At 40.7% G+C, this 70,843-nt stretch overlaps 3 protein-coding genes across 9 annotated transcripts; all 3 read left to right on the plus strand.

Moving 5' to 3' along the window:
* The first annotated feature begins 2,275 nt into the window (after positions 1-2,275).
* Positions 2,276-23,939, plus strand: tcerg1b (transcription elongation regulator 1b (CA150)). 4 transcript variants are annotated; one of them, XM_085420917.1, is made up of 21 exons: positions 2,276-2,386; positions 6,127-6,352; positions 7,751-7,903; positions 8,983-9,259; positions 9,340-9,582; positions 11,990-12,049; positions 13,093-13,293; positions 14,604-14,710; positions 14,822-14,910; positions 15,020-15,180; positions 16,360-16,441; positions 16,549-16,684; positions 16,859-16,948; positions 17,057-17,175; positions 18,960-19,110; positions 19,247-19,411; positions 19,668-19,850; positions 20,077-20,286; positions 20,399-20,482; positions 21,993-22,093; positions 23,204-23,939. In XM_085420917.1, exons 1-21 carry the CDS (start codon positions 2,340-2,342, stop codon positions 23,403-23,405), a joined length of 3,087 nt encoding a protein of 1,028 aa, XP_085277043.1. In that variant the 5' UTR covers positions 2,276-2,339; the 3' UTR covers positions 23,406-23,939. The 4 variants fall into 4 exon arrangements, with proteins under 4 accessions (XP_085277043.1, XP_085277044.1, XP_085277045.1 ...); XM_085420918.1 differs by having other exon boundaries at positions 20,077-20,256; XM_085420919.1 differs by lacking the exon at positions 11,990-12,049.
* Positions 23,940-24,513: 574 nt separating this feature from the next.
* Positions 24,514-31,666, plus strand: pcyox1l (prenylcysteine oxidase 1 like). Of its 3 annotated transcripts, none has more exons than XM_085420923.1 (8): positions 24,514-25,052; positions 26,543-26,749; positions 26,948-27,122; positions 28,098-28,358; positions 28,450-28,511; positions 28,634-28,774; positions 28,981-29,392; positions 29,983-31,666. In XM_085420923.1, the coding sequence occupies exons 1-8, from the start codon at positions 24,944-24,946 to the stop codon at positions 30,230-30,232; spliced, it is 1,617 nt and encodes a 538-aa protein (XP_085277049.1). In that variant the 5' UTR covers positions 24,514-24,943; the 3' UTR covers positions 30,233-31,666. The 3 variants fall into 3 exon arrangements, with proteins under 3 accessions (XP_085277049.1, XP_085277048.1, XP_085277047.1); XM_085420922.1 differs by lacking the exon at positions 28,450-28,511 and having other exon boundaries at positions 24,685-25,052; positions 28,098-28,309; positions 29,983-30,267; positions 31,109-31,666; XM_085420921.1 differs by lacking the exon at positions 28,450-28,511 and having other exon boundaries at positions 24,685-25,052; positions 28,098-28,309.
* Positions 31,667-37,593: 5,927 nt separating this feature from the next.
* On the plus strand, positions 37,594-63,672 carry crebrf (creb3 regulatory factor). Of its 2 annotated transcripts, none has more exons than XM_085420925.1 (10): positions 37,594-37,736; positions 44,448-44,655; positions 48,781-48,906; positions 51,532-51,707; positions 53,863-55,019; positions 55,487-55,684; positions 57,139-57,328; positions 57,547-57,620; positions 57,935-58,054; positions 61,042-63,672. In XM_085420925.1, exons 3-10 carry the CDS (start codon positions 48,796-48,798, stop codon positions 61,158-61,160), a joined length of 2,145 nt encoding a protein of 714 aa, XP_085277051.1. In that variant the 5' UTR covers positions 37,594-37,736; positions 44,448-44,655; positions 48,781-48,795; the 3' UTR covers positions 61,161-63,672. The 2 variants fall into 2 exon arrangements, with proteins under 2 accessions (XP_085277051.1, XP_085277050.1); XM_085420924.1 differs by having other exon boundaries at positions 44,448-44,648.
* The last annotated feature ends 7,171 nt before the right edge of the window (positions 63,673-70,843 follow it).

Raw genomic sequence — 70,843 nt, forward strand, 5'->3', positions numbered from 1 at the left:
ACTTATCAATAAATTCTTCATAAGATATCAAGTTTCCATTTCTATCAAGCAGATCAACAACAAAACATACACCGTTATCATACCAGTCTGATTTAAATAAGGACTTCTTATTGATGACTATAACCCTATTATTCCACAACACAGAATTGTGAGGTGAAAAATTGTGGGTGAAAATTAGTTTCCCAAAATTCAAAGCTTGCTTATAGAAACTAGACAACTTAAGAGGAAGCTTAGATATTTCATAATCACATCTGAGCAAAAAATCTAACCCCCCGACCTTATTAAAGAGTTTGTTTGGAATATGGTACCACATAGATTGAGGACAGGAAATGCAGTCTTTTATCCATCTGAGCCTGAATGCAGCAATAATAGATTCAAAGTCTAAAGCTTTCAAGCCCCCATTTTCATAGTCTTTAACTAATTGTGATTTGCGTATATAATGTGTTTTATTCTTCCAGATAAAGCTGAATATAATAGAATTGGACAGTTTAATCATTTTAGGAGATGTAAAAATTGAATAACAGGGGTATATGAGTCTTGAAAGTCCTTCTGCTTTAGACAGTAAGATACGACCTAATATGGATAAATCACGTGTTAACCAATGATTAAATATTTTTTTAACTACATTTAATCTAGGAGTTATGTTATTATTCTCTCGATCATTAGTATTTTTACTGATTATTAAACCAAGGTATTTTACCTCCTCTTTTACTGGTATATTGTTAATAGTATTTTGATTACAGTTGTGTACAGCTAAGATTTCACATTTTTTAAGGTTTAGTGTTAAGCCGGATGCTTTTGAGAATGAAAGGATTTTATTAATTGCAGTAGAGACCATATTTACATTCCTTAGAAATAAGGCAGTGTCATCAGCAAATTGACTAATTTTAAATTCTTTATCAAGAATGTTTATGCCTTCCAGATCTGAAGAGAGTTTGATATAAATGGCAAGCATTTCTGCTGCAACAATAAACAATAACGGGCTAATAGGGCATCCCTGCCGAATGCCACGATGAATTTTAAAACTATTAGAAAACCCCTGATTGAGTGCAATACTACTTGTTATATCTCTGTACAACATTTTCATTACACTAACAAATCTGGGACCAAAACCCACAGCCTCCAGAGCTTTAAATAAAAAATTATGCTCCAAAGAATCAAAAGCTTTAAAGAAATCAAGAAATAAAATAAGGCTATCATGAGGAATTAAATGATTGTAATCCAACATATCTAATACTAAACGGGTATGATTATGGATATGACGCCCTTTTATAAAGGCTGACTGTGTCTCATCTATTATTTGAGTTATTCCTGTTTTTAATCTGTTGGCATAGACATGAGCTAATAATTTGTAGTCACAGCAAAGAAGTGTGATAGGTCTCCAGTTATCTAAAAGGATAGGGTCCTTGTTTGGTTTAGGAAGTAAAGAAATTATTCCTCGTTTCATAGTTGGAGATAGCATCTGATCATTTATACATTCATTAAATACCTCTAGTAATAGATCTTTAATGTCATTCCAGAAATATCTGTAAAATTCAATCGTGATTCCGTCGGGACCTGGTGATTTACCATTCGCCATTTGGGAAACAGCAGCATCCAATTCAGCTAAAGTGATTTCAGACTCATTGAGATTTTTAAAGTGTGAGTCAATTTGAGGAATTTTTCCATGGATAGAGCTAAAAAAAGAATTAGTCTCCGAACTGGAATAATTTGTAGTGTAGAGGGCTGAATAGAACTCTGTGATATAGTTGTTTATAGTCTGTTGGTCTTCAGTCAGGGTATTATTAATTTGTAACTTCATTATAGTTTTTTTTGTTTGTCTAGTTTTCTCCAGGTTAAAGAAATAAGAAGAATTCTTTTCCCCCTCCTCAATCCATTTAGCCCTTGAGCGAATGAAGGCACCTTTTGCTTTGTCTATATAAAGTTCGCACTTTTAGGTTTGTGACTACATTTCAGAATGAAGGCCTTCCAGTAAGCGCAGGGCGTTTCCACTATATGGTGTACTGCCACTTCTTTTAAGTAGCGGAATGCCATCTCAACAGGTGTAAATCAAACAAAACACGGACACCAAAACACAAGTGGAGTGTGTGCAAATCTCCAGTGATTAGAATCCGCTTTATTATCAACAGCACGGAGCACCGACTGAACAAAGACATCATGAAAAATGGGACCCAAACGGACCAATGAACACTTTACTGAACGTTCGCAAGAAAGACAATATCCAATCACAGTCCACGCAGCTCGAACTGTATCGTGACTGAGGTCCGCGCCTGGCGAATAGGAAAAGTAGTCACCGCTAAGGGGCGTTTCCAGGAAGAGAGCGGTTACATTTTCCTGTAATGGCGGACCAGGCAGAGAGCGAGACTATCGGGTTCAACGACAACAGGTCAGATAACAGCGAGTAAAGCGTTAAAATGATTATTAATCGTGGGTAATATAAAGCATTTGCGGACATTTAATATGCAGCTGGTCTGCGTTGCTTTAGGTTCAGTAGTGTTGATATGTGGCGCTCGTGCATGTCAATGTAGCCACGCCAGCTAACTAGCTTCCAGCTAGCTAGCCCCCGTGTTGAAGAGCGGCTCGATTTCTGCTCTCCGCTCCCCGGCACGCGGTAAACATGGGCCAGACAGATTAAACAGACAGATGTTTACCTCTCACGCAAGGCCACCCCAATCACCCGGCTTTGTGCTTGGGCTCAAACGTGGCGGTTGTTATCAATTATATCCAGCTAGCAAAAATATGCTAAAGTGATTGGAAAGTAGCTGTTTTAAATAGACAGAAAAAAGGTTGATGTTAGCCCGATTATCACAAGACGACATTTGCTGAATGTTTGTGTTCATCTACGGCCAAGCGGGTATAACCCTGAAGGGTTCAGCATGTAGATATGAGGGAATATAAATACCACAGAGTCTGAATGGACAACCCGTCCACGTCACACCGTCTTCAAACAGCCTTGCATAGCAATTAAGTAAATTTACCCTAAATGATGTCCTTAAGTAGAATCCTAAGGTATTTATAATAAGGAACATGTATCTGTGAAGGTTCTCAGTCATCCAGGTCATCGTAGTCTAAGGAGCTTGGAAAGAAAAGCGTCTGGACTGGACTGAGTTGCTTGAATAAGGAACATGTATCTGAGAGACATAGTTTCAAGTTACTGAAATGAATGTGTTATACACCATCCAGTCAACTGGGGCCTGTTCTTCGTACCTCGCTAAGTAAGTTAGCTGGATTAGATTGTTGACGATTTTGCGTGATCCTGGATCGTTCGGTTCCCCGAAGCTCATCCGGGACTTGCTGTCATAGCAACAGAGCCGTAAGCGTAAACCTGCTCGGGAGCAGGTTTACTTTATGTAAACAGGATTAGATCGCGGCCACGCAGGTATGTCCGCTTCATTTATACGAAAGCAACAGCGATATTCCACCACTGTTTCACCATAAATAAATATCATCAATGTAACTAAAGATAATGCAGCACTTGATCCTTTTATTGATGTCACACAGATACATACAGGTCATTTCCTAAAAAAGGGAAATGTACTATTAACATTCTATTACATGTATGTGATTATTACAGATGTAATTCATATTTCAGAGTAGTAATTGTAAATTACTTCGTGTAATCAAGATGAGAGACCACGGCTATAAAAGCGAAGGTGGATTTGGGAAGTCTGTCGCAGCCATGTCCTGTCCGTATACGCGACCAACCCATTGCGGAAGGTGCAAGATTGATAAGGAGAGTCCTCAGAATTCAGCGTATATTGCGGGATAGACAGGATCCTTTAGCTCAGCGCGACAGTGTGCTCATTGAGAGATATCGATATTCCCGTGAGGGTATTATTTACTTAACCAACTTGTTGACGAGGGGGTGCAGGACCACCACCTGTCTTTTTTTCCTCTGCCCTTTTCTTGGTTGCTGTTATGAACAAACTAACAGAGTATTACAGGCCAGTATTACCTTGCCAAGAGACGAAAAGCAATCTAAGAGATAAATATTACCATTCTGTAGAATACTCCTGTATTCCACTTTTACTTGTTCCCATGTTCTTGTGGGTCCTGTTGTGGCTCTAATGTGAAAGGGGATATAATATAACATATTATAATATAATATAATGCCATATGATATTGGACAATATAGTGTCATATGATAGATCTACCCTACCGCCTACTGGTGTTGGCCAGAGGGGCCGATGGCGCGATATGGCAGCCTGGCTACAACCGTAGCTGCCTCCACCAGTGTGTGAATGTGGGAGTGAATGAATAGTGGTATCGTACAGCGCTTTGGGTGCCTTGGAAAGCGCTATATAAACCCAATCCATTATTATTATTATTATTAAATTACCTACGAGTTTGATTTGTCAGCAACTTTCTGCCAGCCCTCTCTCCTTGCTTTTGCAGCCTTTGCAGTGTTCTCTTGCGTTTTAATTAAACTCTGGAACTCCTGAAATCCCTCACTCAAGAGTTCTTGCTCTGCTGCCGGAAAATACCGTGCACGCCCCTTCGACATTTTCGCCGACCAATCAGCGGGTTGCCGATCACTGTTTCTACTATCGATGCGTAGCCCCTTTTACGACACCCAGTGATGTCACATTACTGCGTCCAGCTGTACTAATCGTCAACAGCAGGTGTGTTCGGGGAACCGGATTAGCGAGCTCACGGTTAGCGCGATGGTTTGGTCTTGGATGTGTCATTTGATCTTGGATGTAGTAAGCGACGTACGAAGAACAGGCCCCTGGTTAGAAAAGCGAGCAGTATTTACAGTCCGTACATGTAAATGTATGTTTATGCATCAGTAATAACAGTTCACAAGTGTAGCATGCAACAGAGCTCATGTTGGTGTCTGATGGATACTTTAGCGATACACTGATTGTGAAATTCTAGGCAAATTCGGATTAAAATGGCAGTTTAGGTGATGGGCAATGGCCCAGAGTTTATTTTTTTATTTACTTATATATATTTGTTTATTTTTTGTGTCAGAGAACCAGAGAAATCTTTCATTTCTATCATAGCATCTTTGAACATTTAGCCAGCATTAAATTGTTGCGACGTAACACAAAGCTTCTGCTTCATATTAGAGTGGTTTTAAGTTGTGCTATTGCTACTTTGACTTTGATAATAGGTCTGAGCACTTCTTCCGCTGCTGTTTGCTGGCCCATTTCTGCAGCAAGTCTCACATTAGTCAGCAGAAAGTGTTTGTATTCATTGCTAACCTTTCCTGGCTATACTGCAGCTTCCTCGGTTGTAAAATTACAATATTAAGATGTTAATATGATATTACAGATGTTATTACTTTTGTAGTGTAATTTATTTTTGGATTGTGAAGGATAATTTGTCATTGCACTGTATAATTTTTACTGTATATTAGGGCTGTTCGATATAACAATATATATCGGATGACAATATAAAAACGTCTATCGTTTCACTTTACGCTATCGTTTGTTTCGTGGTGTCACAAAATAAACTGTTAACAGCAATATTTTTTCATAGTTTTGATGGTCACTGTAGTGGCTATATTAATTTCTTAAAGTTCTCTCTTTCTCTTGTGGTTAGCAACAACGACGGTAACAGCATCGCGTGTCCGCTTGTTTATGTTCCACATAAACCTTTCACAATAAAGCTCAAGATCCTGTTGAGACTTTTCAAAATAAACTGAATCACGTGAAAGAGCAGATTATTTATGGATGAGAATTAAAAAAGAGCCGCCAGGTGCTAAAAAATAAACCTTAGACTCAAACGTTAGAACAGGCTTTTCCCCGCAGCACGCCGTGTAATAAATACTCACAAAGAAAACGGCAGCCGTTACATCTTATGTCTAAAAATGTATAGTTTCATGCATCGGTTAAAACACTCGACTCCAGCTACATGACGCGCAGCTGGAAACACTTCCTGCAAGACGAGCTGCCCGAGATTCACAGAATTTACAGAAAATGTTACATTTTTGTGATTTATATCGTTATCAGGACGATAGAATTCTTATATCGGGATATGAGATTTTGGTCATATCACACAGCCCTACTGTATATTTAATAATTAAGCTAATAATTGCTTTCTGCACTCTTTTCAAAGGCTTTATTTACAGTCTAGTGTTGATCATAAGCTTTAACTATAACTTTTATTATGTTGTGCCAGAATGGCGCAGCAGGCAGTGCGGTTTCGTGGCCCTGCGCCTGCGCCTACACAGACCCCGGTGTTAAGAGGCCCACCACCACTCCTTAGGCCACCGCCGCCTCCTTTTGGGATGATGAGGGGACCTCCGCCACGACCTCCGTTTGCACGTCCACCCTTCGACCCCAGCATGCCACCAATCCCTCCACCAGGAGGGATGCCTCCACCTATTGGGCCTCCCCACCTACAGGTAACTGCTCCACATTCTTTTACAAGCATGGTTTTCATCATGGAAATGTTACCCTCATGTTAGGGTTGTTAAAAAAAATCAATACTTGATACTCGCAACAATATTGATACCAACAGTCCTGTCTTTCCTTCCTCCATGACACACAACTTCACATGGCTCCTCCTGTCATTACCAGCTGTAGTAGTTAACGTTCATAACACTGAACAACACTTTAAGAGGAATTTTTAAGGTTAGTAAAGCTCCTGTTTCAACAGCATGAAAGTATTTAATAGATAAAAATGTTAACCCGACCAGTGCACACATTAACATTAGCTATTTAACTATTGTCAGTTACCCAACAGCCTTGTTAGCTGTCTGTTATTAGTAACGTGTTGGCTAGCGGACTGTAGTTAGAAAAATGATGAATAATTATTGCAGGTTGAACGAGTGGCTGATCGAATACTTAGCCATGGCAGAGGTGGTTATGGAGAAACAGAAAACCTGGCAGGTTCCTGGCTGTTCAGAGCAGGGAGTGAACCGTAGCCGAGCTAAGCAGAAAGGGAAATGTGATGAACTAATCCGAGCAAATAAAGACGGAAATCTGAAGCGGGAAATCAGGCGGTTTCAATTCTTAACGCAGAGTTGGAGCAGTGTACATGCTGGATGAGAGCGAGGCTGCAGGCAGATGTGAACTAGATAATTAACTTTAACTTTTTTACCTCTACAATAATTTCTAAAAAATATGTTTCTTTATTTCATGTAGCCAGCTGTGAGGGCTTTTTCACAGTGAGTGCAAGTTGAGGATATGACTTCTTCGCCATTTATTCTGGTGATGTAGGATGGGTTTAAAATCTTCCTCATGGTATCAGAAATGGTATCAAGTATTGTCATGGGTTTTGGTATCAAGTTTAAAATTCTTATATTGCGACAACCCTATTCTGGCGACGTGCTCACAATGGTTTTTGAGACGAAGTGAATTGAGTTATTATTTTAAATTATTGAATACGCATCGATCAGCTGTGTAGCCCCAGGTAGAGTCTGCAAAGAAGAGTGTGTCCTTCTCTGTTACAGCATAACAGCAGTATTAACTCTTAAAAGGAGGGGCAGACAATAAGGAAGCATATGACTAATCTTTGTTTTATAATCTCTTTGGGTTCATGATTGATTCTTTGGTGCAATGTCATTTTTCTCTTGTAAAATACAGTAATGATGCACAAATCTCCCTATTTGGAATCCAAAAAGGCCAATTAGCATCATCTGCTAGCTGAGCCCTCCACTGCTTGTGACTGTGCACTTTTCTGTATCCTCTACAGACACATTATGTTGGAGGATAGAGTGCTTTAACGGGATAATCTAGACTCTCAGTTCTGCTCTTTATTATATGAAAGCTAAATTCTGTGCCCTCTCTTTATTGTGTAGAGACCTCCGTTCCTTCCCCCTCCTATTGGTAACCTGCCACCTCCACCAGGAATGCTGTTTCCTCCTGGGATGCCTCCCGTTCCCACATCTGGAAACCCTGTGCTCAACCCTGCTGAAGAAATCTGGGTAGAGAACAAGACGCCAGAAGGAAAGGTAAGGTGGAGGTCCTATGAAAGCAGATAGCAGGCATCCTCAAGATGATATGTGTAATAAATAAGTTGATTGCACTAAAACAGCTTTAATAATAATTTGTGCACACTTAGTTAAAGCTTATGGTTGCATCAATATTGTCTCTAATTAAAAGTGGTGTGTTGTGTTTTTTTTTTTTTTTTAAATGAGATTTTTACAGTTTGCTAAATTCCTTAGTTGGTAGAACAAGAAATCTTGCTTAGCCTGAAATATTGGCTGCTGCCCCTAGAAGCTCAGTCATCAGACTCAAGCTGTCAAGTTCCCATATTGGTTACTTGGTTTTACTTGGTTTGCATTTCAGTCACCGTTGGAAGACAACAAGGCTGCTAATAACAGTTTTTAACATATTTCCACTCACTGTAAATGTTGCTGTCATCTTTTCAGAACTAGTTAATCGGGACCTACCTCTTGAGTGTAGTTATAATTGATAAGCCTATCAAGTGGGCACCTGCCACTCTCCCAGTCACTGTACTACTACTTATCATATCATCTGCCTCCAAGTCTTCCATCCTTCTCTTATACCAACCCACTGCATGTTCTCCTTCACTGAATCTTCTCTGTGGTCTTCCTCTTTTCCACCTGCCTGGAAGCTCCACTTTTAACATTCTTTGTCCAATATATCCACTAACCCTCCTCTGCACATGTCTAAACCCTCTCAACCTTGCCACTATAACTTAGTCTCTAAATTGTCCAACCTGAGCTGGTCCTTCTTATATTTTCATTTTGAATCATATCCTTTCTGGTCACTCTCAGTGAAAATCTGTGCATTTCCAGCTTTGCCACCACCAGCTCAGCCTCTTGTATTTTTGCTTTTGCCACCTACTCCAAACCATGTGTCAAAGCAGGTCTCACTAACAGTTTGTAAACCTTCCTTTTCACTTTTGCTGTATTCCCTAAATCAGAGCTCTGCTGTAACAAGATTAAATTTTTGTTATTAATTATTTGTAATGCAATACAAATTGTTCTTTCATTTTTTTGTAATCATAAAAAACTGATTTTTTTCACAATATTTAAAAAAAACTGTGATTGTTTCTCATTCACAGACATATTACTACAACGCCCGGACCAGAGAGTCATCATGGAGTAAACCTGATGGTGTGAAGGTCATCCAGCAGTCTGAGCTCAACCCTCTTCTCGTGGCTGGGGCTGCAGGTTCAGGGGCAAATGTTGGGGTGACCGCCAGCTCAAGCAGTGTCAATACTACAGCAAGCACAGCAGCAGCAGCCTCCCCTACTCAAGCTCCATCCTCGGCCCCCTCCCGCACACTCACCTCCAGTCCAGACTCCATCACCACCCATTCCCCCTCTGCGAGCATAGCAGGTAAACCTCATCAACATCTCATACTCACACACACACAAAGCAAGAATAAAACCAAAAGTACTTCTTTTTCTTCCCAAAAGCCACCGTTGTAGCAGACCTCCCTCCTATTGCCACAGTGACCTCATCTGTTGCTGTTTCTCCGGTCACTGTGGTGACTGTTTCCACGGTGCCATCTCCTGTTACGGCAGTGCAGACCGTGCCACTGCTGCCAGCAGCCCTGCCTCACAGTGTGGCCCAGCCCACCGCAGCCATACCTGCCTTCCCTCCTGTCATGGTGCCACCTTTCAGGGTGCCTTTGCCAGGCATGCATATCCCTCTACCAGGTGAGAATGAGACACAAAAACCTTTAGTCAAGCTTTACATGTATATACTGTAATGACTATTCTGCCTCATTGGGCCATGTTTTTAAATGTTTTGTCCACCATGGCCTGCTGCTGTTGCTGTAAGGCTGTCTTTTACAGTCCAGGAGGGTTTTTTGTATCTAAGGTCTTCTAAAATATTTGGATGTACACATGATTCAATCCAGTCAGGTGTGCACAAGACACGTAGGGCTGGTTATAGGGTGTATGATTCTCCTGAATGCTATTCTTTGGACTCCAGGCATTTTAGTGGTAATCAAAAGGGAACGTTTGGTCAGCAGAACTGCCACAAATTAGATTTAAATATAATTAGTGTTGTGATTTTTAGCTTTAATTACATTTAAGTAAAAAGAGAAAGAGAGAAAATGTTAGAAACAGCCCCAGATTCCTGCTCTTTTACACTGCATAGCAAAGAGACAGTGATTGTTAGACCTCATTCATGTAGGTCTAGCAGTCAGTCACTAACCATGTGGACCACAGGTTGCTAGGGAAAAATGTGTATTCCCCAACTGTTTGGTTGCAGGCTGTCACATGGTGAAATCAATTGCAAAGAAGGTGCTGCATCTTCTCTTCTTCTTCTTAGTCTCTGAGTTGTAGTGATCTTCCAATCTTCTAAACAAACAATAAGCGACCTCCTCAATCTGCTAGCAACCAAAGCAATAACAAGGAGTTTTTTATGCAGTACCCTAGGGTTTGGCGATTGGACGAATATATCTACTATCGACGATAGTTTTTACAAGGGTGTTATTTATTTATTTGCCCATGAGTAAGTTTGCTAATAATGATGGAGCAGTCAATAGAAAAAATAATAACGCTGTTTTAACTGCACCCTCCTCAGAGTGCGCCCAAATGCTTGTTGATGGAGCTGCAGAAGCTGGTGATAGCCTAGCATACTCAGCTGGATGGTAGACACGTACATGCTCATGCAAGCTAACCGTGTTTAAGTACTCAGCTCGCGCTAAACGTCTGCAAAAGTGGCACACCACTTTGGTTACATCCTTAGGTTTGCCCCTTTCATCCGGTTTAACGCCTAAAAAATCCCAAATTGTCGACTTTATATTTTTTTAGTGCTGTCAGCGTTAACGTGCCTTCATCACGTTCCTTCCCCCTCAGCTTTAATGGAAGGAATTTCAAAATCCCTGAAATGTCTCTGTCAACTCATTTTGGCAGTCCAAATTTTGTTCATTCTGCGCTCCAGATGGGTTGAGAGTGTTAAAAATTTTAATCGTGATGACTGCATTTAAGCCGCATTAACGCTGACAGCTGGGTTTTTGTTTTTGTTTTTTGTGATCAGTCCGTGCATGATCACATTGCCCTGCCCATCAAAAACTCTGCGATTATATCGCCCATTGACGATTGTTGGACTAACGATTGCCAGTTGGAAAATTTTTACATATCGCCCAACCCAACAGTACCCTCATCATGACCGATTTCACCCAGCGACATCCAGCAACTGCTTGCCAACCAGTTGGGGAATACACATTTTTTACTTCCAAATGAAGGTTGCCAGGGGGTCACTGACCAGATTCTAGGGTTGTAGGAGAGCAAAAGATCAGTTTGCGATCTCTCTCCTTTTTTGAGTGTAAGAGATGAAACTGAATAATTACAACAATAAAGAAGAATCTACAGAGTCAAGTATTTGGATACGGCCTCACTCAGTACTGCAGATAGCAACTTTTTTTTTTTTGGGGGGGGGGGGTTCTGGGTAGAAACCCAGATTTTTATTTTATTTTAATTGTGACTTTATAGTGCAGTCATAAAAACATTCGCCTGATGTGTGAAAGATCCCCAGGTCAAGACTGGGAAGAGGCACAGATACTTGGGAGGGTTGTGTCAGGAGGGTGTAAGCATCTGTGTCAAATCTTACATGTAGATTCATCTGCGTTGGTGACCCCTTGTGAATAAGGGAGCACCCAAAAGAAGCTTTATTATTGTTGTAAATATTAACAACAAAAGATTTGGGTAGCCAGCAGGCTCCAGCTCCAGCCCATTATTTAGATCTAATTTAAAGTGAAAGGTCATGCAGGTGGATAAATTTATTGCCAGCTAAAATCAAAATTGGCTGAAAGCACACCTCAATTAGGACAGATGGTTTTCAAACGTCAGACTTGGAATCTCCTGATTGACGGTGTTGTTATTATGGATTCACTCTCTCAGATGTGCCATCAATACAGGCCGTACGTTATGTTGTGCAGCTGATTCCTGACATCTTTAAATATACATGAATTTCAACAGAGGCAGAAAAAAAAATCTGGTTGTGTGTTTTGTCTGAACTGGGCCAAACATATACAAGCTCTTACACAACATGGTAGCTGATATCTAGTGTCCTGCTGTGTTCAACCAGATGCTTGCTTGTCCGTTGTTCTTGCAGGTGTAGCAATGATGCAGATAGTAGATGCAACCTGTGTAAAGGCAGGCCCCAGCGCCAACGGTAAACACCCAGCCGCTCGCCTATCAGATCTACAGTAGATCGCATGGTAGTGAATGATGTCTACATGCGTAGTCTGGTGTATATGCAGACCCACAAACAGTGGCATGGTGTTGAGTGCTGTGAACATGGTCCATTGGGTGTACAGTGGTGAAATTCCTTCCATTAAAGCTGATAGAAACAGAAGCTTAATTTTGTTTCCATGATCAGAGAGGGTGATTAGATAGTCACGCGCAGTGTTTCATTCTCATCTTGTGTGACATCTTTTCTAGTTTCTTCTTAACTGAATTCTTCCACCCACTTTAAAAAAAAGAAGAAGAAGAAGAGAAGCAAACATACAAGAACATGATTTAACTTTTAATAAATGATACTGACACTGATTCTTTGAACCGGAAGGGGGTAATTTTTTGCTGTTAACTGTTCTAAATTGTTAGATGTTACTGAGTTGTTGGTTGTTGGGGCATTTTTAGGCATGTGGTTGTCGACCGTAAACAGTTTTTTGGGGGGGTGGGGGTGGGGGGTGGGGTTTAGAAAGGAGTGACCATCTTTATATTTTAAGGGCAGTCTCATTGTTGTGTCAGGGCTTTGGTAGTGTAACGGTTAGGGCTACATGATGTGTTGTTGTGGTCGTCCTCCTTTGTGGCATGGTTGTGTGTTTGTGGTCACTACTGTATTTGTCTGTTTGTGTGGCCTGTGTTCATTGTCATATAGTTGCTTGTTCAAAGCATTTTAGACGTGAAGAGTTTCTTTCACAAAAATCACAATACCCTCTCTTTTTATTTTCCCTCGTCTTGCTCTGCTTGATGAGCAGAGAAACCCTCACACCGACAGTTTTTAGCTTGCAGTGAGTTATTCTTACCTCTGGTTTTACTAAGATGTGGGTTTTTTTGTTATTACTATCACCACATGTTGGTAACAGTCTGGGTCATGAAATCGCCTTCATTAATGTCTAAACTAATGCCATTGTAGCTAGTGTTAGTGGCTCAGACATAAAGATGACACTCAGCCAACAATGGTCTCTCTCTTCCCTGTATGACTGCTGACAGGCATGCTTCCTGGTATGGGCCCGCCTTTAGTTTCCGTGATGCACCCCCAGCTGACGCTCTCGGCAGCTCCTGCTTCCATGGCTGGATCATTGCAGCTCCCCGAGTGGTCAGAGTACAAAACAGCAGATGGGAAAACGTACTACTACAACAACCGGACGCTAGAGTCCACTTGGGAGAAACCACAGGCTGTGTTGGAGAAAGGTAGGCTTTGACATCATGTGTCTTATCCAGTATTATCCTTTTGAGCTATGAGTTTTTCCCAAAACTGTGCTATCTGTTAGCTATCTGTTATCTGTATTTTAAAAAAAGACAGACTTGCCTTCTTTTAAATGCAAATCAAATAGTGGGTCTAGCTGAATTTCTTTTCAAATCCTCTAAATCTTCTAAAATGTCCCAAAAATCTGTAATAACGATTTTTCTGTACTGCAAAACACAGGAAACTATGTTGCTTCAGACTCGTAATTTTTACATACACTCACCCGTCACTTCATTAGGCACATTTGTTGCACTGCTCTATGTAACTGGCCCATCTGCTATCTTTAGGCATGTAGATATAGCCAACATGGTCTGCAGAATTTCGCAATGAGCATCAGAATGGGGAAGAAAGGTGATTTAAGTGACTTTGAACATGGCATGGTTGGGGTAGTGCAAGACAGGCTGATCTGAGTTTTTCAAAAACTGCTGATCTGTTGGGATCTTCCTGCACAACCATCTCTAGAGAATGATCTGAAAAAGAGAAAATATCCCATAAGCAGCAGTTCTCTGAAAATGCTGGGGTCAGTTTTTGCTCTGACATTCAGATGGCAGGGTCAGAATCTGGTGTGAACAACATTAAAGTATAGCTCCACCCTGCCTTGTATCAATACTTCAGGCTTCTGCTGATGGCCCCTTTTACCAAACGAATATTATTTTGAAGCTACAGCCTACTGGAGCATTGCTTCTGCCCGTGTCCATTGCTTTATGATCAGAGTGTACCTGTCTTCTCATGGCTGCTTCCAGCAGGATAACACGCCAGGTCACAAAGCTCAGATCATCTCAAACTGGCTTCTTTAGCATGAAAATGAGTTCACTGTACTCAAATGGCCTCCACAGTGTCCAGATCTCAGTCCAGTCTTTGGGGTATGGTGGTATTTGCGTCATAGGTGAGCAGCCAATAAATCTGCTTCATGCTGTCATGTCAATATGGACCATAGAGTTAAAATAGTTCTGGAGGTTAAAGGAGGTCCAACCTGGTGCCAGCAACGTGTACCTAATGATGTGACTGGTGAGTGCATGGCCACAGTATCTAGTTAGTTTGAAGCTTGTATACACTGATTCCCAATCCTGCTGAGATTTCAGGCTCCAGATCATTCAGTGGAAGAGTTAATTAAATTAAAAGGGCTCATTCTCAGTTTTACCAAACTCATAGGCTATAACCACTTTGACTTTCTTGTCAGACCAGATGTAAAGTCAAACTTAAGTTATCTCACCGTCCGCATTTGTCTGTTTTTTTTCTCCTCCCTTCTCTGTAGAAAAAGAAGCAGAAAAGGCAAAAGAGCGACTTGCCCAGGAGGAAGCTGAGGCAATGGAGATGGAGGATAAGGAGAACAAAATGGAAAACACTAATAATGAGAAGGAGGTATCTGATTAACCACTTGCACTGCCAAGCCAAAACAGATTGAATCCAGTAAACCATCTGAAGGTAGCAGCAACAAAGAACCATTTCTTGTTTTTTTTTCTCTTTATCAAGGAGACAAAAGAAGAAGAGATGACGGAGGAGGAAAAGGCAGCTCAGAAAGCCAGACCTGTAGCCACCAACCCTATTCCTGGCACGCCATGGTACAGACTCTGCATATCATCGCACACTTTCCTTCATGGTATATGGCAGGGCGGTAATATAATGCTGCCCTTTTTTTTCTCTTCTTCTGTGTCTATTAATCTGCTTTAGGTGTGTGGTGTGGACAGGCGATGATCGTGTATTCTTCTACAACCCGACAACTCGGCTCTCCATGTGGGACCGCCCCGAGGAGCTGGTTGGTCGAGCTGATGTTGACAAGCACATCCAGGAGCCACCACATAAGAGGGGTCTGGAGGACAGCAAGAAGACAGGTGTGGATGCAATGTTTTATAAATTATACATTATGTACTGAGAGTATTGATATAGGAAAGGTTTAAGCTAAGAAAAGCATATTAATTATTGTTGTCATTATTATTATTATCATTAGTATTTATTTATTTATCTTTTTATTTGACGAAGCAACAAGAGTACAGCCTGTGGTCCGAATTTTCAGTCAGATGTTTTCACATTTTTGAGTGTTTTTCCTCTTTTCTTTTTCAAGTTATGTCAAGCTTTATGGATTTTCCATAATAACGAGCCACAGAATACATAATGTATTTCTGTTGAAATCAACTTTTTATCCCCTATTTTTTTTTATTTTGCTTAAAACTACATGTTAGGGAAACAAAAATAAACACTTAAAATATACTTCACGTGCTGCTGGCAACATCATCACACGGCCACTTCTATTCATGCTCAACATTAAGGGGCAAGCTACCATATTCACCTGAATGATAGGTGTCGCCACTGAGACAATACTCCCTCATCAGATCTGATATAGGAAGAGAAGAAGTCAAGACCAGAAGCAAAGACTCCAGTGTTTGTTTTGTTTTTTCCCCAAATTTTTGCAGCATCTGAATCTGTATAATCAGTCGATCTTTGTGGCTCAGTAGGGATTAAAAACGGATACAGTCGTACACTTGTGTCTTCAACCCACCTGTGAGACCTCTGACTTTCACCCTTAACCACCTTTTACTGAACATTACAACGTATCAGTGAACGGAGAGACAGCAGTGATGTAGTTGCACAAATCAGGTGTTTATTTTTTCTCTTTTGGAACAGTAAACCCTGTGCATGACCTTTGGGTAGCTGTTCCACTTTTATACAGTTTAAGGCTAATTACAGTCACCTCTGTTAGCGTGGACTTCACAATGGCTGCACGCTGGTAAAACCACTTTCTGCGACAATAGTCCTGCGTCACACAACAGTTAACCACGTGGCCACGTTCATTAGAGGGACAGGCTCAGCTCTTATCAGTTAGCCATGAACACAGCACATGCCCTCAGAACAAACAAATGCTCAGCTTAAACAGTCCAAGTTGAACTAGTAGTCGTTGAAGTTGTGTGGCACTACCTTTTGGCAGGCAGCCCTCTAAAAAAAACACAAGTGTTGCAGTCATTCTTGGCTCTCTGTGCTCACTATATTTGTGTTGTGTCTGTGTTCACACACAGGTGTCAGCAAGGAGGATCCAGAACTATCCATTGCTGCTGAAGAGAATCAAGATGAGGAGCCAACCAAAGCCAAAAAGAGGAAGTAAGTCCTATCCCTGTGAAAAATTCTTTTTTTCCTTTCTCTTTTTGATTCATTAATCTTTAAAAAAATGATTCTCTCACCACCACCTCTGTTTTTAACACTTGCAGGAAGGAGGACACGAAAGAGGCAGACTCTGAGAAGGAAGCAGCCATGGAGGCAGAGCTCCGAGCAGCTAGAGAAAGAGCTATAGTGCCACTAGAGGCCAGGATGACCCAGTTCAAAGATATGTTGTTGGAGAGAGGGGTAACACATCTTTTTTTTTTTTAAAAAAAGTTTGTTTGAGAGAACTACATGAGATGAATTGTTCCCACTTTTTGAGATTTTCTTTCCATTGCACATGCTCGGAAATGTCAAATCTTTCAGGCTTTTGTCAGACACGTGGTCACCGTTTAGTCTTGTTGTCTTTCCTGCCTGTAGGTGTCTGCATTCTCAACTTGGGACAAAGAACTCCACAAGATTGTTTTTGACCCACGTTACCTACTACTGAACCCCAAAGAAAGGAAACAGGTTATTTTTTTTTGTTTTTACCCTTTTCTCAGTATTTCTCTGTACTGTATTTTTAGCTGTTACACTTTGTTGTGGCCTTTGAGTCATTTTGGTATAATTGTGCTTCAGGTATTTGATCAATATGTGAAGACACGAGCAGAGGAGGAAAGGAAGGAGAAGAAGAACAAGCTGATGCAGGCCAAAGATGAGTTCAGGAGGATGATGGAGGAGGCGAAGCTCACACCAAGGTGACAGGACAGTCCACTTTTACTACATTTCATAGTGGTTTTATGGGGTCAAATCAGTCACCACTACAATTACCCTCAAAGAAAAGTCTTATTACATTACTCGTTTGCCTCTTTTTTACTAGTACCTACTAAGCTCCGTTCAACCATTGGTTTCGGTCATTTTCCATTACAATTGAGTACCTCCTCAATGTGGGTAGGGTCATTATTAGGGTTGGGTTTTGATGATCGATTTATCAATTAAAATCGATTCTAGCTTGGATAATGTAAAATTGATTCATTAAAATCCTGAATCGATTTTTAAATATACTTTTATTTTGCCCGAAACGCCAGAATCTCAGGTTAAACTTCACAAAATTTCAACAACCACCAAACAACTAAAACAGTAAATGTGAGCAGGTACACGGATTCTGCACAAAGACTTAAACACAAAGCTCGAACCCGCCGACGGATCAGAATCAGTGAGACGTCGCCTTTCTCACCCGACAGCATGGACATGGTCGGGGCTGAAAGCTGACAGCTCGCTGATTCGGAGGTTTCGGCAGGTCCACGCTTTGTGTTTATGCCCTTTTTGCGCAAGCTGCAGGTTTTTGTCTCTCTCCAAACAATATTGACTGAACCAGCAGCAACAGAAGATCCAAACTACGCTTCACATTTCGCTTCACGTAAACATCGTCATGAATTCACTCTTAGTTTTGCTGTTTTGCTTCCACCACGATAAAATCACACATCATGCAGAGCTCGCTGTCTCTCTCTCTCTCTGTACTTCAAGAACAGTTTCCCATCTAAAAATATTTTTCCTGCATTATTCGCTTGCTTATTACGCACAAGTCTACCGCTGTTTACAGCGCTGTCGGCCGCTGTTTTTTTTCCCTTTTACTTACTTCCGAAAAGAGAGCCTCATTTCTGCTGTTCAATAGGCTTCTGAACAAATGTAAACTTTTTAAAATTATGCAAAATTGCAAAACGCTTAGCTGTGTCTCTAATAAAACCTCTGTAACTTTGCTCTGCTTCACTTCAGCAGCATCAGGTAATGTTCATATGTTGATTAATCACTTTCTTTCGTTTTTGATCTACTGCAGAATATTTTTAAGGTCATCTGCTATAAAATCCCAGGCAAGGAAAGTCGCCTTCATGTTTTTCTGTGTTTTATCCTCCGTTACTTTGACACAAAGGCCTCTGCTGTGATGCTTACACTTTTGATAAAGGCTCGCAACTGTCAGCTTTCTTTTTATAGATATAAAAATATGGAAATGTACTGATACGTGATCAGAATTATAATGGTAGAATAGAATAGACTGAGGCAAAATTTCCCCGATTCAAATCTAATTGAATGGAATCGTGGATCGAATCGATTCTAGAAATCAGTGACAATACCCAGCCCTAGTCGTTATAGCAAGGTGGTGAGAAAGTGCCGTGATGTAATTTGTATGCAACATAAACACCACACAGTAATGCAGGACATCGAAGCGACATCAGAAGAGAGCTCGACACATGTTGAACAGTTTTTATCCTGTAGCCGCTAAAGGCTGGTCGGCTATGAATGAATAAATGCAGGAACCAGGTAGCGTAATATTTTGAAATTCTACCCACCCCCCCAAAGGTCAGGTCCTTGACCTCAAGGTCAGAGGTCAAGTTTTCTGAAACTCAGATGCGTGCATCTACTAGGAGGCTAAAGAGTAGCACTGGCAGCCACCAGTATTTTTGCAAGGTCCTTTTTAGACTTTAAATATCTTTGTACCGGGTCGTTTTGCTTCCTAATAATCAGCATTGTTGCTTTTTTGCAGGACAACATTTAGTGAATTTGCAGTGAAGCATGGCCGAGATCCCAGATTTAAGACCATAGAGAAGATGAAAGACAGGGAGGCTATCTTTGTGGAATTCATCACCGCTATGAGGAAGAGAGAAAAAGAGGACTCCAAGTCTAGGGGAGAGAAGGTAAGACTCACTCACACCTCAAAGTGCACAGTCTTTCTTTCTTAGCCTTAAACTCTCCAGAGTTGCGTCTCTGCTGCTGACGTTGTTTTTACACAGATTTATAATAAAGTTTGACGTGTTTGTTTTTTTCTTTAAGGTCAAGCAGGACTTTTTTGATCTTCTGAGTGAGCAGCACATAGAGGGAGGTCAGCGGTGGAGCAAAGTGAAAGAGAGGCTAGAGACTGACCCGCGATACAAGAATGTGGAGAGTTCTGCACTCAGAGAAGAGCTTTTCAAACAGTTCATGGAAAAACAAGCCAAGGTAGGAGCAGCTTTGTGGAGATAATGTCAGGGTTTATGTGCTGATCAGGGTTTATCTGATGTGTTCGAAAGCATTCATTGGAATAATAACTGTTCATGTACTTTTAGGGAGGTGCACATGTAATAAATGTTAACTAACTGGACGTTGACCTGATGTATATGGCACCAGCTCAACCTAACTTGTATTTCTAAAAGAGAGAATTTAGTGCAACATATCGAAAGAAGCTTACACAGACTTCTTGTGATATCACCTGCAGAACGTTGACATTGAGAAGGAGCGAGAGCTGGAACGCCAGGCTCGTATTGAGGCCAGTCTCAGAGAGAGGGAGCGGGAGGTCCAGAAGGCCCGATCAGAACAGACCAAAGAGATCGACCGAGAAAGGGAACAGCACAAGAGGGAGGAGGCCATCCAGCATTTCAAAGCTCTAATGTCTGACATGGTGAGGTGCTCTGCAGAAACACTGGGGTGTGAAAAAACACATGCTCTTATCATGTGTGAGTTTCGTTAAGTTGTGATCATTGTTTGTCAAAAAGTGTTTGAAATGTTACAGTTCATGTGTTGCTTATTTTGGGGATAATCCTACTAGATGGGTTTTTTCCCCCTCTTTGATCCCTTCAAGCAGTTTTTTTTTTTTTCCCACGACTGTTTTTGTATTCGCTCTTCAGGTCCGTTCTTCTGATGCAACATGGTCAGACACACGTCGTAACCTGCGGAAAGACCATCGCTGGGAGTCAGCTTCGCTGCTGGAGAGAGAGGAAAAGGAGAAGCTGTTTAATGAACATGTAGAAGCGCTGGCCAAGAAAAAGAAGGAACATTTCAGACAACTGCTGGATGAGACCAGCATGGTAAGAAGTGAAAAAACAGGACAGAAAAAGGTGCCAGAAGTCATTTTATATGCTATATTTATAATACGTTATATATGATAGATCTGCAGCTCGATCACTGACAATTTTAAAGAAAAGGCTGTTGTTTTTGTGTGTGTTGTAGATTACTCTGACAACCACATGGAAGGAGGTGAAGAAAGTTATCAAAGACGATCCTCGTTGTATTAAATTCTCTTCCAGTGACAGGGTAAGACGTTATGGGCTCCAACCCATCTTTATATTATTATAAGATGATAAGAGATTAGTCGTGTTGCAAAAGTACGTCACAAGAAAGCAGTATTGCTCTGTAGTGTGTCTCTTTCACTTAAAATCTCACTTAATGCCACACCTTAGGAGTAAACACCCTGTAGCAGTCTTCACAGCTGCTTCTTATCCTATTCCAGTGTTTTTCTTAAATTTTTGCTACTATAACTTTGCACTGTCCACTTTCTGCTGTGATACAACAGATTTCCCACGTGTGGGACTAATAAACCTTATCTTATCTTATCTTATCTTATCTTATCTTATCTTATCTTATCTTATCTTATCTTATCTTACTGCCAGTCTAAACAAAAGAATCGGATAATTCAAAAGTGAATTATAAATCCAGTCCTTCTCCATGTCTCTTCAGTCAGCCCAAAAGATGATTTGACTTAAAAGTGCGTCTAATAAAATCCAAACCATGAATCTGAATTTATCAAGAGGGTAGTGAAAGTGATGCTGTATCTCTCGCTCTCTGCTGAATCTTCGGTGGTGTGTGTGGTAATTATTGTGGATAGACTCTCTCTGTTGTTCAGCGAAATGCGAGAAAGGGGAAGTCCAAAAAATTCCAGAGTTCAAATGTCTTAACTTTCGCTTTCAATGTGCTCTGCTGTTTGCAGCATAAAAACATCACCATCGTTTACAGAAGGACAGAAAAAGGACAAATACTCTATTTTTTTCTTTATTAAAACAGCAATTAATTCATTTTTTGCTTAGTTTAAACCCATGTTGGTTGTTGCCATAAGGTGGTGCTGGATCTCCTGATCACCTTTGGTTGCGAGCTGAGATGCCAAGAATACATTGTGCCAATTAACCTTTTGAAATCCATTACATAGGTGTCACTACAAGGAGGCTTTCTACTGAGTTTGAGCCCTCAAAGTGGTTTCTTACTACAAGCCTCATTCACTCATCACACACACATTCATACAAGCAGTTTTGTGTATCATTTGTGTATCATTCGCACACGCTCACACTCCAATGGATGGATTTGGGGAAGCTTAAAAGATTTAAATGGATGGGGATTCAGATACATTGACATGCAGAGTAGGGGGACCCACGAATTGAACCGCTGACCTTCCAATTAATAGACGCCTGAACCGCATCCGTCCTATTCAAGGAAACGTTTAGATCGAAGCAAACGCTAAATTACAAATTAAATGTCAGCATGAAAAAAAAACGCATGCATGAATTCACACTATTATTCAAAGGCTTCTTGTAATCAAATGATTACTTTCATTGTCATGATCTCAAGGACTTGGCAGCTTACGTTGTTTTGGATTCATGGGGTGTTTCTATTCATAATCCTTCCTCTACAATGAAAGCTGCTGCCTGTGGACTGCAAACCTTCTCAACAGTGGCTGATATATCTTAAACATATTATAATGTGAGTTTAATTATTTGTGTGAAGTACACTTCCATTTTCTGGAGTTCTGACTCCTGTTTGTCCTTGTTTGTAGAAGAGACAGCGGGAGTTCGAAGACTACATCAAAGACAAATACATCACAGCCAAAGCTGACTTCAGGACACTGTTAAAGGAGACAAAGTTCATCACATACAGGTCTGTGCTTTGTTTCACATATGTTCAGTTTGCATAACCCGACACAGTTGTGCCCCTTCCTAGGAACTTGTTATAAATAAAGCTCATCTAGTCTTTATTTCTCTGCAACTTTAAGCAGATGGTGTGTTAAATGTTTAAGTGGAAAACTGGTGTGGGTGAAATCGTATTTATTTTTTATTTTTTTATAACGACACTGGAAGATTCTTGCACAGGTTGCATGACTTGAAACTGTAGTCTGCTCAATAGTGAGAATATCTGAATTACAGTTTTTAACCATTGTCCCTGTATCCCCACTGGCCTGCACTCACACTGCGCTGCACACAATTCACACCTGAGTATGCTTTAGTTTGTCTCAGCAGCTCGCTAGTCCTTGATGTGCCCACACAGAGCACAGTGAGGTTCAAGATTTTCAGAATCTTGTCTACAGTGTTAAAATAATACAACATAACAGAAGTGCTACTCCCAAAATAAAGAACACTACAAAAACAAGCCATTCACACAATAATCCAAGCCCTCTCAGTAAAAGATAATAAATAATTTTTAATATGAAGGAGTCGAGAATTAAATAGAACTTCTCATAGTGTATTGCAGTAATGATGCTTGATGTAGCACAGCTGAATAAAAACAGCTCTTTAGTCTACGTGTCCTTGTTTTGATGGACCTGTAGCATCTAGCACAGGTCAAACAGTGAGTGCAGAATGAGATCTGTCTTTAGTGACTCTTATATAAAGCTCTTGAGTGGTGTCTTTGCTTCTGCAGTCTCTTTGATTGCAACAGAAGACCAGAGCCAGTGATCTTTTCTGCTGGTTTTATTACCCTCTGCAAAATAGTTTTTTTATCTGCTGCAGAGCATCCAGGATGCAACGTTGTTACATTTTGTAGCTTCATGAGGACCAATTTTAGAAGTGGTGACATGCTGTCAGTTAACACAGCTATTTTTACTGAAGGCAGCTATATGCAGCATGCCTGAGTCTAACTAAATTGGGCTGACGTCTTAAAAACATTCAGCTCTAGAGCGAGTACACTCCATCCCCGGGACTCGGAGAGGGTGCTGTTCATCTTATTGTATTCCTGCTTGTGAGCGCGCTCTGCCTGTCTCCTTGTGCGCAGGTCGAGAAAGCTCATCCAGGAGTCGGAGCAGCATCTGAAGGACGTAGAGAAGATTCTTCAGAACGACAAGCGGTACCTTGTTCTGGAGTGTGTCCCAGAGGAGCGCAGGAAGCTCATCATGTTCTACATTGAAGATCTAGACCGCCGTGGCCCGCCACCTCCTCCCACCGCCTCTGAGCCTACCCGACGATCTACCAAGTGACCAATCTAATTACTGTCTTGGCCAGTGCTGTACTCCTCCTCGCCCTCCCTTTGGCCAGAGCATGCCCTCCCCTCAGCACCCCTTGATCTCCGCTCTCCAGGCCCACGGCTGGCCATGCAGTGTTTTTTCAGGGGGGTTACGTTGCTTAGATGTGTACCATAGAGATGAACGGTTAACGTCTCTGTGTTATGTCAAAGTGATGAAAAAGCCCTGCGTTTGAGGCGCAGGGACTAGAGGTTACCTGATCCCAAGGTGACCCTTAACCCCTCACCTCTGACTGACCACATTAGAGGGAGGAGGGATAGCAATGAGGCTGCAGGTTGTGCAGCCACACAGGTGTAAGATAGCCGATGTAAATGAGGTTGAGTGTGTGTATGCATGTGATTGAGGCGTCCTTAAGCCTTACAGATCCACTGTGCCAGGTCATCTTTTCAGCGGCTCAGTGTGAATGTTAGTTTCTGCTCAGTGGTTCACTCCAATGTTGCAGCAGCTTCTCTGTTGAATGAAATAAAGACGACTTCCACTGTTTTTCAATATGCTGTGCTCTGGATTATTTGAAATGTCAAAATCGAGGTAACACTTTATTCTCAAATAACACATGTCAAAAAGTTAAGTCTTGCTGCTCAGCAAGAATCTTTAAGTGCACCGGGACACTTATTTAGGCAGTTATTAAAACTGCAAGTATTTATAAAATACTCCTTAACCCTGTAACAACAAGTGTATCATATTTTAAAATGTGTGTTTTTGAAATTTATTTTTTTTAGTGACAAACCTAAATAAATTGTACAATACACACAATTTTAAGTAATATATTGAAAAAAAAAAACATATCCCTCCTCTGTACGTGTCCCAACCATCTCAGCCTTGTCTCTGTAATTTTGTCTCCAGAGCTGTCCCTCTGACACAAAACCACCTGAGGGGTGGAAATTTCCTGTGAAAGCAGTTTGCTTTATGGTTTCAGCTGGATGTAAACAGCCTCCAGTGACAGTGAGTCATTTTCTGGAAGGTATTAACTAATGCCAGCATTCCGCCAAGCAAGTGAAAGAGGCAACTGAAATCCAATCTCTCCTTAAAAAAAACTTCACGTTCTATAAGAGGGCACCAGAAACAAAGCAATGAACAAAGATGCGTTCATCTGACAACCAAAAATGCTATATAATATATATATTTTCTATAGATATCATTAAAGGTCTGCTTTTCAGCGTAATTTGGAAGCAGTAATCTTGAAAACCACTGACATGCACGACACAGCAGTCGGCCGTCTCTGATTGGTCGAAAAAATCTGTTTGGATCACGTGATATTGCCGGACGTAGACGTGAGTGGCGGTCCAACTGCTGCACCATCATCATCATCACCATCCATCCTTTGTGCTGTGTTCTCGTCTTATTCGGCCTCATTTACTTACATGTTAATCGTCACTCCGTTGAGTTTCTACTGTTGTGAACGCACAGAGAAGGTAGAAGCTAGCCTCGTGTGCTATTAGCCTAACGGTCGCATCCTCTCCTCTCCATCCGATCATCGCTGCTTTGCTGTCGCTATGGGCTGCTCTTTGCTCCCTCTTTTCGTCGCTGTGTTGGCAGCCCGGTTTGTTGTCGCAGACCCGGAGGAACACGGTCCTGTCGACGGAGCTCCGCCTTCAAAGATAGGCAAGAAAAGCAGTTATTAAACCATCCTAGTTAGCTGTTTAGTTCAGCTAATGTTAGCCTCTCAGTCAGTCTGAGGGCTGATGAATAAGCAGCATCCATCAGGGGTCTCTGATACTGAAGATAAAGGCAAACACTAACCTAGTCTGAACATTGTGTGTCACGTGATTAAGAAAGCTTAATTATAGACACGAGTTATCTGTTAATTTGCTTTTTGAAGCAACCTTTATTCAAATAAACAGGAAGTAAAGCTTCAGCTGTCATCACCAGCCAGGAGGCCCAAAAAACCTAAAGATATGACGGAAAATATAAAAGCACAAAAGAGGAAATACAGCAAATCTTACACTTGAAAAAACAAAATAATAATGTGTTTGTTTGTTTGTTTGTTTTTTAAGTTAAACATCAAAGTAATAAATTCCTTTTAAATTCCTTTTTCCTTTTACATACAGTTGCAGTCAGAAGGTTTTCATACTGTCATCATAAGCATGAATGTCATGGTATTTTGGGTCTTTTTATGTTTTTGTTTTGGCGGTTTCTTTCTCAAGGTGAGTTTATTGGCAGAATTGGTTGGTTTCCTGGCACAGACCCAGATTTTAAGCATAGTCCACAAAGTGTCAACAGGGTTGAGGTCAGGGCTTTGAGAAAACCATCCCAGAAGCTTAATGTTAGTCTGATTTAGCCTTTTCAAAACAGTTTCGATGTGTGTTTGGGGTCATTGTTCTGTTGGAACACCTGTGTCCAAAGGTTGAAGAATTAGTCCTTCTTCATTATTCCCCCCAATGTACCAGTACCACTGGTAACAGCCCCAGGCAAAGTATTGATACATCTGAATAATATTTACAATTACATTTGTCTGATAATCCTGGAATCTGCAGTTGTATACAAATGGCTACAAGGGAGCTTCCCAATCGTGATCACTAATGAGAAGTTAGTAGGCCTTGGCCTTGTCAAACTAAACAACATTGTAGAGCCTTTAGCGCCACTTATAAAAGATTTAACTGAGTGTATATATATTTGAATCTGTGTTTAATTTGAACCCTATGTGGATTAAAGAAAATCCAAAACTTGTGCACCCAATTATTGTTTTTTAAAGTCATATGTAAAGATGTATGCTGTACAGTCATTTCGCCCTGAAAAAAAGAACAGTTCAAAGAAATCATTAAAAGGCCAGAATTACAATGACCTTCATCCCCACGATGAGTGGAAGTGCTGTAACAAGAGATCATTTGAGATTAAACAGTATGCCCTATCAATGTGCCCTATTCAACATCTCTATACTTCAAGATAACCCAAAAACTCAAGAAAAGCATAATTTATTGTCCTCATCCTCAGTCCACCTATAGATGAATAGTAAATACTGATGAAACTGTTATTACCCTTATAGAGAGGCCAACAACACCAGCAAACAGCAAATTTACACTGTATTATAGATCTCCGTAAGATTTAAGGCACATTTCATCACCCAACCTCACTCTGTGTCTCTTGCTCTCCAGCTGTGGTTGGGGCAGGGATAGGAGGCAGCGCCACTGCCCACTTCCTGCGGCAGCACTTTGGCCCAGAGGTCCAGGTGGACGTGTTTGAGAAGGGAGAGGTGGGAGGCCGTCTCGCCACCGTAACCGTCAATCACAACGACTATGAGTCTGGAGGCTCCATTATTCACTCACTCAACCTCCACATGCAGGAGTTTGTCAAGCAGCTGGGTGAGTTTATGGACAAAGACATTAATTAGTCACAGCAGAGGTCAGATTTTAAAATTTTTCTTTGCTTTTTCAAACCAAGGGAGGGATTCTTGCGTTTTTTTAAATATTCCCCAGCAAAAGCGATCACTTTACAAGAGGAAAATTAGAAACCTGACACTATGTTGGTCCTCCGTGTCGTCCTGTGTTTGCCCAAACAAGGTTTGAAGTATCGTCGCAACGTGGCCGGAAAGATGGCGGTATTTAACGGCGAAGAGGTGATTCTGGAGGAGACGGACTGGTACCTGCTCGACCTGTTCCGGCTGTGGTGGCGCTATGGTATTAGCTTCATACGTCTGCAGATGTGGGTGGAGGAGATTATGGAGAAGTTTATGAGGTGAGTCAGAAATTTTAGTGCCTTGATTTTATTATTTTGTCTCTTCAGCTTCTTTGCATGTTGGACACTTGATGGGATGTGGCAGGGGTGCCGCTACAAACTGCACTGTCAGGGTATCATAACTTTGTTGAGGGTGTCTCTGCAAGTGGAAGCAAAGCTTTGTTTATTTCTTAATGCTCATTTTTTCTCCTGCTTTTTTCTGGTGGCAGTATTATTAGTTGATTAGTGGTAATGACAGGAATGCTCCAAAATTGGCACTGCAGATCCAGCTGAGTCATTCATGCCTTGAGTGCTTTTCTTCCCAAAATTGTTTTTTCTATCTCAAAGATAAGGTCTTGCCCTTAAAATGTGCATAGCATTCCCTTCTGGTGTTGCAGTCAGTGGGGGAAGCCTGTTTTTGAGCTATTTATTGCTCTCTGCGCCTTAGGCATCTGCAGCCATAATAACTGCAAAACCTTGACTCATTGTGTGCCTTTCCGAGCATGAGGTCTGCGTAAATATAGATAGCCATCTGCCTGGGATTTGCCAGAGAGAAAGGACCACTGACATGAAACTTGTCTCTATCCTCCAGCAACACAAATATACAGTGTAGAATTGCATGAGTGTATTTCAGATATCATGTCAAATCTTTTGCTTACATTTATATTTCCTCTGCTCAGTTTTGCCTTGAAAAATGAACCAGAAACAGAATTTTGCTTTTTCCTTCCTCCACCACCAACATCTATTTCCTCCCTCAGGAAGTGATTTTTATCTCTTCATCACTTTTTTCTTTCTTTTCTTCTCTCTAAGTCGACAACCACAAGCCTCTATATCTTTCTCTCCGTCTCTGATTTGTTGCCAATAGATTATTGCTGACTGAATAACTTTGAGCAGGAAACGAAACCAAAAAACAAAACAAAACATCTCCATATTGCTCTAACTACTGATTTAGTCGTTAACTGTTATAATTTGTGTGTCTGTGCATGTGAAATATAGGATCTACAAATACCAGGCCCACGGCTACGCCTTTAGCTCCGTAGAGGAACTGCTGGACTCTCTCGGGGGCAGCGGCTTCATCAACATGACCCGGAGGCCACTGTCCGATTCGCTGCTGGAGCTGGGTGTGTCCCAACGCTTCATTGATGAGGTTATCGCACCCGTGATGAGGATCAACTACGGACAGAATGTCAGCATCCCAGCCTTTGTAGGTCAGCTAAGTGGGAAGATGCAAGCAGCAGTGGAGGAAGAAGTGAAGGGGTGATGAGTAGTGAAGTAAGAGGGCAACAGCTGTGAAGGTGCATTCGGGGACAGTTATGACCTGAACGTCTTCCTTTCCGATTTGGCTCAGGAGAAAGGAAAGGACGAGAGAGGAAAAGAGATGCAGGGTTGAGAGTAGAAGAGGAAGGCAAGGTGAGAGGGGAGCGGGGTGGTCTGTGGGAGTGAGAGAACAGGAAAGCGTGTGGGCAGCTGATAATTGGTTTAAAGCACTTGGCACTGTCTGTTCAGCGCGCGTGTGCTTGTGTGTGTTTCAGGAGCTGTGTCTTTAGCTGGTGCCCAGAACAACCTGTGGGCGGTGGAAGGAGGCAACAAGCTGGTGTGTTCAGGCCTGCTGAAAATGGCCAGTGCTAACCTGCTGGAGGCACAGGTCAACTCCATCTCTCCCATCCACTCAGGTAACGCCATCCTGATGTGTCCTGTTTTTTAAGGGGTTTTTTTCAGCTGTGACAGCTTTACTGGTATTGATTATTCTTTGTGAGTCTGTGTGTCCTTTGTATATTATAATCCACCTGTTGTGTTGAAGAGGGAGCTGAACATAAAAGCAAACATGAAAGAAAGAATGAGATGGTTTGTCATCCACAGAGCTTTTTTTGTAATACAGGAGAGGGACTCCAGTACCAGCTGAGCTTCACCACGGCAACAGGGACGGCATCAGAGCTGTATGACATTGTAGTGTTGGCGACGCCTCTACAGGCTAGCGTCGGGTCTGGAGTCCAGTTTCAAGGTTTCACGCCTCCGTTTGATGAGCTGCCTGGCAGCTATCACAGCACTGTAGCAACCATCGTCCATGGTTACCTCAACACTTCCTTCTTTGGGTTCCCGGACCCCCGTCTGTTCCCTTTCGCCAGCGTCTTGACGACTGACACACCTGATCTGTTCTTTAACAGCGTGGCTAGTGTTTGTCCCGTCAACATCTCAGCAGGGTTCCGGCGTAAGCAGCCGCAGGAGGCTGGAGTCTACAAGGTGTTCTCCCCACAGCTGCTGGAAAAGTCTCAGCTCAAAACACTATTCAGGTCAGCCATGTTCTTCCCAGGAGTTGATCCCATAGTCATGCCTGGGCAATTCTGTATTTGTTTGGTCCAAAGTAAAGCCTGACGGATATGAGATTTTTAAAACCAACGTTTTAACGTTCCCTAACGTTTCTTAAGTTGTAAGAGTCAGTTTAGTTTAAAAATAAACTTGATTTGTGGTTACAGCAAGTCGTGGAAGACTCCACGTTTACTTGTTTAGGCTCTGACTGGTTCAGCTGTTGTTTGTGCTTTTATTACATGTTTGAAGGGTATTTCTACCATCTCGTCCTATTGAATTTGTAATGTATCAGCTGTGATAAATGCCAGCGCTGATATCGGTAAATATCAGTCAAGCTCTAATGTAAGTTTTTAAATTTACTATTGTATAAGACAGAGAAAACCAGCAAATATTCCTATTCAGGTAGTGAAATTTAGGTATTTATGTTTAGGGGAGAACATTTTTTGTTATCAGAATCCTCTAAATACATTATAGTTGTTTTTTTTATTTTATTTAAAAAAGTTATTTAGTGATCTTACCACCCACATAGATCATTGGCTGCTTTACTCTATCATACTGTTCTCTTCAATTTTAGGTCGTACTACTCAGTGCAGGTGACGGAGTGGCAGGCCTACCCTCGCTACAGCAGCAGCCAGCGGCTGCCACCTGTGGAGCTGCACCCCAATCTCTACTACCTCAATGGGATTGAGTGGGCTGGTAGCGCCATGGAGATGAGCTCAGTGGCTGCCAAAAACATCGCCCTGCTAGCCTACCACCGCTGGAATAGACAGACAGACATGGTGGACCAGAGAGATCTGGTGCACAGGATCAAAACCGAACTATAACAAACGAATGCTAAGACCCAGATGAGTAATGTGATGTATGTCTGAGTGTATGGACTCACCCAACCAAATTATAAACTTTTTGTGATTTTGACCAGTGGCAAGAGAATTTAGATGTCCATTTATATAATATAACCTTTCGTGAATGTATCGAATTTATTCAGTCAGTACAGTAAGTTGAACATAACCCTGCTGCCTCCTAACTAAACGTAAACATCAAAAACCATAAGTCATTATATTGGCACCATTATAGACTCTGGTCCTGCTCTGCTACTCAAAAGGCCTGTTTCACTTCACTGATTCTCTGTGCCACATAAAAGAGACATGTTGCACTTTTGTTTGTGGATTTATTGCCGATGCTAATTGGCAGTTTCCATCCAAAAATGATGCCGCAAGGACCTTTCCTTTGCCAAGAAATAAGAAAACCAAGCAAATATGGAGAACACCAGCTGGCGTACTGTATACTGTACGGACTGTTAGGAGGTGGTAGTGCTGTTAATGAACACCATTGAATATAAATACCAGTTTACGGTTTTGGTACTGCTCTTCTTAAACAAATGTTTCTGTTTCCAAGCCAAGAAAGCGTTTAGAACAATAAGCTGTTGTACAGTATGTAACTGATTTAACTTTGTCATCTAATCAAAACCACAGCACTGCTGCTGCTACTCTCTGTAAATGTAGGGACTGTTAATGGACTGGTTGTTGCCACCAATGAAATCTCATTAAAGTAATCTCAGTAGGATTTCTGTAAATTAATAATTATTCACCAACCCATGGTAGTGGCCACTGGTGCAGTGCTCTATTGTCCCTTTCATCATTATCTCCCCTTCCTGCTGCTTTTGTTGCATAATCCAGCAGAATTTTTATTTTTTTCTTCAGGGAAATGAGCCAGCCAGCTTTGACAGTGGACTGAATAAAAGCAGAGGACAGATCCGTGCTGCTGCTGCTGCTGCTGCTGCTGCTGACCACAAATGTTTCCATTTTCTCGCAAGCATTAAAAGCCTCAGTGGGAAAAAAGCTTTTCTGCTGAGGACTTTAATCATGTAAAGCACACACATGAAAATTTTGGGTTTCACTTTCAGAATGGGGAAAAGGTTTTTACGAAGACACAATGAGAAATCACTGACAGCTGATTATCTTCATGTGACTGAGTAGTCTTGTTTTCTGAATTTCTAATTTATCTGCACTGGATTTGGGCTGAAGTGGATTTCTAGAAAACCTTGTAACTCCAAAGGGCTTCAGTTGATGGATAATGTGATTTCTGTTGTGTGTTGAAAAGAGGCTGATGACACTGATTTAAAACACTGTGATGGCCTCAGAATCAATGTGGTGGAAACTGTGTATTTTTAGCCTTTTTTTTTTTTTTTTTTTTTTTTTTTTTTTCAAATTTCAAAAATTGCTTCTTTAGGCAGAACAGTACAATTTGTAGCCCCAGTGCTCGTATATAAATCTTCTAGCGAATACACATCTCAATACTGTTCAGACTACTTGTCTGTGTCAGCTGTAAAGTTCTGATCATGAAAACATGATCAAATTAAAGACGAATGGGGTCTGAAATTGGAATTATCTGGCAAACTCCTGTATTTATGGTCTAAATATTCCCGTCCCAATTTGTGCACTCTGAATAGTACAGTAGTACTTAAATGACGGGGGGTGGGGTTCCTCTACAAGTAAAAATTAGTATAGTCATAAAGATGTAATAAAGCTGTACTGTAAGAACAGAGTGAAAGTAGTAATAAATTGCCCCTTGGTATTACTCATTATACTGTCAGGTCCATAAGTATTTGTATAATGACACAATATTTGCATTTTTGTCTTTGCATAGCACCACAGTGCTGATTTTCATCTTTAGTTGAGTGAGTTTATCAAACGTGTTGCATTAACTGTTTGGAAATTACAGCAATTTTTATACAGAGTTCCCCAGAGGCTCAAAAGTAATTGGACAAACATAATTTTAAATACCAGAATTGTTTTAAATACTTTGATGAAAATCGTTTGCAGTCCAATCCTCTGAAGTCCAGAACCCATGGACATGACCAGATGCTGTGTTTCCTTCTTTTAGATACTCTGTCAGGCCTTTACTGCAGCCGCCTTCAGCTGCTACTTGTTTTTGTGTCTGTGGCTTCAGGTTTGTCTTCAGTAAATGAAAAGCATTCTTTAATAGAGGTCAGATGTTGTAAAGATTTTTTTATTAACCATTGGAAATAATTCTGTCATAATGCACTTTAGTTGTTTTCTGTGATCTTTCAGGCCTTTTGATGTTTCCGAGTTGGTCAGTGCATTCCTTCTTTTTCGCAATGTACCAGATTGTTTATTTAGCCACTCCTAAAGTTTTTCCTGTCTCTCTGTATGTTTATTTTGGTTTTCAGCCTAATGATGTCCACCCCCACAGGCATCAAGTATTTCTTCTTACCTGATATAGAGTTCCAGTGAAGAGCTATCAAATCGAAGGTCAGCTCCAGATCTTTAATCTGGCCATCAATGTGCTTGTCGCATTATTGTTCAATTAATTTTGAGCCTTGGAAAATGAAGGACTGAATAAAAATGTCTGCAGTTCCTAATCAGTTAACGAAATGCTTGTTATTGTCCAAATACTTAACTAACTGTACATGACCTTATTGGTTTGTATACAGCATGTTATTCTTGTAGCTGGCTGGTAAGGCAATTTTACCTACTTGACATCCAGCTGGGGAGTTCAGTCCAGTGATTCCTGTCCTTGGGATCAAGTCCTCCATATGAGAGATCTGAGGGGCTATTGAGGGGGCTTGACCACCTAAAGACTTGATAACAATAATGAGCTGAGGGCTATTTCTGTGCTAGAGGTCAGATGCCTTAATTCACTCGGAACCAACAAGTTAATGTTTAACAAAGTGTTTAATTTCACAAAATGTCATACACTGATTGTAAAATATTGTACTTGCCTAAATGTATTTCTTTTTGAAATGTAAAAATGAAGTGGCATTAATCAACATGTTGCATTTAATCTTTCTGATGCACATAATAATGCATTTTAGAGTAATTTGCATTTTTCTCTGTTAATAGAATAAAAGTTATTCTATTGTAGCGAGCTATTGTTCATTTTGGCTTTCAAACAAGGACACTAAGAAGTCTACTTCAGTGCTGACTATGTGTCAGCAGACAGGGTTTCATTTCTTCTCTATTAATAATTACACATAAGAAAATTGATTTGTTCAATAATGCAAAGTCCTGAAAAACAAGCCTCCTGGTGTCCAGTGAAGTTTTAATTCTGTGCTCCAGTTGGCATATAATCGAAATCACTCTGACAGGGTAAGTACTTATTCCACAATGAATTATTCGTTTTGTTTTTCCTGTCACTGCGTCTGTACCTGGAGAATTGACCTTATCTCCAGGAAGATTACCCAAGGTCCTTTGGTCGTTCTCTGGATCACAGAATTTCTGATGTAGATCAGATCAGATGGTTACTGAAGATAAAGACATTAAAAACACATTTTAATCATCTACTGAAAGAAATGCAATTAAATATATTTCCAGGTTATTACATGTAAACGGATGATGGTGCTGCTGTAGGAAACTTAAGGCAATAAAAGCCATCTCCAGGCTTCCAGCAATGTAATGTAACATATAATGGGCTCTGTAGCTTCTCCTGCTTGGCTTCCTAGCAGCAGGAAAACAATCACACTGCTGAAAATAGAACGCAAGTCTCCCAAGGCTCAACCACTTATGCACTTTTTCGTCATTCAATCAACCGGGTTGATGGGCACATAGCCAACTAGGTCAAACTCTTATAATTAAATATTTATGTGACCATTACCCTGTTTTACAAAGGCTTGATGAGTTATGACCATAGTCATAAATCATCAAGCCTGTCATCATGCACCTTTATATACTTCATAACTCATAATGAATTGACTGAAGATGTTTTCTTCAGATGCAAGGTTCCCCTTGATTTTAAATACTTGGGACATTACATCATTAGTAATGAAAACTGAACAATAAAATATCTCTCCAGTCGTTTTTATAATGCTTTTAGGTTGTTTACACCAGCAGGCCAGACCAGGAAATCTTTTTTTTTTTTTTCCAATCTTCTATCTAATTTTGGTGAGCCCATTCCTCAGTTGCTGTAGCCTCAGTTTCCTGTTCTTAGCTGACAGGAGTGGCACATGGTTTGGCTTTCTGCTTCAAGGTTTCAAGTGTTGTGCACTCACCAATGCTTTTCTGTGTGTTTTTGGTTGGAAAAAGAGGTTATTTGAGTTACTGTTGCCTTCCTATCAGCTTGAGGCAGTCTGGTCATTCTCTTCTGACATCAACAAGGCATTTTTACTCAGAAAATTGCTCCTCGCTGGATATTTTCTCCTTTTCAGACCATTCTCTGTAAACATTCTCATCACAAACACTCAGACCAGCCCATGTGACACCAACAAACATCCAACATTCATGCTGATATCACCTTTCTTCCCCCTTCTGATGCTCGGTTCAAACTTCAGCAGGTTGTCTTGAGTATGTCTATATGCCTAAATGCACTGGGTTGCTGCCATGTTATTGGTTGATTAGATATTTGTAATAACGAGCAGATGAGCAGGTGTGCCTAATAAAGTAGTTGGTGAGTGTATGTATCATACAGACACAAGCCAAATGGTTTATCTTTATCTGAAATACATCTACTGATTATAGCATTTTTTTTAGAGAATTATAAATTGCTATTAGACATATTTTAGATGTGGGGTAAGTGGTTAAGAAATTGGACTGATGGATTTACAACTACATGCTTATAAATGCTGAAAAACTAGTTGATGCATTAATTACTTCTAGGGTGGACTGCTGCAATTCATTATTATCAGGATTTCCTAAAAACTCCCTGAAAAGCCTTCAGTTGATCCAAAATACTGCAGCAAGAGTACACACACACACACACACACACACACACACACACACACACACACACACACACACACACACACACACACACACACACAATCCATATTTCATACTGTTCTCTTCTATCTGATTCTCTCCCATCGCTTACCAGCCTGGCCGAGCTTCCCACAGGCCGTTTGATGTGCATGTGATCTGTTTACTCTGAGGCTATTAAATCAGTGGAAGTCTGTAAGACTGCTGTATTCAGCTGACAGATACAGATGGGAAACAAATTAAAGAGGAAAAACTGACACATATTTGTCTTAGTGAGGTATTGGTCCACCATATGTTACCAGAACAACTTAAGTCTGCCTTGGAAGTCTGCAGAAGAGATCGATGTGATTCTTTAAGAGAGTCCTCTGACTGCAAACCCCCACATCTGAAGACCACCCATCAAACCCCCCCAACTATCGTATTATTAACCTCACTACTGTACTAACATTTTTTGGACTTTCACTTTTTGGACTGAGTAAAAATGAAACTGAAAGAGCTATGTTGTTTCATTTTCTGTTAAAATGACTAATTTTTTTCTGCTCCCTTTCTCTCATCAAGACTTTTAGTTCAGATCAAAATATAAGTCGGATCTTTTTTTTTTCAAGGATGTTTTAATGGTAAATTTAAATTTGTTTGTGGCAGTCTGTACCCGTGTTGACACTTGGTGGTTTCTCTTTCCAGTGAAGAGGTGGGTGGAGGCTGCCTGGAACAGTTGGCTTTATGACCCCCTTTTGGATAATTTCTTTTGGAATGAACTCAATGGAGACTTACTCTGTTAGTCCTGCTTTTCCTCAGTCAGAGAGCTGAAAGCTTTTAAATTATATTTTTCAGCTTGCCACTGCTTCTTCGGTGAATCTGGAAGGATGTGTCTGTTCTTCGACAAGGACACTAAGTTGTTTTATCATATAGACTCTTTGTTAAAAAGCTGTTTGATAACTTTGTTTGTTCTTTACTCAGTTAGTCATAACCATGGATGTTCATTTGATCTCGCCAGGAACTCGCATGGCATCTGAGTATATTCTCACTTTATCACCCCATCATTATCACTCCTCAAAACTTTTAAGGAGAACTGTGAAGGGAATCTGTCCGTCCTTGCTCAGTGTTAGTGACTGCACACCCATAGAGTTTCCTGTTTTTATTCAGGGTTATTGACTGATTCATAAAGCCCAACACATACCAAAAATTTGCACTGTTGCAGTCGTGTTTATGTTCTCTCCCTTTATGCCTCTGTCAGTGTTTTGTTTTTTTTAGTTTTTTTTTAGCTTATTTCAGTTGTGTGTTTGTGTGATGTGTTTTCCACTGCCTGACCTGGTTTTGAGTCTTGTAACATTTCAACTGTATCTGAATGTTTCAACTATGTTTTGCAGATAGTTGTAGACGTTCTCTCCTGACCTTCACCATTCATACTGATGGTGTTTTGTTCTTAATGTTTTCAAATTTGGATTCATCACTCCATAAGTTCTTGTGTAATTTGACATACCTCAACCTTTTTGCCTTGTTTCTCTTCCTTATTAATGGCTTCTTGACAGCCACCCTTCCACTGAGACCATTTCTGATGAGGCGTCAGTGAGCAATAGATCATCTGAAGGATCAGATGCATCTCTCAGGTGTTGTGTCAGGTCTTTGCTATACTTTTCCCCATTTCTTAATGACATCTGCTACAGATAGACTTTTAGCATGTCCCCTTCTTCTTTTGTCCTCCACTTTTTTAAGGACACACTGCACACTCAAAGGACACACTAAGGATATATCCCAAGTTTTCAGCTAACAGCTTTTTGGGAATCACCTTCTTGGTGCAAAAATGCTATTTTATCTCTCTCAAACTGTGTTATCTTTGGCATTTTTGTAGATTCAGCAAAAGTTTTGTGACTAAAGATAAAAAAAAAATAAACTGGTACTTTGCTAAGTTGTTTGTTATGTGTAGAAACAACACTGGTTCATCCCTTGAGTCAGATGACTTTGTGTGTTTGAATGATTCATAGATCAGAGTTCACTGTCTTAGCAAACAAACACACAAACAAACAAAGAATATTCCTCTGAAAATGCTTAGGTACAAGGACTGGGCCAAAAATGAATGAAAAAGCAATCGGTGTCTAAACAAAAACTTATTTAGACACTGATTAGACCCTTCCTAATGCCTGACGAACAATTCAAAATCACTTTAAACATATTATAGCGAAACACGATTCCCAAGAAACACAAAAAATCTAAAGCTTTCTAAATAAAATGTAAGAAATTAAAATAATAATAAAAATTATAAATTTGGGGATAGTTTCTTTTGAGTGCTTGGTCTCAGTTTTCTAAAGCAGACAGAAGTCTAATAAATTGTTTATTAAATAATGAGCTGAACCTCCTCAAGAAAGTGGGAAACAATGGTGAAATGTTGCAGGATGTTAAGGTCCAGCCTCGAGCTGCTCTCCCATTGGCCCTGCGGCGCACCACGTGGTAAGGCAGTCACGCGCTTTCCAGGAACCCGTCAGGAAGAAGAAAAACAAAACAAACCCGAGAGAGCTGTAACAGCGTGCGGACTCCATTGAAAAGGGAACGTTATTATCTCTAACACGGGACACACACGAGGTCCAACACCGAGAGAAACGTGTGTGGGGGCGTCCTCAAAGTGAGTACGACCGTTTTTCATCCGTTTCGGGGAAAGTTGGGCTTGGCAGCGGATGGGTGTTTTCATCGCCGCGGCGGATTAGCTTTGAAGCTAACTGTCGGTCGGTTGTTGTTGTGTATCGGGCTTCAGCTGGGATGAGGAAGGGGGCGGACGGAGGCCATACTGACTGAGGCTGCAGCTGAAAAGGAAGCGAGACTGTCCAGTTCCGCGTTAAAAACACAACCAGAAGGAATAAAACACGAGCTGTTTGGTTGTTGTTTTTTTCTTCTTTTCTGTTTTTTGGACCGCAGTTTGTTGAGCTCCTGTAGGAAGTGGAGAAATGTGGCTAGCTAATGCTTTACGACGAGCTCAGGTAAATTTCGATCACCGAGCCTAAAAACCTGTCCACAAAAGACAGACTGTTTAGCTGATGTAGTCCTCTAAGGTGTAGTGGGTCAGTTCCCAGAAGTGACTGATTCTGGATCAGCGTGGTCAAAAGTGTACTTATGTAAGAAGATTGGCTTGAACTCTACTTTAAAACTACCTACAGTCATCCTGCACGGCTTGGAATGCACTTAAAACTACACAGCATGCCTTTATATGTGTGGCAGAGCAATTGTAGACTGTTTGGAGGTGTATTTGTGGTAGGAAAAGCCTCGGTAGTCGCGTGAAACCCCTTCTACTGTGACTTTTTGCAGGCAGCCCGAAGTCTCATTAAGGTACACGCCCCCCAATGCACAACACATCGAGAGCAGCTGGAAAAAAACTCGACACAGCCAGAAATTTCCATGTGGTTGAAGGCAAACAGCAGACTTATATTTTCACCGAGGAAATGGCCTTAGTGACGATTTATTAGTGTTATTATATTACTTTGGGTTTTCACCTTGATAACTGCTTTATAGTTTATCGTCTGGATTGGGCACTTAAACGTTTGATTCAGTGTTTCTTCTTCGATATAAATGACTAAACGTGCCCCAGATTGAGTCGTACTGCAGTGCTGCGTTGAGGTTTTGTGGTAGGTGGTGGATTTTACTTTAAATATCTGTGAAACACGGTTATCTAGGCCACGGGCATGTAGGCCTCCAAGTTGTTTATCTTCTGCCTCAACCTAGGCTGAATCCAGGCTGTTTGTGATGAAGCAGCTCGTTTGATTGACGGCTGCGACGGCTATTCCAGGACACGTAGAGGCGGGACATATTCTCAGCTCGGCCAATGGAGGATTGGGATTACGTGGGTGTTGGCACAGAATGGTTAGTTTGAGGCTTTGTTTTGCTTTGCTGAGGATCTGTGATGAGTGCAGTGACTGGTGAGATACTGGTGACATTTATGGGTTTACTGGTGTTTTGTAATAGGCCATTTGTAATGTACACCACTCCGGTATACTCCGATTATTGTTTTGATGCGCACGCTTTTGCAAAACAAATGCATCCACCACGAAGTGGTGCAAATATGTGCATGGAAGACATTTAGTAAGAAGCAGATAGTATTTGCGTCTTTGTGCAGGGTTGATGTTACAAAGCTCACCCTGCATTCATCACCTTTTATCTGTGCTTGATTTTAGTTATGAGTGCTCCTTTTAACAGGATAAAAACATCTGTGTTGTACCATACAGTTATCAGGCCATCATATGCCTCAAATGCAGGGTAGTTTAAAAAAAATGCCTTCAAGCATGAAATACTGATTTTATTTGCTTTTATCATAAATAATTTGAAACCATATGTTATTGAAAGCAGTGCTTTTCATGAACAGGAGAAAAGGATCCTGGATAGCAAAGTAATTTTACCATTGAAGGAATGCTGGGATCAGAGCGCGTCAAACCTAATTACCCAAAAGCCTGTCCTGCAGTGCTGATAGTGAACTTGAGATTGATTTGAAAATATTTTAGACTCGACTGGTTTATTGGGGATCACCAGATTTAACTGTTTTGTTTGTTTGTTTTTTAAATTGTTTGTTTTTTTGAATTTTAACTTTGTTTGTTGCAATCTTGTGACTGCTTTAAGACCTTTAAACAGCTCTTCTTTCTGTATAGTTTCCAAATGATTCACGTTTATCTACGCCTTTCAAAGCAGGCCTGTCGTGGCAGGAGAAGAGGAGGTAGCTGAGTCGCATGAATTTTTGCCACAGTGGTATGCATTATGTTTGTCTGTGACAATCCAATTAATTCAGTTAAGTTTCACGTCTCGTTTTTTTCTTCCGATCACGTGCCCGTCCAGCACAATGACTCTCTGTCCTTCTCAAAGGCAGCCAGCCGCCCTGCAGTTTTGGAACTGCTGTGTTACCTGTAATCTTCTTGCAGGTATGACGTTGTGGACTAAAATCAAACATCTGAAGTGAAGTAGGCGTCAGCCATCAGTGCTTATATATAGTGAAATGATTGATGTTTGTCAGATGCTGAATGCAAAGATTACTGAGCTGCAGGGTTAGTGAAAACACTGTCATAAGATTCAAGATTCAAAGTGTTTATTGTCATGTGTCACAAGAGAAAAGGCATTTCTTTGTGCAATGAAATTCTTTCTTTGCTGTCCACCCACAGATGCCAATTAATATATACAATAGAAATAGAACATATAAATACAAATAGTACAAATAAATAGCTGAAGACAGAAAAGGAGACAAAATATGGAGATTTGAAACAGACGTGTGCAAAAGAGCTATAGCTTAATATGCTGGCTTAATATATAAACATATTCAATTTAAAAAAAAGTCTCTGAATCTTCCCATGTGAAGTTGCTGCGTTAGCTCTTTCTCCGCATAAAGACAACATTTTTTTGCAGCTTTGAAAACCTTTAGGATTTGTATCTGGTTTTTCTGTGCTGCATAGGCAGAGACCATCCTCACTAACTTCGTGTGCAAACCCTGTCATTTTGTTCTATAAGCAGGCTTGAAATATGATAGAAACCTCTCAGTTCAGAAAAGCGAAACAAGAGTTAAGATCTGTTCACTGCGGAGGATGCTGTGGTAAAAGCTGCTCAGTGAACTGAAATCAGTCTCAAGATTTAAAAATCAAATCCTTGCTCATGCTGAAGTTTAAAATAACAGTTTTTCATGGAGTTTGTAAAAAAACTGAACATTGTTTTTCTTAAAAATGCATGAAACTGATTTCCAGATATATAAGAGCAGAGAGAAAGAAATAGATAAACGTCTGTTGGTACATCCTTAATAAACACAGCTGCTTTTCTAATGTTGGTATATGTTTTAACATGGAAAATCTCAAGGTGTAAGATAGTTACCTAAATGTGAAAAGCAACTTAAAGTTATTAATATTTTTCTCTGTCAGAAGACAAACACTGTGATCATTCATCACTAGATGATTCCTCTGAATGGCCGACACATAATCAATAATTGCCAGCTCTAGTGCCAGCTCTGTGCCTGTACCACTTAGTCGTAAACTTATGTATAAATAAATAATCTCCAGCCTTTAAGCACAGTTGCCTGTCAGTGAGCGCTCATACCTAGTTTTCTTATACGACTTATGGATTGGTGACCTTTTCTGATATTTGCAGACTTCCTCACATGTCCGTGCTCAGAAACAGACTGCTGTCTCATGCTTGTTATCACTGTAGGGATCATGGGCTGACTGCTATCAGTAGGTAACTCATTCCAAATAAGACACTGCTGACTGGCCTACTTGGACCACGTCCAGTGTTGTGGAGAACGAGAGCTGTTTGCATGATAGCGCAGCTCATGATTTGAACTCAACACTCAACTCCCCCCTTTTTTTCTTTTTTTAACCCTCAGTGCACTGAACTAATAGGGAAGAGAGGAAACAAACACCACTGGGTTTTAAAAAAATGATTTTTTAAATGCTTTTTTCCACATATAAATGTCTGAAGCTTCAAAGTTAATGGTCGCCTTTGAACGCTACTTTCCCACAAATCTATAGATTTAGTCTCAGCACAGTGACACATGTTGCACTCTCACACTTATAGTCACGCTTTCTGTTTTGCTTTTAATTTTAGTAAATGGTTTTTGGTATTGAAAATGCAGCAGTTTCGCTATCGGCTCATTATTTGCTATCGTTTTAATCATTCAGTGCAGTGATGAGAAACGAGGAGCAGGTGTTGTTGTTACTTTTTAAAATTTCCTTTATTTAACCACAAGTGTAATTATTGAAAATCGCCAAGGCCAAGATGGGTAGCAGGTCAATCAGCAGTGGCTACATACTCTAATAATGCACACATGAATACACAGCAAAGCACACAAAATAAATATACACACATAGGTGAGACACATACATTATAAACATTAAAAATAATGCAGCTTAAAACTTGAGAACATGTTTTAAATGTGGGGGAAACCTTTGAGAGAGGTTTAAAAAAAATGATATCAGGGATCTTAAATATTACCCATAAATAACAGCTGGCATTAAGCAGATACACCAGCGTTATGATCAGTTTATGACTGCAAGGCTTACCTTGTTATGTTTGCTTCAGTCATGTGGCCTAGGTGGGTCTGTATGCTGCTTAAATGGGATGAGACATCTCAACATGTGTTATTGTTAAAAGGATATGCTGGCTTGGGCTACTCAGTGCACCACAGGTGTATAAATGGTGCAGGCCAGTGTCTCCATCTGATGGGATACATTTTTAAAATACTCAAATGCAAGGCCCTCTTTCTGAACTATGGCCAAAGTCTTCTTCTGAAGCCTGAAAACAGAGCTGTGCCCAGATCAGGTGCAGAGTCAGATCGTCTGAATTACAACGTGCTAAAAGGTTGTTTTGGTATTTTGTTGACTTCACAAGCTTTAATAAATACTAACAGATCAGCTGTAAAATGTTGCATTCAGTGGTATTTTTCTACTGGTTGACATTTATATCAATCACCCAGTGTTTGTTCATTGTACACAGAAACAAAGACAACTATTTTAAGCATTTTGTAGACAAGAAACCATAGATTTGCAGTGAAATAGCGCTATGACCAAAAAAGCCAAAATTAGTTGCCAAGAGTTGTTATAGAGAACAACAATTCATATTGTAAAAATGGTGTAAAGCGTGTGAGCAGAATGATGCAGCCAGAGTGCATCCTAGCAGCATAATCAGAAGTCATTTACATTACTGATGGTGAGTGCTGTGTTTTATTACTTGGTCTGGATGGGTAAAAGCTGACCCTGAGTTCAGACTCAACCGAGATGTAAACATTATGCTGCAAAAGAATCTGACCTGTTGAGCGACTTTTTCTATCTTCATAGCAAGCCTTATAAAAGAAAGAAAGAAAATCTTTAATGTTCCCAAAAGCAGCCTTGGAGAAAAAACAGAAATGATTGAGCTCGTACAAGAATGCTGATATAAGCGGAGGTTGCTGTGGCCTTAAATAAAGCTCAGTCCTAATGTACAACACCTAATGGAGGCGCTTTTATCTCTGAAGTCCAACCAAACAGAGAGAGGAATTCTTCTTCTGGGTTCTTGCAGCCTGCCACGGTCGGTCATAAATATCTGGCTCTGCATCACAGCCTGTGTCACCCACTGGGTAGTGAGTTGGATTAAACTGTGCTGCTGGAAAAGATTCAGTGCTACTTCGACTGGATAACGGTGGCTCATTTTCCACATGTTTTTGAGGACCTCTGGTTGTGGACACGGGCTTTCTGTTTCCCCTCTGTGATAGCAGCGAGTTTGGATTGATGCTGTTGTTATTGTTCAGGCCATATATGTCATCACTCTGCTTTTTTTTTCTAAACATGAAACCAGACACAGCTGCCCAGGAAGGAAGTGCACATCATGATATGGTAATAAGAGAATTTGTATTTCAGAGGAGGAGGAGCTTCCAAATGGGTGACCAAGGTGGTTAGTGTGTATGTGTGTGTGCAGAGACTTGTTTACTCACATGTGCATTGATGTTGGTGAAGGTGTTGCTTTTACAAATGCATTTGTCCCAGAGGCGTGCACGGCTGTGTATTTTTTAAAAAAAATTTTTTTTGCCCACTTCCTGTCTCTATGCAAAAGCGTGTATACATAGCTCAGGGGTGAGAAGTTCATTTGCAAGAGGAAGTGATGTTGTTATCTTGCTCAGAGAGGAGTGTGATTCGTGTGTGATATTGTGTTGACAGATTGCTGTTGGGGTCGTGTCTCCACGCAGACTCTCGTGTGTTTGCTATGCAAAAGCAGCAAAAGGACCAAAGATCAATCTAAATGTTGCCATCATTTGGTGATGCAAGAAAGTGAGCGAATGACAAACAAGCAAAGAATGAACCAAGCTTGATGATGGTGACGGAGGTAATTAAAAAGGTTGCAGCTAAGCTTGATGCGCGGTTGACTCAGAACAGATCAGATTAACTGTGAGCGATTGCTTGGCAGCATTTGAGTTTGACAAAGAGGCTGCTTACCGAATGTTTGATGAGGACAGGGATCAGAAGGTGGCACAAATTTGGTAGAGCGTTGCTGTCTACTTTTCGGTGCTCCGTTTATAGTCTCGAGTCATAGAGACTAATGATCTTTACCCACAATTTTTAGTATTTCATGTGTGTTTTTCTTGCTTGCATCAATTTTACATCATGCATCATTTATGTCACAAAGTTATTTCAGTCTGCTGAATATTTTGGCTGTTGTTTGATGAAACAGAACCGAATTGTTTCTGTATACTTTATTTTGTCGTTTGCTTTAACATTACACAGTTTACCATCCTGCGGTTTCGTTTGAGAACAACAACCAAACACAGCAGCTGTGGTTAAAATCTACTTCTTTGTTTTCAACTCTTTTGATTTTAATACTTGCTCTCTGTGTGTTCTTCTAACCACAGACCTGAAGCTTACCAAGAACCGCACCAGACCACAACAGACCAGACCTGACCAGGTTGAGCCCAATTATTCACAGTCTCCCTTTCCCCCCCCCCCCCCTTAATTTATTGTGCTGATCGGACAACCTCACACCACTGGGACTGGACAGGAGACCCAGAGGTTCCCACCACTGGAGCTCTAAGCTGTGCCTGGCAATGCCTCAGGTAAGAGGTACGATAGGAGGAGGGGAAATTGTGCTGTCGCTGTTGTTGATTTGTTTTTTTCCATTAACCCATAAACCCACGAACAAAAAGTGACTTGATTTTTTTTTATTTTTAAATGGTCTGAATGAACTCTCCACAAAAATCTGAGACAAAACTTCCTGTGAGCAAGTATGCAAAACACCTGTGGACAGACAGAATCGTAGATGTGAAACACGGTTCAGGGGCTTGAAAGAGGAGAGTGACTGACCCCAGTGCTGTATGATGTCTGTAGACCCTGCATCCAAACAGCTGCTGAAGCCAGATGGGCTGACTGTGAGCGACTTTCTCAGTCCTTCTAAAAAAATAAGTGCAGAGTGCCAACTCTGAGCAGGCTTTAACATTTTTGTAATTCTCTGCGGTGCCGAATTAATAGCAACGTAGCAAAGTCAGCTCCCGGAAATGATGGTGTCAGCCTTGACAGTGTTTTTTTTTTTCTTTTTTTTTCTGCTGTTCTTTTCTCCTGTTTTATTATTCATATTAGATACCACAGGGACTGTTTGTTTCTTAGGGTTTTGTGGTATCTTGCAAAATGTGCAAGTATGTTGTGATTGCAGCGCGTCTGTAGCTGCAATCTTATCAAATAATTCCCTCAGCTGTTAGAGTGAAGAACAGGAGATGCTGGTGGTTTGTTGGGCTGAGACACGTGTTTAACTTCAGCGCTAGAACAAAAATAACAACAGCAGCTCTGGAGTAATATCTGTAGATGTTAACTTTATTGCAGATATATTAGTAATGGGTTTTATTTTAAATTGCAGGAGTGTTTTTACAGTATTTTCTATTGCTGATGGAAGTTTTTTTTTTTTTTTCCTTGATGATGATGATGATGGAAAAAATCAGACAGCTATCCATTATTTTGACATATTAGATCACTGATATACTGAATGTAACATGATTTTTTTCTCATAACCTTTAACTACAATATATTATTCTCTGTCAAAGTCATGGAGCATGTCTGGGAGCATTACAGGGTAGCAGGTGCTGTTGCTTCCTGATGCACCTGTCAGTAGCCATGTTTGTGGGTTATACTGATTATTAATCAGATCGGTGTGCACGCAGACACTTCCTCTGATGTTCCAATGGTGGTAAAATTATTCTCACTTTTCATGTCTGTTATGTCGTGTTTCGGTGTCCAGTGTGGCAGTAGAGGGGGAGCAGAATAAAATCACATATGAAAAGTTGTCTGTATGAGGGAGCGGATGGAAAAAAGCCTCCCATTCATGTATTTGATTATGCTTCAGTGCCCAGCTTAAGTTTGCTCAGTTCATAGTTGCGTGTTTGGGCACAATAGCTGCAGTGTTTTTGGTTGTTTTTTTGGTTTTTTTGTGTGTGCTCTAAATGCAGAAAATTTTTTTATTTATTTATTTATTTGCTGTTGACATGAGACATGACTGCACAGTCAGTGCTTTATCTTTTCTTTTCTCTCTCATAAATGCACACTGCTTTCTGTTTTAGTTTTTAGTATTATTGTTTATTGAAATACATCTAATGATTATAGGAAGATTGAATGACAGATAATTGTATTGTGACTGATTATATTATGTAGGAATGATGAGATGCAGAGTCGGTCAGACTATTTAAGAAGTTGAGAAACAGCATGAACTCAATATAAAAGATGGACGTAGCCTTAGGATGTCTCCCGTTGGTTAGGCAAGACTCATCTCATTCAAGATCCCAAAAAGCTGATATTATGTAAAATATACAGAAAGAGTATTCAAGGATTTGGCAGTCATGTAAAACTTTAGGATTAACAGTAAATGGTATGAACGCAATTTTATGCTATTAATTGTGAGGGGCAGCACATGGGGGCAACAATAGACTCACGATTGGGTATTTGGAAAAAAAGAAAAGAAAAAGCTTTTTTTTTTTTTAAATTAAGGATAAGGAGGTGATCACCACTCTGTGAAAGACTGCGTGGGCAAATTGAGCATTTATTAGTGTCACATTGCAAAGACCTGGATAATGTAATCATGTACAGTACAAAATATCCCTAAAAGATTCAACAGATGATGTTGAAATCAAGGCAATATTGACTGGTGATGAGGGCAGGGATAGCTCAGTAGGTAGAGTGGTGGCCCCATGATCAGAAGGTCGGGGGTTCGATTCCCCTGAACAGCTACCCTGAGGTACCCCTGAGCAAGGTACCGTCCCTACACACTGCTCCCCGGGCGCCCAGTGGCTGCCCACTGCTTCACTGAGTGAATGGGTTAAATGCAGAGAGGGATTTTCCCCACGGGGACCAATAAAGTACACTTTCTTCTTCTTCTTCAGGCCTTCGGACAAACAAACAAACAAACAAAACGGCAGACATGACTTTTTTAGTGCAAATCACAGCGTGAGCTAGGGAGCACTTCTGAAACCCACTGTCTGTGAACACTGCATCGATAAATACCAGCCTGTTTTGCACAGGTCAAATGCATTTGTGATGTGATGCATCTGGGAGGTGCATTGGTAACTTGCACTTCTGTGAAACCCTTTCAAATAAGACAATGTCAAACCGCATTCTGCACATATTCCAAGAGCACAGCTCCGTAGCAAAACAGTCCCGCTGGTAAACTGGTCTGTGTGCAGCAAATGATAGCTTCATCTATCTTTAGAAATTGAAGTCAGCTAAACTGTGAACTTACATAATTCAAATAACTGCACTCAAGTCGGATTTGTGTGTCCACTCAGCTGTTGTACAAACCTTGATCATAATGACACAAAAATACACACAGAAAACACCTGTAGCTTCCTCCGTCTAGCTTATAATAATTCCTGGCAGAATTGAAAGTATGGCACACAAAATGTAAAAATAATGGTAATAACTTTAGTTTTATAGCACTTCTATAGCACAGTTACAAAGTGCTTAACACTTTAGATAAAACCACACACTAAAGTCAAGTATACATGTTCAAACATATTGTCTTACATTCTTTCCTGCATGCACATGTTGAAAGAACGAGAAATATATGGGCGAAGGTCCTTTAAAAATGAGTTTTCATCAGTCGGTTAAAACAACCCACAGTCACAGAGCCGACAGGCTGAAGAAGGCTGTTCCACAGTTTAGGAGCTTTATCCTCAAAAGTGCGGTCACCTCTAAATTTTAACATAGGAGGATGAAATAGTTAAGAGACACTGATGAGATTATCGGAGAGGAATAAGGTCTCAGCAGCAGCTCTGCTGTATACACAGGGTCAAGGCTCACTAGAGCCGGTGAGAACAGCAAACTCCTGGCACATCGTTTTCAGACCCCACGCGGTCTTTCGCTACTCACATTAAACATGATATATAGGTCACTTAGATAACTTAAAAATGTTCTTGTTTGGCTTTTTTTCTGTGTTTTATTTGTTCCTCAGTAAATCGGTTTGGCTGAGATTAAAGTTATAGTTTTTACACAGCTGAATAAACATCAAACAGAAAACTGATTAAACAGAAGTGTGAAATGGTAGAGAATTTACTCCAATGTCCTGTTATATTTTAGATAGCAAGGAGCAACGGCCGAGTTTATTAAACTCCACCGAGACAATCTGCAAATTTCATTAAAAGTTTAATAAACTATCATCTTGTCTTTATTTTTGGTTGACACATACCTAAAACACTTCAGGCTGTAAGTTAATGATAGCTATATAAGAGCAGATGCATGCTGGTGCAATAAGCTGTAAGTTTTACGTTCAATGGATGCATGCTTTGATTAGTCGACTAATCGACAAAAATAATCGGTGACTGTTCAACTACCAAAATAATTGTTTGTGGCAGCCCAACTGCACAGCAATTGTAGGAGATACATTTGAAAAGAGTAACATAAAGAAAGAAGAACTGGACCAAGGATTGAGCCCTGAGGGACACCACATGTGAGGGGCACTGATGAGGACATGTAGTTATTAATATGACATCTGAAGTGTCTTTCAGATAGTAATGATTTAAAAAAACAACAACACACATCTGATAATATGACAACAAACATTACAGAACAATATTCTTTTAAACAATAATCTTTTAAAAACTGAGCAACATTAAAAGGAAGACAAAGGTTGAACTGAGTTTATCAGATTTTACTTGTGTTGCTGTGCATTGTTGTTTAATCAAGTGTTCCCCCCCCCCGTGTTTGTTGCAGCCCAGCGTCAGTGGGATGGAGCCTCCCTTTGGGGATGCCTTTCAGAACTACTCGATTGCTGACCAGGCTCTGACCAGCACTGAGCTGCTCGCCACCAGCTCTGACCCAGATTTCATGTACGAACTGGTGAGTAGACACACACAAAGACGTAAGACCTTGGTAACCGTGCTTTGAATCCGGCTTCTTTTCGCATCAGTCACAGCTGCTCATGCTGAGCTGACACTGAGTTGCATCCAAATGAAGGATCCGAGTTTAAAGGTCAACAGCAGCAACTCAATATCGTCCCCCATCACAGTCACAACAGCTTTCTCAAATAAGAAGAAGTTATTTTACGGCAGTGAATGTGTGTATATACAGTTATATTGATTCTTGTTAAGTGCTACAGTTGCTCTAAAAGACTTATATATATTTGTCAAAAAAAATCAATATAAACACTGAAAGTCACCAAGATTATTCTAAACATACATACTCAAGTAGCTGAGCTGTAAACTAAGAAGGTTTTGATTGTGCTAAGCCACATTTATAGATTCGCCAGTGGAGACCCAGTCTCTGCCGGCGGGGCTTGATCAGACACAGCTGCTCAAGGGTCAGCTTGGCCCAAGCACCCCCACAAATATCAAAGATCAATATAAGGTTACACAGCACACTGTTTAAGGGGCCACAGAGCAGGAAAGCTGCAGGAAATCCAGTATCGTTCGTCTGATTAAAGGAAACCATATTATAAATGTTCCAATTCTTCTTTTTCTAACCTAACATTGACTTCAAGAAACCTTAGAAACCAAAGTTATTTCATCAGTTTAATTTCTCAATTCAGCATCTTTGCTTCGCTGGTCTTCTCCTGTAAACATTTCAAATTGTGCAACTTGTTTGACAATTTGTTAAATCTGTGTGCGATGTCTAAATAGAAATCACTGGAACAGTCAAGCCAAACTGAATCAGGGCCTGTCATGTAGGGACTTTGCTGATCTGAAGTTGGTGGGTATAAATCGATTAATTTATTTTTCAGCCCGAGTTGTCTTTGACAAGAGTGCAGTGGCACAACAGTGTTACTGTGGTGAACTAATATGTCCCTAGGCTTTTAACATAACACATATAAACAAGCCAAAGTCATTTCCTGTGATGATTTTCACACAAATTATCAGCCTCGCAGTTGGTTAGTTACGGCTAGTTATTAATTGCAAACAGAAAAACAGGCAGGATATCATTTGGGATGAAACAGAAGGCACTTTGGTTTTCTGGGACGCTTCCGTAGAATGAAGCTATCATTTATGTGATAGATAATACCTGTCAAACCATCTGCTGCAATGGCAAAAGGACTTCTTCGCCAAGATTCACAATTGAAAATATTGAGGTCGGACGTGATTCCTCACCATTTACAGGGATTATTTCAGTAATGGTGAGAAATCCTGAGGTTTATAGAAACGTTTAATGAATGCTGCCGTGGACTCGGCTTAACTTCCAGACTGGCGTTTATCAAAGCAGAGACTCGTGTCTAATTGTTTAGAAACTGTCTGACATTTGCCAGGCTCACAGGCAGACGATATGAAGCACCGATCATGTTGTCAGCTGCAGGTGTCTGCCTTAATTTACTGTCCTCTGTAGACTAAACAATAGTGATTGACTGCCTCACTCTCAATTTCTTTCACCCTAGTAACCCATTAATGAGATGATGGTGTGCAGGATGACCTTCCATCTCCTTTAGTTAGTTTGTTTATCATTTGGTGTGACACCCATTTATTATTAAAGCAGCACTAGTTAGTCAGGGTGCAGAGTTTTCTAAGCTATTCAGCACAGTGGGGTGTTTTTTCTTCTTTTCTTTAACAAGAGTATTGGAAATCCTGTCTGGGGCTGCGTCAGCATCTTCTGCCCTTTTATGCAATCCCAGACTGATTTCACAATGTTGACATCAGAGCTCTGTGGGGGTTGTACCATCTGTTGCAGGGCTCCCTGATCTTGGTCCTTTCATGCAGGTTCTTTATGGCTTTTGCTGTTTGGGACCGCTGTGTAGTGAATTTCCAGACAGTCAAACACCTGGTTGCTGGCATTATGTGGTGGCTTCTTATCATAAATGTCTTTTATGAAAGTTAACTAAATCATTCAATAATGAAATCTAAGCTAAGTAGAATTTCATACAACATCACTTACCCTACCACCTGCCTTGATCAGCTCTCTGTCTCTTTAAACACTTTGGAGGACTTTAAAGGTCTTTTTTTTAAACTCAACAAAGCATTTAATTGTTACAAAATCTCACACAAGGTCTAATCATCAGATAAAATGAAACGGTGGCACTTCATGTCCAATAGGTCAGCATGACTTCAATGTGAAATCTTCACTAGTCGGTGCCCTTGACTCAGTAACAGAAGAGGAGATTGTGGGAATATTACACATTCAGTTAGATAGTGAAATGATGACACTGCATGGCTGAAGTTTAGGAGGAAGGTGGTTGGTGGTTTGATCTCTGGCTGCTCCAGTCTGCATGCCAAAGTATCCTTAGGCAAGATACTGAACCTCAATTTGTTCTCCGATGCTTTCATTGGAGTGTAAATGCATGACTGTTGGAAAAGCATTTAGGTAGAAAAAGGTGCTCATATGAATAAGGCATGTTGTATGAAGCACTTTGATTAGAGTAGGACCAGTCCATTTACCATGATCCTTTGTGTCTGGGACAAGGACATGCACTCTAACTTTACAGATCATCCTATCCTATAACAGCTGCATGGAGGTAATTCTTTAATTTGCTGCTCTCTTCAGGACAGAGACATGAGCCACCAGCAGAGCCCCTGTGGGGACAGCATTGTGGGGGTCGGGGATGGAGGCAAGGAGGTTGAGGGTTGCGTGGACCAGCTAATGGGTCTGGGTGAATGTGAGACAGTCTGCAGCAGCTCGGCGTTCGAACAGTGGGACTCCTACTGGGAAGACCTCACCAGGTACTTATGATTTATTCATGTGTTGCAGCTTTTTTTTTTTTTTTTTTTTAGGCCATGTTAAACAACAACAACAAGTAACTGACACACAAAACTTTGACCTCTTAAACTCTGTGAAGCTGGTTTGGTTTGTAAATGAATAACTAGCAGATACTTTATATAGTGCTTTTCAAAGAGTCACAAAGTGCTTTACAAAATCCAATACAGAGCATACAAAGCCAGGCTTAAAAGCAGCAGAAAAATGGAGCAAATCACTGACTCTAAGAAAGAAGCGAAAACGAGAAGCCTTTAGCAACAGTTGAAAATGCATAGGTCACATATTACATGTGTCAACTTGAATATTGAAATCATACAGAAACACATCCAGTGTTTGATCAACAAAGTCCCGTAAAGTTGACTTGGTGGGTTTTTGTGTGTGTGATAGTTTCTTATAAATTATGTAATTTTAAATTTTTCTGTCTTTGCTTTGAATCACGTGGGTTAGCTGACGGAGCAGAAAGTGTTGAACTATTATGAGATGCATTAACATGTTGTTGATCTGGTTTATTTTTCATGTCATTTGCTGCTATTAAGATAGGTAGGCTTCCTGTATTTTTTTAAACTAACATTTAAAATCTGAAACTCACAGTTATGCTGTATTTTTAAACTATTATTTAGATATTTCACCATCATCTTACTGTGGTCACGCCAGGTTTGTAGTATGAGGAGGCTGTAGTGGGCCCCTGCTTTTTATAAGCTTGCGATTGATGATACGACTGATTTTAAGTTAAATCTGGTTTTAGTTAAATCTGTTGTTACGTCTTTCAATGAGCCTCATGAGAAAGGTCAGAAGGCTTTGAAGGTTTGTACAGAAGTAGAACAGTAATTGTGAAGGCCTGTCCTTTTGGTCTCAAATAGACGCAGCAGATGAGAATTTGAAGCAGATAGTCGGTTAGCCGGGAGGCAGGAAGTGGTTTAAGAGGCCTGTAAACAACAAAGTAGCTGGCTGCCGCAGTCTCCTGGGGTCTCAGGTGATGCTCCGTCTGTCCTGCAGCTACCCTGATGTTTTGCTGCCAGAGTAGCTTGTGTACTCCCCTCCCCAATGTTGAGTGCAAACTGAGGGCAGACTACTGTCTCTGAAAAACAAAGTCCATTAAAACCGGGGTGGAATAGTGCTGGTTGTTGCAGGGTTTGAAAAATCTGCTGCATACAGACTTAGGTTTGGGTTGTGCCGAAGTGGAACAGAGGAAACTGCTGTATCTTTTTTTCCTAATGTGCAAACCATACTTTCCAGCTTTGACTAAGAATGTGTGTTTCGGCAACTTCAGATTAATTTTGTTATATTGTTGTGCTCTGGTGCACCAAAATAACGTTTGGTGCTTGCTGGTCTTACCAAACTATAGTTTTCTTCACCGCACTGAAAGTGCTGAGAGAGCCTCAGAGCTTCCTGTTTATATCTTGTGGCATGAAGAGGCTTCACTGTTATCACTGGTTTCTCACTGAAGTTACAAACTTTAAACTAAGTTAAAAGTAAAGTTGAAAAAGAAAGTTGAACAGTTACAGATTTTCTCTGAAATGTTCCAGCTTGGAAAAATGCATTTGTCTCAAGCTCTGCAAAGATAAAAGTGAAAGTGGAAGAGTCACGCTGTGCTGTGCTGTTTAACTGCTATATGACTGGACCATTGCCATCATGTGACAGGCTGCCATTGCAGTTCTAAGTAGAGACAAGTGCACTTCCACATTTAGCATCCCCTCTGTGGGGAAAACAGGTTTTCACTGCAAGTTGCAGTAAATGAATATTTCCATTACTGGTTTTGCTGAACATTTCCAATATTTCCCTTCAGTCAGTTACTCATCTTCAAGTTTCATATATAACAGCAGAGCATGAATGTTTAGCATGCTGAAATAGTGTTTTAGTAGTTTTTCATGAATAATAACTTGTAAATTCTAGTTTTTCTCTGATGATCATGTTGGTCGGCTGATTATTGTATTTGCAGGGTCATTTGCATGGTAAAAATGTGCATCAACAAGCTAGTATTCTAAAGATTTAACAAGCTTAGGTTATTCAAATGTAGACAAAAATAGGAAACAGCTGCAATGCAAAGATGTAATGAAGATACTATGACAAGAAGGCGAAGGTTTCCACTGTTGCTAGTCTGTGTCTCTCTGTATTTCACAGATACACACGGCTGGCCAGCTGTGATATCTGGGGCACCAAAGAGGTGGACTTCCTGGGATTGGATGACTTCTCCAGTCCTTACCAGGACGAGGAGGTGATTGGTCGAACTCCGACGCTGGCTCAGCTCAACAGTGAGGACTCACAGCCTGTGGGTGAGACGCTCTACCCTCCCGCTGACCTGAGCTTGCCCCAGACTCAGTCATCCCAGCTTCCCTGTCACAGTAAGACTCTCCTGGTCCCCGGCCAAGGATCAGGCCCTGGCTCTGTTCAACCTTCACCAAGCTCCACATCCTCTTCCCGTCCTTCGCGCAGCCTTCTCCCGGACTTTCCTGAAGGCTCCCAAAGAGCAACCAGACCTGTTCCTTCCAGCACTGAGACTATGGCTAAGACTCAGAGCCACCTCAGTCTCACCCAGGACCATGGTCATGCTCAAATAAAGCCCATGGTGCGTGGAACCAAAATGGGAGCCCCAACTTCCTACAGCTCTGACTTTGTACGCAAGGCTAAAGTCCGTGTCAGTGCTGTACATAAGACCCAAGCGGACATGCCTCCCCAGACGGATTTTGAGAGGTCAGATCCCATTCTACCTCTCTCCCAGCCTCGAGTTGAGAAAGCCTCTACTTCAGCAAGTGCCGCCTTAGTGGGACTACCTGGTGCTGCCGCCGCCAGCTGTTCGGGTGGCCTGGCGAGCTTTGAAAGGAGAGTAGAGGGGACAGCGAGGAGAGAGATGCCTGTAGGCAGGTCTGCCACTGTGCCTCAGCTGGTTGAGGCGAGCCAGGCTCTGGAGACCAGCACCTCTGGGCTGGTGATCAGCGATGGTGTTTGCAGCGGGGCTGGCAGTCTTTTGGTTGTTGAGGGTACGGAGAAGACCAAGGAAGAGGAGCACAACTACTCTCTCTTCATGACCCGCAGCAGACTGGGCAGCAGAGGCCACCCGCAGACAGAGGAAGAGGATGAGGAGGATGAGGAGGATGAGGAAGAGGCAGAGGCAGAGGAAGAGGAAGGAGATGGGTTGGAACTAGAAGACGAAGACCACGATGAGGGTTTTGGCAGTGAGCATGAGCTGTCTGAGAATGAAGAGGAGGAAGAAGAGGAGGAGGACGAAGACTACGAAGCAGACAAGGACGATGACATGAGTGACGCCTTCTCTGAGCCAGGTAGCTACTCTCTATTTAAAATAGTTAAAGTGATTTTTATTACCTTTATTTTACCAGGTTGTCTGATTGAGATTACAATTTCTTTTAAAAGAGAGACCTGATCAAGATAGGAGCTGTACAACCCAAAACATTGAAAAAACTCTACACGTACAACATAAAATATAAATCCACAACAAATACCCATAACAAAAAGCATTAAAAAATTAAGTGGCTAAGAGTGAGGTCAAGTAATTTGGACATGTGAAAAGGCATGTGTGGTCCCATTTTCAGTAACTATAATCTCATTGAACGTATAAAAAAAATATGATACATTGCTACATTACAAGCAGATGATTACAGTATTGTGTTACTTGGTATTTGGTGTCACCACAATACTGAATACACAATACATCCTTTTCTTTGTCTCTGTCTCTGTTGCATTAATTTCCTCCCCTTCCTTCTGTGTCTCTCTCTTCTGCCTCCGTCAGGCTGTGACATGGAGCTGATGGAGGACATTAAAGGGCTCACAGCAGGAGTCTCCAGCCGAAAGAGAGGAAAGCGCCGCTACTTCTGGGAGTACAGCGAGCAGCTCACCCCCTCCAAACAGGAACGCATGCTCAAGCCGTCCGAGTGGGACAGACACACGCTGCCTAGCAACCTGTACCAGAAGAACGGGCCTCTCCACGGTACTCACACATGCACAACTATATGCGCATGCAGGCATTATTAAAGTCTCGCTTTGAGCTTCAGTTTTATATGGAATTAAATAATCTTTTGCATTTAAGTGTTTCCGACATTTTATTTTACATGCCCAATATCGGCATAAAAATGATCGTATACGGCTTTTAGTGGATAATGCAGAGTGATCAGAGACAGGCTGGTTGGATCGGTTGGATTTTCCACAGCAGCAGCTGTGCACAGCATGTTGCAGTCATGCTACAGTTTGAGTAATCACACTGGAGTTATTAAATAAATTAAAGATGTATATTTTATTTCACACATTAAAGGACTCCTCTGTTTGCAGCAATGCAGCAAACTATTTGTCTTGTATCCATATTCTTATTTATTCAGTGTTGTAAAGGGAGTTCTTTAAGTTGAATAAAATGACTCATGTTGGATTTTGATCATCATAGTTTCAGGCTTTTAAAAGTTAAGGTCATTGTCAAAAAGTTGCTGTTTGATGATTAATAATTAGGTTATTAATGCATCCCCACACCTGTCAGACCCACTGCAGGTTACCAGCTGTTGGTGCGTAGAAAATCTTTATTTAAAACTAGGGCTGTGCTATATGACCAAAATCTCATATCCCGACATCTATCGTCCCGATTACGATATAAATCACAAAAATTTAACATTTTCTGTAAATTATGTGAATCTCAGGCAGCTCCACTTGCGTGAAGTGTTTCCAGCAGGGCGTCGTGTACCTGTAGTCGAATGTTTTAACCGATGCATGAAACTATACATTTTTAGACATAAGTTGTAACGGCTGCCGTTTTCTTTGTGAGTATTTATTACACGGCGTGCTGCAGGGAAAAGCCTGTTCTAACGTTTGACTCTAAGGTTTATTTTTTAGCACCTGGCGGCTCTTTTTTACTTCTCATCCGTAAACACTCTGCATACTCTTTCGCGTGATTCAGTTTATTTTGAAAAGTCTCAACAGGATCTTGAGCTTTATTGTGAAAGGTTTATGTAGAAAATAAACAAGCGGACACGCAATGGTTTTACCGTCGTTGTTGCTAACGACAACGCATAAAAGCAGGCGCTTGTCCGTCCGTAGTGTGGTTATATAAAATATAAGAGAAAGAGAGAACTTTAAGAAATTAATATAGCCACTACAGTGACCATCAAAACGATGAAAAAATATTGCCGTAAACAGTTTATTTTGCGACACCACGAAACAAACGATAGCGTAAAATGAAACGATAGACGTTTTTATATCGTCATCCGATATATATTGTTATATCGAACAGCCCTATTTAAAACCAGATCAAGCAATTTAAAAAAACAGAGGTACACTTGCAGTTGGCTGGTTAATTTGAAGTACCATGTGCACAACTAGTGTTTGTTCATGTTTTCGAGAACTGAAACATATAAAATGCGATTGATGTCTAACTCCTTTGTTTTGATGATCTTTACAAAGGAAAATACATGCTGAAGAAGTCTCGCCGCACAGATGTGGAAGACCTGACTCCCAATCCACGCAAGCTGCTGCAGATCGGCACAGAGCTTCGTAAACTGAACAAGGTGATCAGCGACTTGACTCCTGTGAGCGAGCTACCACTGACTGCACGGCCACGCTCTCGCAAGGAGAAAAACAAGCTGGCCTCCAGGTAAACCACGCATTCATGTGTTCGCTGTGTACACATGACAGCTGGAGAACAGCCATATGTAAAGTCCTGATGACTGCAACAGTATTATTTTCAAAAGGCTTTACCCTCTCGAGCCTGATTGTAATAAAGATGCTGATTTGAAAATAACCTTTGTTTCTCAGTGAGATCCTCTTTCCTCCTATTGATTAGAAACTCTTCTTTCTGTCTGTGTGTTTCAGAGCTTGCCGTTTAAAAAAGAAAGCCCAATATGAAGCAAATAAAGTGAAGCTCTGGGGACTCAGCACAGAGTACGGTACGTTGGCTCTGACGCTACATGATCTAAATCTTTACTAGAAACAACATCTGCATGTATTTTTTCTTGCACTGTTGGCAGTTCAACGGAAACTTAATAGACAATGATGACAGTGACTGTTATGACATTTTACTTTTTTCTTTTTTTTCTTTTCTTTGTCAGATTAGAAATAAGATCATGATTGATAAGAATAACTAAATAACTGCTCATACTTGTCACCAATTTTAAAAAGAATTGTTACAGTGTCTAACCAGAAGACAAAAGCACAGAATTTTTTGTGAATAATCTGTGGTCAAACTGGTGTTTTCCTGCAGACCGGCTGTTGTTTGTGATCAACGCCATCAAAGAGGAGATAGTGGAGCGAGTGGAGGACTCTTCTCCGCGTCCAACCAACATGTCTGACACTCTGGAGAGACTCATAAAGGAGACACTTGGTGAGAATCGAAAAGAAACACAAGTTAAGCCCGTATTATGCTTTCTGGGGTTTTATCACTTTATTTTAGTGTTGAAGCTTTTTCTTTATACATGCAGATGTTCTGCATATTCACAAAGCCCAAAATCCATGTCAACAGGAGTTTTTATCTTCAGTGTGCCTCAATTGCTTGAAACAACTCGTGAGTCGTGAGGGAAAAGATCCCTGGCTGAAAGTAACATTTAGACAGCATCTGAACACATACAGTGTCTCACAAAAGTGTGAGTACACCCCTCACATTTGTGTAAATATTTTATTGTTTCTTTTCATGGGACATCATTGAAGATATGACGCTTTGATACAATGTAAAGTAGTCAGTGTACAGCTTGTGTAACAGTGTAAATTAGCTGTCACCTCTAAATAACTCAGCATACAGCAATTTATGTCTAAACCGCTGGCAACAACAGTGAGTACACCCCTAAGTGAAAATGTCCAAACTGTTCCCAAAATGCCAATGTTTTGTGTGGACAGCATTATTTTCCAACACTGCCTTATTTTCCATCACTATAGAGCTTCACAGGGTGCCACTGGGATCCTCTTCCACTCCTCCATAATGACATCATGGAGACACATTTTGCTCCTCCACCTTCCATTTGAGGATGCCCCACAGATGCTCAATAGGGTTTAAGTCTGATGACATGCTTGGCCAGTCAAGTACCTTTACCCTCAGTTTATTTATCAAGGCACTGATCTTTTTGGAGGTGTGTTTGGGGTTGTTATCTTGTTGGAATACTTTCCTGTGGCCCAGTTTCTGAAGGGAGGGGATCATGCTCTTCTTGAGTATGTCACAGTACATGCTGGAATTCATGGTTCCCTCAATTAACTGTAGTTTCCCTGTGCCAGCAGCACTCATGCAGCCCCAAATAGCGACGTCCCACCACCATGCACCATCATGCACCATCATGCAAGGCAAGACACACTTGTCTTTGTACTCCTCACCTGGCTTCCGCCACACACCACTGACATCATCTGAAACAAATAAGTTTATCTTGGTCTCATCAGACCACAGGTAATCCCCCCTTAGTCTGCTTGTCTTCAGCAAACTGTTTGGAGACTTTCTTGTGCATTATCTTTAGAAGAGGCTTCCTTCTGGAATGATAGCCATTTGATGCACCTCCAACCTCTGCAGCAATGCTGGCAACATCTATTTTCAAATGACAGCCTCTGGATATGACACGAGCACGTGCACTCAAGTTCTTTGGTCAACCATGGCGAGGTTTGTTCTGAGTGGAACCTCTCCTGTGAAACTGCTGCATGGTCTTGGCCACCGTGCTGCAGCTCAGTTTCAGGGTGTTGGCAATATTCTTATAGCTAGGCCGTCTTTATATAGAGTAACAATTCTTTTTTTCAGATCCTCAGAGAATTCTTTGTCGTGATGTGCCATGTTAAACCTCCAGTGACCAGTACGAGAGAGTGCGAGAGCAATTCAACACACCTGTTCCCCATTTGAACCTGAGACCTTGTAAAAGTAACGTCTCACGTGACACCAGGAAGGGAAATGGCAAATTGGACACAATTTGGACATTTTCACTTAGGGGTGTACTCACTTTTGTTGCCAGCGGTTTAGGCAATAATGGCTGTGTGTGAGTTATTTAGAGGTGACAGCAAATTTACACTTTTGTTCAAGCCGCACACTGACTAGTATCTTCAATGTTGTCCCATTAAAAGATTTGACAAAATATTTACAAAAATGTGAGGGGTGTACTCATGTTTGTGAGATACTGTCCAAATGCAAGCACTGCACTAAGCTACATCTTTGCTATCATAATGACCGCACAGCTGAAACGGTCACCAGACATCATCAACAACACAAATATAAAATCTTTTTGTTTTTTGAGTCGGGGACAGTGCAGGAGCAGGACGGCCGCCATCTTGAGCGGCCGAATATTTCTATTCAGGACTCTTTGTCTCTGGTTACAGTTAGTAACCGACACTCTCTCTTGCCTCTTTTGCTGGGCTAGCTGACCAATCTGATCAGGCTGGGTTTTATTAGCATGTGGAGACTTAACTCTTTACCCCATAAAGACAACATATCATTGCCTCCTCTTAATAACATGTTTTACACCTCAGTATGTATTAATAAACACGTGGTTTGATGACAATTAGAATAGTTTCTGGGGTTTTACAAGAGTAGCTGCCGAGGCAGAGTCATTTTGTTCTGTAAGGAGGCCTGAAATATAACAGAAACCTTTCAAGTGAGAAAAGAGAAACAAGGGTTATTGCTTGTAAGCTCTCAAGGCGTAAAGAGTTAAAGATACATTTTTAACTTTTAGTACAGCTACAGCGATTTTCAAGGTTAGAAAAACGAATGTTCTTTGAACATTAAACCATGTAAAACCTAAAATGCAGGACCCCAAATGAAATCGTGGACCTCTAAGTTAGCATAATATGGTCTTTTTACAGTTGACTGGCCACCAATCAATGAGATACTGTAGTTTACGGTGACTGTGAACGATGACTAAGAATAACTTAAAAAACATTTTAAAGACCATCAGAATTAAATTCATTGCAAAACTATCAAATATATTTGATAATGAATAATTGATATAATCAATGATGTATCAAAGTGATAACCACAATAAATAGGCAGATGCATTGATTATATTTATCACCATATTCAGTCAGCTATAACCTTCACAATTAGATAAGCTGAGTACAAGCATACAGCAAAATTGGAAGCACCGCTGAGCTTGGTGTATACAGACAAACATAAACAGTCCTCCAATTAAATAAAAGAGTAATAAAGATGCTTTCTACGCAATGAAAAATAAAATCAATAAATAATAATAAATTAATAATCCTAATGATAGCAGCTTTAATGGCTCAGGTAGGCAGTGAAATTGATCGATACAGTAGACGTATTTTAGTTCAGTTGAAAGTAAAAGTTAACTTTACTTTTAGTATTTAGTATAAACATGTTCTAATGTATCTTTGTATCTGTGTGTGCAGTGCCATCACCTGTTGCTGGGCAGACTTCAGACTTCGTCAACAAGATCTTGGAGAACACAGGACGCGGCGATCCCACTGGCGGACTGGTCGGCCTGCGAGTCCCCACCTCCAAAATCTAGACAGGCCGCCTTCCACTGAGAGCAGTGGACTCAGTATTACGATCGTGCTGTCCTGTTGTAACTATGCTCCCCTCTGCATGCCCCTACAACCCAGACTTTCATGCACATTGTTAGTCACACAAACACACATACCACTTCCTGTGTGTAGGTATGTGTGCTTGTTTTTGCCATGTCATCTGTATGGCATACACCCTAGCTTTCTGGCTCTGCGCACTGCGTGCAGAATCAGCGCATCACAGTTCTCCCAACTCATTGTGAACGTTCGTTGGGGGGGAAAAGCGCCTCTAAAAGCAAGTGATGGTTAGGTGTATAGCTAATAGCACGTCCTAAATCCACTGGTGATGATTAGATGTGTTTAACATAGCATTGTGTAGGGTTGTTTCTGTTGGAGGCTGAGACAAACAGCCGCATGAGCGTAACCACTGGAATACTTTCACACGTTTGTTTGAGGTTGTAGTGACAAAGGACGAATTTACATGAAAAAAGTTCCAGTTATCATTTCTCAGAAGACTTTCACCTCACAGGGCAACAAAAGTGGACTTGAGGTTGTCAAATGAACCCAATCGAGTAAAGCACCTTGATGAAAATGGCCTTGTAAGCTGCAGTGGAAAAAGCGGCTTGTTCCGAGGCGTTACGGGGTGGCAAGAAATATTTTGTATTGAAGGCCTAAATATGTTCATGCCATCCCTGCGAAACAATAAAGCTGAGAGTTATCATTAGAGCTTTTATTAAGCGAGAGGCGTCCTGCTGGTTTGAAGCTCGTGTCAGGCAGGAGGAAGCTTAACGGCTCATAGTTGACCATGTGAAGAGGAAGCGCATGTAGCATGGTGCTTTTTGGCCTTTGTGCTGGTTATAACTGGACTGCGTGGAACAGACCAGTGTGGGATCAGACAGAAAGTGAGGAAGATGATGATGGTGGTGCTGTTGGCGGCGATAGAGATGACATAAACAGTGATCCATCTCCTCCAGGAAACTGTAAATAACTGTGTCTCCCAGCGAACGGCACCGGCTTCCCTTTTTTGTACAGTAGAGATGACCAGGCAGTTTGGTGTGTTCATACTAGTGTTTGATCAGAGTTCTATTCATTGTGCCTTGTGTATGTGTGTGTGTGTGTGTGTGTGTGTGTGTGTGTGTGTGTGTGTGTGTGTGTGTGCGCGTCTCCGTAAGAGTGAGTGAGTGTGAGCGGGGCTGAACGAGGAGAGGTGATCGGCCAGAACTCCCAGCCTAGGAAAGGACTACTTATAGCGAGTGCGATGAGGGACACGCTGGTGGAGTTTGTTGTGTCTTTCAGCTGTTTCGAAGATATTCTGAATGTACATAAACAAATGGAAGCTCTTGTCGCGTGATGCCACAGAGTCTGTGTATATAGGAGGGCTCTGCAATAGATTACTTTTGGTTTTTGGTACTTTCGTCTTTGGGGGTTTTGGGGGGGGGGGGTTTAAGGATGACAGATATTTTTCTTTTAGAGTTACAAAAAAATATTTGCACACTATCTTTTGATTATGTTTTGTACCAAAGACACATGCAACGAAATGGCGACCAGCCAGTTAAAGTAAGGTTTTGCACAGCTTACCTGACGCCGTATTGAATGTAAGATTTGTGGGAGGGTCAGGGACTTCATAGAACTGTGAAATTAGCTTGGGTCCAATTCTGTACAGAAAAGGAACATTCATTTGCTTCTTCTTCTTCTTCTTATTTTTTGAATCTAAAATTGAACCCCTCTGTTGGCTTCTCCAGTAGATTTATTGCTTAAGGAAGCCCTTCATTCCTGAACTGATTCCTCCCTCCACCTGCTCATTGTGTTAATGGCGCTAGCTAGGATGAATACCAAGAGTGCTACTAGATAAGCTATGTTACAATTTTCTTTTCTTCTTCTTCTTTTTTTTTGCTTGTTAAAATTTCTCAAACAGTAACCAAAATCTTGTGTTCCTGTATCACTTGTTTGATTTCTGTATGTAGATGAGGTCTATAGACAAATATATTAACTGAATATTGTACATAGAAACATTAATGATATATCTATGAATGGTGAAACGCCACTTTTCATGACAATTGATTCATTTTTAAGCATGACACATTTCTAAAGCCTATCCTTGCTTTGAGAAAGTTAGAGTACAACAAAAAACCCAACAGAAAAACCAAAAAAACATGCTCTTGTTATATTTTTGTATTTTAGCTGCCTGCTAGATTTCCCGTTGGTTTGGGAGTGTTTGTTGGTCACAGGTGGAGGTGTTTGGCTGATGGTTTGATCTATAAGCTCCACCCTTTCTGTTATTCTTAGCTGGCTGATTTGAAATACAGAGAATCAAGACAGGATTTATATAAAACACAATGCCGCGAAGTGCTGGTCTACTTTGAGGGGTCTGTGAGGGGGAACGTTGAAGTGCCGCTGTCGGCGGTTCTAGCGTGAGAGCAGATAAGGAGCGAGATACAGTGTTGTGTCAGATGGTGTAAGAAAGCCAGAGCCATCTGAGTGTGGCTGATCTGGATTCAGCGCTGTCGTTTAGATTTTCATGCATACAGCAGCGTGCAAAAGTCTCGGCGCAGATGATCTAACTGATCTAAACAAACAAAAAAAAGACGAGCAATGTAAAGAACTCTAATCATGCAAATTAATAATCTACATATAATACTCGGAATCAGTGTAACAACAATTTAAAAAAAAATCTGGTTGACACTCAGTTTTACTCCAAGCGGCATCATTACTGCCACCCACTAAGCTGAAGTAGATTTATGTGGTCGCCTTTTTTTGCTGAGGAAATTCAGCCCTAATAAGAAAGAAAATACACTTATCAGGCTACAGCTTCACCTTTTGGTGTCATTTTGATATAAGAGGAAAATAAAAAGATAATCATTCCATCTTTAACTTTATGCCTTTTCATATTAGTCCGCTATACAGAGTAAAACTTGCCCAGACTTTTGCATGCTGTTGTATTCTGTCTTGAAGAATGAAGCTGGTTGAATTGTGTATTTTCCTGAGATGGTCATCGCTGCCTCTGACCTTGCTTTGCTGAATTGAATCTCCATTAGTCATATCCTTCCTGACTGGTCACAGACATAAAGAATAACTTTGGTTACCAGTTACGGTAAAGTCCTTTAAGGAGATGCTACCTATTCTGGGAATGTTTCACAATTCAAGCAGAATTGATTTATTTGGAGGTCATATTAAAACGAGAAAAATGTGAATTTGACAAAGCTGAATTCAGACTGGCGTGACGTGAGTCTGCTGATGATAAAGTTTGTGTTGTGTGACTGAATAACAGCTAGTGCTACACACACACACACACACACATATAGATTTTTTTACTGTTTTCCGTTCCGTCTAAAAAGGGAGAAATGGTGCTTTTTCTGAAACTAGAATGACGAGTATCCATGATTCATATTTGATTCTTAGACTAGTTGTAGCCTAATGACTTGCTCTCCCCTTACCGTCCATAGCTATTTTCTTAGTAGTGATTCAGTTTTGTAAATAAACTATAAGTTAATATGTATCTTCTAAATGTTAAATATATGTATAGAATACTCTATCTTATATGTTTAAAAAAACCGAAAGCACTTTGTCCAAAAAAGAAAAAAAAAAACAAAAAGAAAAGAAAAGAAAAGAAAAGCATTTTTTTCTCTTCCATTTGCTGCTAAATGGCCTGGCGTGAATGCTGCAAGTGTACTTGACGACTACTTGCTTGGATAGGTCTATTGCCTGACTCTGCTAGGTCTGTAAACTAGCGAGGGGCAGGTGTACGACCTGACGAGGGTTAGATCTACACATTTCTGGAGCCATGACATGATATGAGCGCACAAGAGCGTACCATTGCATGGCTTTGGGAAGCCCAGTGTCTTGACAGGATAGGTCTATTTCCTGGTCAGGGACCGAGTGAAAGTATGTTTGTGGTCTTAAAAGAAAACAAAAATTATTAAAAAAAAACCTTAAAAAAAAAAAACAAGAGGGTTTTGATTCCAGGGCCCCTACGTTGATCTTGATGCTGACCCCCTTGGCGTCACGATTCATTTGCCTTCAGTAGAGGTTTCCTATGGAAAAACTGATTCTGCTTTGGCTTCCTCTTCAGGGTGATGTACAGTGTAGACACATTTCTTCAGAGAGCTATATTGTTATCATTTGTAAACTGATTTCTACTTGTGACTTATTGAGGAGGAGGGTTTAGCCTGGGGCGGCCAGGAAGAGCTTGTTTGAAAGACGTTGCTCCCGGCCGCCTTGGGGGAAGTTACTATATCACTGTACTGTATGGCAAGCCAATTACAAATGGAGACTCAATCCGGACACTTATTGCCTTCTTAAATAACTTTTCACACACAAACAAAAATAACAACATGGCAGACAAAGTCGGCTGCCCAGAGTGGGGGGGGGGCCTAACATTGTTCTGCCGATATGGTAAACAACAACAACAACAACAACAACAACAAATCAATTCAGCCTGACTGGCTCAAAACAACCTTGACTAAAGTAGCAGACGTGATGAAATGTATCTGAAAGAAAATGACTCCAAAGGTTTGAACTGCTTTGGAAGCGATGCTTTCGGGTATAATTTCATCCAGGTCTGGCAAGGGGTCAGCAGTGGTTGAAGGGCCGCTGTTTGACGGCCGGCTGACAAGAGAAGCGTGCGTGTGTTTTGCTGTCGATCACAAGGCTGGTTACAAGAAAGAGTCCTCACAGGTTTTTACATTTAACAGAATAGGCGCAAGCTGTGCAACTTTACATTCAAACCAGGAGACTCTGTGGCATTTTAACAGTTAAGGAAATGAGTGAAAATCCACGCCAGTAAAACTATTCCTTTTATTCTTTTCTGGTTTTTTTTAAATTTTTATTTCTGATTACATAAATCCTATACAGTCAAATATTAAGCTAATAGAGTGTGTAACTTTGTGCTACTCTTGTCCAATAAAAGCTACGTGGATCCATAAAGCTCTTCTTCAGCAAATCAGGGTAATATCGTTCTTCTATCTGACATATGTGATGACATATATAAAAATCAAAAGAAAGTATATTTATGTATTCCAATTATTGTCGCCATTCTTTACTCTGTACAAAATATTGTGCGTACTGTATGTGTGTGAGAGAGAGTGTGTGTGCGTTATGAATCGTTAATGTCAATCACTATGGTGCAATGCTCTATAAAAGTTAAAAGCAAAGGCCAACAGACTTGTTACAAAAAAACTCACAAAATGTCACCGTTTTGTCCAAATTTGGTCTTCTTGCAAACACAATCTGCAGCATCTTCCTCTCTGAATGGTTTCCACTCTGATTTCCAGTCGTGATCCAGCTGGGGTTTGTCACATGGTGCTGATTACGTCTCGTTGTCCCGAGAAATGCTACGAGGATTTATAAAAAAAACAAAAAAAAAAGGCACCCGTATTCAGATGTGTTTACAGAAAACACTCCGTGTGACCATTTCATTCAGTGTAACTATGATCAGATCAGACTTCCGCCCAGATCACTTTCACTGACTCACTGTCGGACCAATCAGAGGAAGAGTTGTACTGTTTCTTGTTTAAAACAACAACACCGCTTCTGTGCTATCGACTTGTATGATCGTTATTGTTAAGCGTACCAATACTTCTTTTGTAAAAGCCAGTCTCACGGATTTGATACCACCGCTCAAAGCCACAGAGGTTCTGTTAAAGATCACGTGGATGTAGCTTCATTCAGAAAGAGCAGTTTTGAATGAGTGCAATTAAGTGCATAGAAGTGCTCTTGAGATGATTTTTAATAGGGTAATGCTTTGTTTTACAGTGTGTAATAATTTCCAAAAAAATGTCCAGTTTCCTCCAGTACAGCTTTGTGTAATTTGGTGCTAATTCAGGAGAAAGTATTGAAATCATAAACTTCCAGTTATATTATTGGAGTCCAGCATGTCAGCTCAATGTGACATTTATCTATAGCCAGAATTATAAACAGTGATTATTTACTTGGACTAATCAGTTTGTCTACATGTAAACTCTTTTTTTTTAGGTTTTGCTTCGTGCTCATCGTCTCGGTTTATTGGCTGCAGTAGATGGCTGTCTGCTGCAGCCAACAACCGGTAGAGACCAAAACAGAGCTACAAGGACAGTCATGTGACCAGTTTTTCTTTGTTTTTTAAAAAAAAAAAGATCTTATTGTTCCCCTTTATTGGTACCAAAGTACATATGGTAATTGTTTCCAGGAAGCTTCTTACCCTGTAAAATAGACATTACCATAAAAAATCATTACAGGAATAAAAATGTTAAATGACCTAACCTCGGACTAGCTGTGCTGTCAGGTCTAAGAGTCTGGCTTTGAGGGTTTTTTTGTGTTTTGTTTTTTGGCATTTCAAATGTATATCCTGTCTTGTTTGAACCCTTGTTGCTTGTACAAACAAAACAAAAACATGTACTACTACCCTCCACATTTTCCCCTAAAATGAGAACGCAGCTGTCTCTGCATGGCGATTCCCTGCATAGCGCTGAGAGAATCAAGTCTGTGAGTTCCTCGCAGATCGGGAAGAATTCAGGAAAGGGTGTTCATTGTCACAAAGTTGTTGCATGGCTTTTTGGGCTCTCTGTACGCTCTGTTGTATGATTTCATACTTGCTGCTATTGAATGAGCACAAAGAGACATCAGATTTTGGTTTAGGGTGTCCATACCACAGTTACAGTATATTTATACCACACATACCTGTTGGGGTTTTTCTTTTGTTTGGTTGGGTTTTTTTTGTCCCCCCAATCTTTCTTTTTTCCCTCCCTGTGGCAGTTAAAAGACCAACAGCATTACTCACCTTGCACTTGGTTTGTACACTTAGAAGGAAAAAAAATATTTTGAATATGATGCCTGCTGAACCAGGTGCCTTAATCAGTTATATGAGAACACAAATCTGCACCTTCTGTCAGTCTGGAGGGGGTTTCCCTACAGAAACCAGGGACTGGGTTTCCCAAAACCTAAACTTGAAGTTCAATAATGAAATGAAAACCTCATCTGAACCCTAAATCAGTGCATTTTATACAATAGTCAACCTAAGAGGCAGATGAGAGCCGTTAGTCATGTCTCGATCGTAGAATAGCCTTGCTGAAGAAGAGCAGAAAAGACAACCTGTAAATTGAATTGTTTTGGGAAACCTGGTTCTGTTTTGAACTCTTTCTCTGCCCACTATGCCACGTTATCGTGTATTCTGCATTGGCTGCTGCTGCTATCACCGCTGGTGTGTCCGCGTAGAGAAGAGCAAACTTCCACTGTGTCTGAGACAGAGGGAAACTTGGGCCTGCTTTTTACCTAGACAATTAAAATGCATTCTTCTTCTTCTAAGGTTTCGACACGGAGCACTCTGTTGCTACCTTTTGAGACCTTGTCGAGACAGGAAAAAAAAAAAAAGATCCCAAATAAACGCGAACTTTCCATTTCTTAACTTTGCTATAATGAAGTGCCAGACCCTCCTTGAAGTCAGTGTTGGCACTGAGTCGCAGGTTGCGAATGAAGCGACAAACTGAGCATGGAGGTACACTGTGGTGCTAATCTGTCAGTGGCTGGGTGCTAACATGGCTGTGTTAAATAGCTGTATTAGCCATATTATTCCTTCTGTTGATGACTCTGGTCAGTCTTGTGTTTCTGACTTCTGACCTGCTGTATGCTGATATAGCGAGGTATATAATTCTGCTGCTGCTGCTTTGCTGATGAATGTAGACTAGTCTTCCTCAGCAGGATCATACAGACAGACGAGCGTTTGGCAGAGCTTTTCCTGTTGTCTCAACAGAGGGAGACTCTTTGTCATCAGGATCCAGAAAGATCATGAATGTTGTATCTTTTAATGGCTGCTGTCCTGCTTGTGTGTTTCAATCTTTTTTTTTTTTTATTATCAATATGGTTTGATATTTATGCTCTGACTCTATCAAATGTTGCACTTTTTTTCCCTAAATTATATTTTATTGTCATTTTCTCTGATCCCAGTGTTCTTGCCATTTCTTTATTTATTTGTTCGGTCCTTTAATTTAACAATGCAAGGAGACAGTGATTGGAGCTAGACTTTAAAGCTTTCCACTAAAGCAGTCTTTACCACAAGTCAGAGACTTGTCATGAGATTCACAGATCTTAATCAAAGTCACAATGAAACTAGAAACTGTTCATACAAAAATTATATATATTTATTTTTTTGACAAAGATCCAATTAGTATAGAAGAGAATTGGGACCACTGGAAACAATCTTCAAGTTTTGACTGGGGAAAAAAAGAAGAAGAAAAAAATCAAAATCATGAGCAAAAAGTCTGGAAAAAAAACTGGGAAGTATATCTTAATTTTTTCCCTCAACCTATTCTGTAAATAGCTTTTATGTACACACCTGTAATAGCATCTAGAGATGTAAATGTCACTAACTAATGCTCAGTTAGATTTAAATAAACTGAGCTCACCTATCACAAATTGGAAAATAGACACTTTAACATAACGATTACAAACTTAAAAAAAGTCAAATGTGAATCTAACTAAAATTAAGGAATTGTCCTATATTAGTTATTACTTACAAATATTTACTCTTTTTGTGCAAATAGAGTTATGATTGGTGTGACTGAGCTTCATGAGATATCTTGCATAATAGTCTAATAATGACTCCCTCCATTAAAGGAGCATTGCAACCATTTTTAAGTTGTAGATGATTTGTTTTCTTACTATAACTTGGCTGAGAAGTTTGATGTCACTGCAGCCAGCAGCCAGTTAGCACAAATACTGGAAACAGGAGACAAAGTAGGGCAGTTCTGCCAGTACTTTATAGTCACAAATGCACGTTTGTTTTTTTAGGTGATATAGATATATATGGGGACTCTCTTTTGGCCAGGCAACCAAAAGAGACTTCAGATGTTTGCTGTGATTAGAGATGGAGACTGAAAATGAAACTTTAAGCAGATTTAAGACTGAAGGTGGTCTAAGGAGATAAAAATAATTCATTATTTTCTAAGTAAACCGGTCCAAGTCAGACTACAGTTTCATTGTGAGTTTGAATTATCGCTGTCTGTGGGGCCCATGAAGCGGAAGTTTAATAAGTCCTGAGAAAAGCTCGGTGGGTCACCAGACTGAACCTTGCCTTTAGGTGACTCTTTGGTCATGACTCTGGGCTGAGGTTCAGGTGCTCCACCGCCACGGAGCTGAGGTCAGGAGTTGGCTTGCTTGCGGTCTCTAACTTTTGGTGGGGAAAATTTAGTTTTAAGGAAGTAAAACTTTACCACTGCGCCAGAGATGTTTTGCCCCTTCTAGGTGCTTTTTTAATTTTAATTTTTATCAGAGGGGCTTTGGTTCGCAGTTGTCTTGTCAGGGAACCCCTGAGATTAGCCAGGGGCCACTAAAGGCTGGTGGGCAGAGACCCCTCACCTTCCCCTTTGCAATGAATGATGGGGAAGGGTTAATCTCCTCTTCCGGCAGACTGATTCAAGCAAACAACCACCCACACTTAATAATAATAATAAAAAAGAAAACCCCTCTTTCTATTTCTACATACGTCCAACTCATCATCCAAACACTGCAATGATTTACATCTCCTTCCAGACTTGCCAAAATGCATGAAGCAAGAGACATTTACAGAAAAAAGACGGCATCTGTTTGGTTACTATTCTCTCTTTATAAATTTTCATAATGACAGACAGACGGAGGATTATAATAGGAAATCCATACAAGTCCAAACATGTAGCGGATGTGGAAGGTATCGGCCATACTGAGCTCCACAGCTACATGC

The sequence above is a fragment of the Rhamphochromis longiceps genome, linkage group LG10, assembly GCF_057381845.1.
Source record: "Rhamphochromis longiceps isolate RC_006_pf linkage group LG10, R_longiceps_female_GT1.1, whole genome shotgun sequence".
NCBI lineage: Eukaryota > Metazoa > Chordata > Actinopteri > Cichliformes > Cichlidae > Rhamphochromis > Rhamphochromis longiceps.

What these genes read in the sequence shown, in the direction of transcription:
- tcerg1b (XM_085420917.1), top strand. Translation starts at nt 2,340, where the DNA reads ATGGCGGACCAGGCAGAGAGCGAGACTATCGGGTTCAACGACAACAG. An exon ending in GGAGGACAGCAAGAAGACAG is followed by an intron (nt 15,181 to 16,359) that starts GTGTGGATGCAA and finishes GTTCACACACAG; the next exon opens with GTGTCAGCAAGGAGGATCCA. An exon ending in AAAAAACAGGACAGAAAAAG is followed by an intron (nt 20,287 to 20,398) that starts GTGCCAGAAGTC and finishes TGTGTGTTGTAG; the next exon opens with ATTACTCTGACAACCACATG.
- crebrf (XM_085420924.1), top strand. An exon ending in TACTGGGAAGACCTCACCAG is followed by an intron (nt 51,708 to 53,862) that starts GTACTTATGATT and finishes TGTATTTCACAG; the next exon opens with ATACACACGGCTGGCCAGCT. An exon ending in AAAAACAAGCTGGCCTCCAG is followed by an intron (nt 57,329 to 57,546) that starts GTAAACCACGCA and finishes TGTGTGTTTCAG; the next exon opens with AGCTTGCCGTTTAAAAAAGA.
- pcyox1l (XM_085420923.1), top strand. Translation starts at nt 24,944, where the DNA reads ATGGGCTGCTCTTTGCTCCCTCTTTTCGTCGCTGTGTTGGCAGCCCGG. An exon ending in AGCTCCGCCTTCAAAGATAG is followed by an intron (nt 25,053 to 26,542) that starts GCAAGAAAAGCA and finishes CTTGCTCTCCAG; the next exon opens with CTGTGGTTGGGGCAGGGATA. An exon ending in GGAGTTTGTCAAGCAGCTGG is followed by an intron (nt 26,750 to 26,947) that starts GTGAGTTTATGG and finishes TGCCCAAACAAG; the next exon opens with GTTTGAAGTATCGTCGCAAC.